We start from the raw sequence: 72,089 nt of genomic DNA, 5'->3' as shown, positions 1-72,089 counted from the left end.
ATAAATTTTTATTTTTTACAGTTATGTAAGACGAGAAATTGACTGTAAAGACATAAATAAGGGACTAAGGCAAGAAAAGTGAGTCTTCCAGCTTAAAATTTCTGTGTAAAGATGTCCACCTCCAATGGAAGACTTTTAGGCTCTGCATGCTGGAGAATACTTAGAGATCCCAGTAACTGAGAGGAATTAGAGGTGAATGTAAAAAGACAGAAAATTACTGAAGTCCATGTCTGGTAGTTCCCAGACTGTCAAAGTGAAGGTTTGTGTGATTAACACTCCCAAAATGTTAATAAATAAAAGAACATTAGTCAATACCTTTTCCTTAGACTTTTCTGCCCTTTCCTCTCAGTCACTTGTCAGTTTCCAGTCTTGTCAGAGGATTCGGGAAATTCATGTCAATTAAAGCTATTTTTGTCTGAAGTGAAACATTACTTACAATGCACCCAAACTGATAATTATGCAGTTAATTTTCAGATCAGTTGTTTACTAAATGAATTGTTTGACCTCTAGCGGAGACATTTTCTTCAGAGCTGTCAAATGAAAACATTTTAGCCAAGATACATAGTGTGTGGTCTTCAACTTTGTGCATTAGATTCTGCCATGAATTCTGGCCAAATGTGCACTGTAGTCAGTGGATTTGAGCTGGCTATGGAATACAGCTCAGTTTCATGACATTCTTCATAAATGAAAATGAAAAGCCCAACCCCTAACTCCAGGATTATTTGTAGCCTCACAACAATCCAACAGTAAAACTGACAACAGAGAAACCAGAAGAAACTGAAGTCATAAAACTGGTGCTGAGTTTCTACCATTACCATTTCATTTGAAAGCAAAATAGTAATAAACAGAAAATAAAGGAATCTACAGCAAACCAGCAGGGAAGGCTGTTGAAATGTTTCTCATCAATCTGCTAGAAGGGCAAGACTGGACTGGAATTGCTATGACTCAAAACTTTATTAAAAAAATTATTGCTAGTGTTTTTCTCTAGAGAAGAGGAGAAATAGAAGAAACTTACTTATGATAGATGTAGAACAGCACTGACTTCAAATTACAGTTTTAGGAAAGGTCCTCTTGAGGGTCATCCACTTTCCATGATAAACCTGTGTTGCTCATAAGCAAGTCTCCTCTTCCCATTCAAATTTTGTTTTGGAAAGTTATCCATGTTCCATGAAACCCCTCAGGTTGGCGCAGTGCTGCAGAATCCCAGGAGCAGAGAGGACCCTTCAATGTCTTGGCTCCCTGAGGTCTGGCAGGGAGACAATTCTCCAAATCACATTCCAAATCTCCTCTGCTGAGGAGAGGTACAAAGAACCTCTCTTGATGAAAGAATTTGGTTCACCTGATTTGGGCACTTCTTTCTCATCATGAAAGCCTTCCTATATGACATAGTTGCATTTTATCTGTCCATTCTTCTCTGCTCTTTATTTTCCACCTCCTACCAGTGTTGATTCATATAATTTTTTCTTACTGGTTTCTTGATCTCTTCATTCCTCATTTATTATCATAACTGTTACTCTCAGTGAAACCTCTACTGTGCTATCATGGTACACCAAAGAGATTCAGGCATGGGCTCACCTTTTATTTATAAGGATAGAAACAAGACTATGAAAAAGTCAAACACCTCTTCCACTTGAAGGAGGATCAGGTAACGCCTGGTAGCACAGATTTTGCATGTTGTGATAAGTGTTTACAGTGGGGATGGGAAAGACAGACAGGACCTCAATGCTAACACAGCCCTTGTACCACTCAGACACAGCAAAGGGCCCAGGTGGTGTGAAGCTATATCCTGTCCCTCAGGTGTGCCAACTTCTTCCTTCCCCTCCCCCTGCCCCCTACCTTCTTCCTAACTGCTGTTTGGCAAGTTCCACATTCCAGTTAGGGCATTGTGAGATTGGCAGAAGTTCAAAAGATGCTTCTCAGACCTGGGATCATTGGCCTGTCCAGGTGTCATTGTCCCCTGAGACCCTCCCCCTCCCACCTGGCTGGTGGCTCACCTATCCTCTCCCTCCCACCTCCCTGTGAGTTTAAAAGGCGCTGGAACCATGCAGTTGGTGTCTGTTGGAGTTGTTACTGAGATTCAGAACTGTGTCACCCTGGAATAAACTCTGGATTTAACCCTCTGGCAGAACCCACTCTCTTTCTATTCACCATTGCCTGAACCTTTTCCACTAGAGGTAAACTGAGTTTCTACTTTGCTTGGACTCATTCTGAGTGCCTGACTGCCAGCCAGCCAAAGGTGTCTCTGAGATGAAACATCCACAGCTGCTACCTTTGGTCCAGCACTAGGGCTGGACAAGCCCAGGCATGCTCCACTCAGCAATATTGGGATTTTATTCCAATAATAGATAAAACCTTGTAGCTGCTTGCCACTCAATCTCCATCTTCCACATACATGCCAGGGAGGAAGGCACTCAAGAGGAGGCCAGAATTTGTGAGGAAAATATGCCTGATCTATTCCAGTGCTTCTGGCTGCTTTACTATCACTGTGGGCAAACTAAGAACAGAATTGATTCCCAGAATTTTACACTTGAGCAGCACTTGGATGCAGGGAAGGATTTCCATTGACACGTGTGGCAACCCATTGCTCCCAAATCCATGGGGTGCTGGCTTGGCTCACCACTGACTCACTGGGGCAGTGACTGGCTTTTTCTGAGACGTGGGCCGACATGTAAACACAAAACTTCAGTTCTGCATAGATCAGCCCTCTGCAGAACTTTAGAAATTATAGTTTATTTCATTCAAGTTTATTTCTTTTTACCTTTTCCAGTGAAGCCAATTATTTGGCTGTGTGAACAGTCAGTTAGCTGATGCTTATTCTTTCTCTTTCTGGATCTGACAATCACCTTTTTGAAAGTACACAGTGGGAAATGACCCATGATGACACTGTAATAAGCAAAAATGCCAAATGTGCCTTTAATGAGTTACACCTCCAGTGCTGAATGCACAGGACTCACACTTCCAGTCTTAGCACAATTTAACAATGGTAGAAGAAGAAATAACAACCTTCTTTTATCCTGATTGACAGCTCTTCATTTACAGGACAAAATGTATCAGGGCAACTACACTTTAAAATACCTTTTCTCTCTTTATTTCTTGTTTTTGTGCCTATTAACCCAGCATTTTATTTTTGGAATTCAGGAGCATGTGAGACACACAGAAATCTGAAGTCTAATTAATTTCAAGTGAACAAGGAATACATCCTATAACCTCCTCTTAGAGGCTTTTTGAGACTTTTTTTTCCTCTCTCCTTTTAAGGTCTTCTACCATTTTACATTAAAATTAAGATCCTAGGTGAAACAGAAAGTTTTTAAAATGTAGATTCCTTGGCTGGGCATAGTTTTAATTAAGAGAGTTTTTGCTGCACCTGCAGTGGCCATAGATACTCTGAACTACCACAGTGGCCTCACTGGCAGCTGCTCATGTGGTTTGCAGGACATGGCAGCTGAATGTGGGACAAAAAAGCAGTGACAAAAGCCATTTCCCACCATTCTCCCTCTTCCCCTTGAACCATAGTGTTATGTAGTGCCTTCATTTTTGTGGATTTTTTTCTGGCTATGCTAGACTGCTGGAGCACTGTTGAGCTGTTGGCTACCTGAAGGCAGCTTGATGTGCCCGAGGCAAGATGTGCACTATCAACCTATCAGCATGGAGGGTATGGGAAAGAACACAAACTTCAAAGAAAGAAACACTTCAGAAGACATCTACGGGCTTGGAGGAGGATCTGAGCAATGTCAGAGAGGATTCAGTCTAGCTGCAGTGATGCTAACACTCTTAGGAAGCAAAGTTCAGAGATTCTTCCTATCTCAACATAGAAGCAGAATGAAATGAAGAAAATGATATACTTAAAGGTATTCATTTTCTTAAGGATATATGTCAAGCCCAAGAAAGGCTCTGTATGCATGAACAATGCAGAGAAAGGGTCTGGTCTATGTTAACATTGCATCTGAGATAGCTGTCCTTCAAAGCTTGTCACCATGATACTTTATGAAAAATCTCTTTGCCAGGATTTCTTCTCCTGGGAAGCTGGGAAGCCTCGGCTTCTCCCTGTTTTGCTCCTTTGGAATGTGATTTGGAGAATTGTTTACCCAGCATGTGAATTGTTTTAATTTAATGACCAATGCCAGTGTGTTGGGACTCTGGTCAGTCAGGAGTTTTTATTATTCATTCCTTTACTAGCCTTATGATGTCTCCTTTCTCTTTCTTTAGTATAGTTTTAGTAGATATTTTCTTTTAATATCATATCATATCATGTCATAAATCAGCCTTCTGAGAACTTGGAGTCAAATCCTCATCTCTCACCTAGTCCTGGGGACCCTCACAACACCACAACAATTGGTGACAACAAAAGCTGTTTCAACATCCAGCATGCTCTGGATATCTGGCATCTCATGTCCTTTTTGACAGGACAGTATTGGCAGCTGATGCTCAGCTGGAATTTCAAGAGAATACAGACCCAGCTGTCTTTTTGTCCCCACCACCATTTTTTTCCAGCAGGAAGCCACGACAGACAGTCTTGTCCACCTGTCATGGTCACAGGACCTCAGCACACAGAGTTTGAATGGAGGCTGTGGGGCCAGACAAGAGTTAAAACCCTTTTGGGTATTTCATACATGAAGAGCTTTTTCCTGTGTACAAGGGGTACCCCTGGGGGTAGATACAGTGGGTGAAAAACTTGGCCTTGATCTTGGTAGTTTTCTAAAGCAGAAACCTTAAGGTTGAACTCTGAGAACTCCCTATTTTTGTCTGGAGAACGAGAGAGATACGGAGCAGGGGAAAAATATTTTTAAAGAGCAACTACTTTTAAAATAGTGGAAGTGCATTGGCTGGAGCCAAAACTCTTATTCTGAGCATCTAAAATTATACACGCTAGATATTTCTAGCCAGTTTAGATGCATAAATCTATATTTTTTGGTATTTATAAAAAGTAGGAACTTTTGAGATGACTTTCTTCATCTTTTTTGAGATGACTTTCTTCTTGACAGTTATCCATGTCCTTCCATGATCCACTTTGCTGCTCTGGCCTTTGGGTATTTTTGGGTGACACCTGAGCAGTCAGTCAGTCAGTTGACCTCCAACCCTACTTGCTTACAAAGTAGTTTTTAAATTCTCTGGAAAGCCTTCACACAGGTGGCTGCAACCTGATGTAGGCAGATCAAACCCTCTGTTGTGTAAGTGTTCAGTGGCCTTTGTGAACTCCATAGCAGGGACATACCAAAAATACTTACTGAAGTTTGGCTTATTCTAAATGATTTCTCATTTCTTTATTTTTCCTGAAGACTGTGTTACTCAACTGTATTTATATATATTTAGACTGCATATGTGGCTTTGTAAACGTTTTTTTCATTTTTCTTGGGTTTTTTGTTTGTTTAGTGGTTTTTTACTTACTTAGCAATTGCAAGCCCACTGCAAGAAGACAGACCAAGGCATGAAGGATGAGGGAAGAAAAGATGTTTGCTCTGATGCATCTGACAGTCGTGCAATTAAACTGCCAGGAAAGAAAACCAAAGTGCTTTACTTGTCTAAAGGGTGGTTTCAAGCCAAGCACGTTTTGTCCTGCACATTCAAGGAAGTAATTAGCATATCTGGCATTGTAATAACCCAGCTGATGGGCAACAAGATATTAGTCATTGCAAATAGCTGCAGTTTGTGACTAAAGTAAATTACACAGATGCTTGTTTGACACCATTTATTTGAGGAGAAGGAGCACACAAATGCATCCAAATAAATTAGAATGCAAAATTACATTTGTGCCTTCCTTTTGAGAACAGGATTAAATTTAGTGTCATAAATTCTACATGCTTGCCCCACATTGACTGGTGCATGTTTAAACTAAATGGGCAGGAGACAATGAGGAGAGATCCCCTAGCCTGTGCATTAGCACATGGGCTCTAAGAGCAGCAGAGGTGAGGATTATTCTAGCTGAGTCCATTATTTGCAGTAGTGATAAAGACAAACAGAGTAACATCAGATGTAACTTTCCTTGTGTAGGACTCTATGTTCCTTGGGTGAGTCAAAAACCAATTCATCTGAATCAGGTAACCATGAAAATGCAGGTGTAATACAAGACCCAGTGCAGAGCAATGCCAAGGTAAGGAAGGAAATTGTTGCAAGGAACTACACTCAGGCCCAAAATGTCAGTGTCAGATGGGAAATAAGTCAGTCTCTGTTCTCACACTGCACAGCCTGAGATCAAGGACAACCACATTATTTCTTTTTCTGACAGAAGCAAAACAAAACAAAACAAAAGCCAAACCATAGAAAGGAAATTTAGTCTTCTTTCCAAGTACTGTTTTCCATAAAATTTCCACTGGGTCTTCAGAAAGTCTGTGTGTCCCTGCGCCCTCAAGGATGTCACCTGCTCAGCTGACACAATACAAATGGCAGATCTGATACAACAAGTATGTGTCAGCTCACATGTGACAGCAAGTTCAGCATTCAATTATCCATGACCACTCACTAGATGAGTCTTTGTAAAAGTAAGGTCACAGCTGCACAGCAGATCTCTGTGCATTGGGGATGGTATCCAAAGCTCTTTGCTAAACTGGGCTGCTGGTGCAGTGGCCTTGGCATTGGTCTGTGGCTGTAAAACCTGCACATCACCTTTTACAAGATGCTGCTCTTAGATAAAACTCACCATGGACTAAGTGACAGAAAGGACCTATCAAACAATCCCACACATGGCAAGGCAGGGATTCCTTTTTTCACCTAGAAAAACATCTGATTTAGGCACACAGTGGAATGTCAGCTGTGATTATTGAGATTACTACCGTAGGCAGGTATCCATAGGAAAATTGTGAAAACAGATAAAGCAGCATATTACCTGCATCTATTATTGATTACATGAGAAACTCTGGGTATACAAGGGGCTTTGAAGAAGACATCCAAGAGGAATATGTTTACTTTTCTTAAAAGCCTCAAAAGGCACCAAATCAGTTTAGCTCTTTGTCAGAGGACTCATTTTCATTTTATTGACCAAATCAAATTGAACTTTAGTAGTTTTAGATACAGTGTTCTTGGAGGACTCATCTATTGGGAATCTCTCTGTATAGCCCTTCCTGGCACGAATGTTGGCGGCTTTGGTAGAGAAACACAGACATAGAACTGCAGACTTGCAGGTGGAATTGCAGTTTATATGTGAGGAGGAACCACAGGGGAAATTTAATTCTCTTCAGGGGAAAAATTCTCTTCAGAAAAGATTGCATTCTCTTTTATTTCTCAAGAACTTCTTCCATCCTGCTGCTTTTATTTTGATTATTTTTTGGCTCTTGGCTACAGTTTATGCTTTTATAAATTGGCAGTGGGAATACTGAATGCTTCCAAATTCTTACTACTGCAAATGTTCTCATTGCTCATTCAAGAATTAATCCTGCATCTGGAATACAGTTAGACTCCTATTCCTAGCCCAGGTAACCACTGTGAACTGAACTGTCTCGCCTTTTATTATTGACACATACAAAAGCAAGATCATGACCTGATCTGAATATTAGCACATGCACAGCTGTGTATGGTGCTTGTGTCCAAGGTCTCCCCTGACAGAGCTTGACTGGACTGGAAGATGAGGGCTGGGCTCCTGAAATCAGTGATTTGGGTGCTGCTGCTGGGGTCTATTCATATTCAACCTGCTTTCCCCACTGCCTTGTTCCTGGCCCTCTCTGGGACATCCTCTCTGGGTTAAAGAAAGCCTTTATTACTGCAGAGATGAGTGAAAACTTGATATATATAAAAATATCTGTACAAACTGCAATATAAGAGTGAGGCAGGCTCAAGGAGTATTTTGCTTTTCCTGTTTATATATTTTTTGTGCCCTTAGAATTACTTTAAAACTTTTAAAAGTAATAAATGGGCAAATCTCAAATTTTTTCTGTGCTATAGGTTTCCTAAGAAACATGAGCTATTTGGCAATTCCCTGGTCAAAGGGATTAGGTCTGTGTTTTCATTTGTCTCTTATACAGACAAAAGCCCTATCCAAGATTAAAACCAAGGCTGTAGTAATCTTGATAGGCAATAAATAAATCTGTGAATTTGAAAACCCTTTACAGATTGCACAGAGCAGCCATTGTGTCAGTGCTCCTCAAAACCAAGAACTGAACAGTGTTACCTTGGCCTTAATCATCACAGAGGGCAATGGGAATGTTCTAGAAACAGGACTGTGAGCTGCAATGAATCCACCTGCATATTCAGGAACTCACCTTTGGATGCAGGTAGTAACACTCTTCTTCCTGGAAAAATCTACCTTTGTATGCAGAGACATGCTCTATCTATCTGTCTATCTATCTATCTATCTATCTATCTATCTATCTATCTATCTATCTATCTATCTATCTATCTATCCATCCATCTATCTATCTAATCTATCTAGCTAGCTAGCTAGCTAGCTCATTTGTTTCTCTGGAGTGCATAGTTATATTTGAATCAAAATGCTTGCAATTTGAATGGATGTTCCAAAGGAAGATGCCTCATTGATGTATTAAATATAAATAATACAAAGTGACACTGAGCACTCAGAGTAATTTGTCTGACTGCTGTCACCAAGCATTGCTTCTGAAGATAGAAGATAAAACTCCTTGAGATTTTCCTAGGTAAACAGCTGAAGGAAATGTGTCTGTGTTCCTCTAATCTTGCCCTGGAGCATTTGGATTAATACTGACATCACCAAGCCCTGTGCCAGTGGACCGAAAGAAGAATAGCACATTCTGGTGACTAATTCAATACCAACAGGAGCAAGCAGCCTGGATTCAACATAGAAAAGTATTTTTAGTGGAACTCTCATGAGTTTAGGACAGAAACCAGCCCTTGGCAAGTGTCATCACTCACCAGACAATCAGCTGGAATTTTGAAAGCATTTGAAGATATGAAACAATATATTCTTACCCTTTAGCATTTCACCTTGCAAAATCAGTTTAAAGATAGCTCCATTTTTAAATTCAACTTCTTTGGACAGACCAATTATTTAGACATATCAGGCAACCTGCAGTGCTGATTTGAGCACAGAATTTTATAAACAAAACCAAGCAACACGAGCAGAGGTACACTTAGAGAATTAAAACCACATGATTTTCACTGCAATTAATATGATCCCTTTTCTTCCCTTTGCCTTCCTTTTCCTCTTTTTTGTCACCTTTTCATCAATATGGTTAGGATGTAAGTAGTGTTTAATAGGAGCAGATACTGATGGGCAAGGCACAGAGTCACCCTTGCAACTGAAAATTGTGTTGGTAGGACAAGCTGTTCTGGTGGGACTTTGTTTTTGCAGGGAATAGAGGAGCTGGGGGCAGCCAGATTCTTTTTGAGGACAGGACTTGCTCTTGCTTACACAATAGAAAGTCAGAACAGAACCCCACAGTATCTTCTACAACTGCTCTGTGTTATGAGTGAAGTCATTCAGAGCAGAGTGGGGTGGTTTTCATGTCAAGTTCTTGCTCTCCATGCAGGTGGCGAGGTGGAGCAGGTAGGGAAAGGGCTCAGCGTGCTTTTTGCAAAGTACCATTCCAAATAGAAATTACCTGGATGTGAGAAGATAATAACTTGTTATGAGAAGAGTCACGTGTGGTTTCCTTTCTGAAGGAAAAAAAGAGACCCCATGAAGACAATGAAATGTCACAGATTACACTGCTCCAGGCTGATCCTGGACTCTGCAAGTTCTGTCTCTGGGGAGAGAAGTGAGGCTCAATCCAATCACCGAAATGTCACCCATGAAAGAGGGGGGGACAGGAGCTGATTGGTGCAGAGGTGGCATGCCTAGAAGGGAACAATACAACTTTTCCTTTCATTCCCACACCTTGCAGAAGTATGGTCTCTAGCTGGAACAAAATAGAAATGTATATTCATTGGCAAATGGGAAATAATCTAGATGTGAGTTTCCCGGTTACATATAGAGCTCTTGAGGTAGGAGAAAAAAAAACAGACTCAAAATATTTTAATTACTTAATATGCTGACTAAGCTATTAATATAGCATGCACTTTTAAAACCTTACTGCAGATGTTCAATTAGTTTTCTGAAAGCTATGCCTGGTATCATTTTACTTGAGTATGTAGCCTGCATTTGTCTGCATAATAGAACTTAAATATCCAAAATTCAATAAGAATTCAATGTAAATATTTAAATCTAATTTTTACTAGCTGACAAGCACACACATAAATATTATCAGACTACAATGTCAGTCAAAATTACACATAATTCAGTGCACTTGCAAAACAATCAGAGCTTATATGAGCTTGTGAGTCCTTTATGCAATTAAATGGATATGAAAATTAGCTTGCATTGCCATGCTGTAGGCAGATTAATACAATCCTCTAGCTAAGACCCTGTGTGGCACCATGGCTGGGCAGTGTCAGCTTTCCTTCACTCATTTGAAAGAATTAGAAACCAAGCTCTACTGCTGCTCAGATAAATGGTTTTGTATGCCTGAATGACATTTGTTTTCCTGCTAGAGATATTTATGTAAAACCACTTTAAAATCAGGCCAAGGGAATAATGGGAGGGAGCTGAAAGCAGCCAAACATGGTGTAGTTTGACAGTATATTTTGTTTTCTTTTTCTTATCTACCCTGGATTTCTTCCTTCTGTCTCACCTCAAAGGCTGCTTCTCTGAGACCTCCTGTATAGTGGTTGAATTTATGGTTATGCTGATCTCATTAAGAGCCTTTGTGCCACAGCTGGAGCACATGACTCAGTTTCTGGTGCCAACAAAAACATTTGTGAGATGAGAATGATCCCTCATGTTATTGTAGTGGACAGTGGTTTTGAATACAAAAGTGATTTCATGGAGCTTGGGAAGAAGATAAGCAAATGTTTCTTCTGATGCTTGCCACTGTTCCATGCTTGTGTGACAGGTTCAGTTCCCAGCCTTTAACCTTAGTGGATTGAATTTACCAGGTTTCTGGAATAAAGAATGATCAGTAGTTTAGGAATAAAATTTTTCTAATAAAAAATAGACATACCTTTCCAGGAACACCTACTTTCAACTTTTAGCCAGTGGCCACAACTAATCAAAATTTTGCTCCAATTTCTTCCAGTGAAGAGGGCAGTTGATTCCCTGTCCTAGTGTGCTGCCTGGGGGTGATGCTCTCCAGCCAGGTGATTCCTTAGCAGTTAGAAGGCCTGGCACTGTGTAAACCTCAGCATGTTTAAGTCAGAGGCACAAGCTGCAAGAGAAAAGCAAAGAATTGCTTGATGTGTCCCTCTGGATGCCTTCCAGGTTTGTGAGGTTGGCTGCTCTGCTGGTCAGGCCCCCTGACCTTAAGAATCTGGGCACAGGTACTTCTTTGTTTGGCTGTAACTTATTAATGGTGAGGAAGGTGTTGGGTGGCTAGGATGGTTATTCAGCTTGCTTCAGACTTGGTATCCCAGGGATTTTGAGTAGGATGTTTCCTTAAAAAAACTGTTTACTGATTCTATGATTTAGAGATGGCCAAAACTTATAGTTAAGGCTTGGTTTTACCCAGATGGATTTAGCAAACACATTCTAAAGATCAAGGCTAAAGGCCAGAGGAACTTACTAGGCAGGTTCTTTGTGGACTTAATGGGCTAAGAGCTCAGAAATAAAGAGCTGAAAAGTCAAGAATTCCCAAATATAAATTCCATGCTATTAGTTTAATCTATAATTAAGTACAGAACCATTATTCTATTTCAATATCTTTTGGGATTTTTTTTTGTTATACCAACAAAATTAATATTCAATGAGTGAAACACTATCAATTCTGCATAAAACATGTCTGCACAATCCCACTATTGTTAGGATTTTACAAATATTTTATATTAATATAACCTCACATATAGCATTTGATATCTAAAGTCTCAGATGTTGACTTGGTTCCTGAAACTCAGTGAGCATGTCATAACAGAAAACCTCACAGAAAGTCTTCTTCAGTCACTCCAGTTTTGGTCTTCAAATGCTCTGAATTTATGTTATATTGTAAATTCACGGTGAGCCCTGCATCTGACTCCACGCTGTCAGAAGGCTAATTTATTGCTTTAATATACAATATTATTGTAAAGAATACCACACTATACCATACGAAAGAATACAGAAAAGATACTGAATGTTAAAAAGATAATAATGAAAACTGGTGACTCTCTCCAGAGTCCCGACACAGCTTGGCCCCGACTGGCCAATGAGTGGAAACAGCTCACACGAGAATCAATGGAACAATCACCTGTGGGTAAACAATCTCCAAACACATTCCACATGAGCAAAACACAGGAGAAGCAAATGAGATAAGGATTGTTTTCCTTTTATCTGAGGCCTCTCTCGCTGCCTTTCAGCTTCCCAGGAGAAAAACCCTGGGCGAAGGAATCACTTTCAGAAAACGTGAAAAACACAGTGTTAGAGCTGGGACACAAAACAAACTCCTGTCAGTCTCTCTTTGGAGCAAGGCAATTGTGTTGACCATTTTTCTTGAGCAGCAGCTCTAGAGCAAAGAGAATTTATACAGAAGAGCAATGAAAGAAATTAAAATGAGAAACTGTGGCTGGTAACCTTAACTGGAAATGCACTCCATGATCCCATGTATAACACAGACACAGAGAGAACTGATATTTTTTGAAGGCTGAGGACATAAGAAATATATTCTGGAGATGGCAAAAGAAGCACCTGAGTGTGAGTGAATATGCTCCCGACTTCAGCAGAAGAGTTTAGGCTGTGATTGCTGCATTTTGAAATTCCAAGGGGGAGAGTAATAGATCAATTTAAGCACGGTGGGTATGTTAAGCAAAATCAATGCTTGTGCAAATCAGAGCATTTGCACTGCTCCCAAAATGCCACTATTCAGAATGTGACAAGCGATAAAGATTTCTGTCTTTATTATGCCACAGATTAAAGCTTTTAAAATGTTTTGTATGTAATGCTTTAAAAATATGTGTGTCTGTCTTCTGAGTTGAAAAACAGGTTCTGTTATCTACAGCAGTAGCAGCAGGAGGGCATTTATTCAACTTTCAGAATGACATAGTAAACAATATTTTGTGAAAATTATATTTCTGTCACCTTATCTGAACCAATGTGTTTTAGCAGGATAAGAGGTTACTACATATATTTTTAAATCATTTGCTGCCTTCTTATGCATGACAGCTTTTCCTTTGGGAGATTCTCACTTATTCCATGCAAAGTGCAAATCCAAGAAGAGGAATGGGAGTTTTATGGTCTAGAAGATGGGAGGTCTGCATTCACTTCTGACCCCTGATTTTCTCTGCATCACTTTTAAAGGTGTGGTATATTTTGTGCAGTGACTGAAAGATAGTGCTGTTCTATGTGTGCAAGAATACCCAATATTTTGCAAGATTTTATCGTGTTTACTTTTTACTGGGCTTTGTTTGCCTTTTTTTCTTCTCCTCTCTTCCTGACAAATCTGCTTCCTTCTGGTTCTTGCACCATTTTAGGCTGCACATTGCTCAGCTTCTCTGTGGGCTAGTAAATTTCATTATTGTAAGGAATGAAGATATATTCAGGAGTGACTGAAGCAAAAGGTTTAGGACTTCATGCAGAAATTATATTTCACAGACTGCAGCGAAATCTTAAAGATGATCGTGTTGCTTCTATGTGAATTACAGACAGGTTTTCAAAAAAAACTATAATATTCATAACCCTCAGAACCCATCACTCTAATGAAAATTAGCATTTTATATGTGAGAGAGAAAATATTAAGATTAAAGGCAGTGGGAAATTGGAAAGACAATACTCTTGCTAGAGAAAGACCAGTGGTTTTCCAAAGGAAACAGAATCTTTCAATCACAGATATTGACCAAGTTTTTGAACTGAAACAGAGAACAGAATTGTATTTAATATCTCAGCAAAAACCTGACTTGGAATAAATTAATGTTCAGCCATTAGAGATCAGAAAGAGGATGGGAACCTCATATCTAATTTCTCTTCAAGAGAATTACATATCTCTGACAGAGGTCAATTGCTTGTATGCTGCTTTTTCCCCAGTGTTTGTAATATGGAACTTAAGCATCTGGTAGAATAGAAATAGATCACATCCAGCTGACACTGAACACTTTCACCTTGGTTTTCCTCTTTAAACAGTCCTTGGAAGTGCCAGCAAAAATCTGCCATGCTTGAGCCTGTCTACCCTGGGTCATAATTGCTTCATAGGGTGTTGTCATTAACACCAATTCAGCTTAAATATAAATCCTACTCAAATCTGGCCATTCTTTTCCATTTAATGGTGGTAAAGTTCTTGTCTATTTGATCTATATGATTGTGCAACTAGAAACAAAGAAGATGGAAAGTAGGCTTGTGTCTCTTTACTGAGATACTTCACTATTCTTAAATACTTTAAAAATATTAAATTGAATGATTAATCCATTATTTAAAACATGGTCTAATGGCTTTGAAGATTACAGTAAACAATATCATAGCAGGAAATGGAAGATAATGTGGAGAGAATTACACAAAGTGGAGCTACTTGATTTAATTGTTTTCACTCAAGGGCATTCTCTCTTGAACCTTGCAAATCTGGTGGCAAAAGTATCCTTTGCTTCTTCAAGGTGTAGAATTTTAAAGTAACTGGTTCATGAGAAGAAAAGACCTTGGATATAGACAGGACTGCTCAACTTGGGGGCATTGTAATCCATGGATCTTTGTAGGCCTTTGAAAAGTGCTCTTTTGTAAGAACGACAGAAAAAAGTGAATAATTTTAATCACTTTATTTCTTGTTCAAAATACATATGAAACAATTAGAATAAAATTATTTCAAATGAACTCTTTGATTTTTCTTGTCTTTTTAAAATATAAAATTATCACAAACTGTACACTTCATAACATTTTTGAGGTTTCATTGTTACATATTTTTTTCAGAACTGACAAATAGATTCACACTTTCTAGAGAATACATTGTAAAAATACTGAAATGTGTTACAGCTCTCAAAGGCTAGTGCAAAAAAACCCATTTACTATCAGTAGTACAATTTATGTTGTCAAGTTTCACAAATGGCCATTTAGCGCATACAAAAAGCCAGTAACACAAGTTCAAAAAGTTTTGTTTTCTTGTCTCTATAATGCAGAAGCCAAGGATATTGACTTGAACAATGTCTAGGTATCAAATCACAGACTTCATTTAAAAAGTCACATCATGAACACTGAATAAAGGGTACTAAAACAGTCAGGTATTTAATATTAGATCTTGGTCAGCCAACACCACATAGCAAGAAGAGACAAAGAAGAACTCTGCAGTTCTTTGTAAGCTACATAGACTTGGCAACATTTCTGATCTAATCATAAAGATTATTTTAAAGGTAGGGAGTTCTGTTAGAGTTTGGGCCAGTTAGGGCTTAATCCAGAGCCCTCACTGTCACAGCAAATCCTGACAGACATTGTGTTGGGTGCTGTCATTTAAGATATCAAGATATTAAGTGTTTCAATACTAAGTGGGTTTTTTTAGCTGTCAATATTTCCTGTGGCCAGGAACTCCATTTTAACTTCCTACCTTTTGAAGCATACACTCTGGAGAATGCCTTCCCCACAAACAAGCATATACCAGGAAAGCAGGATGTTCTGTGCTGAAGCAAGATGTGGCCGATTTCTGTTCTCCTCCCCCCGTTTCAGTGCTCACGAGGAGCACGCTGAAGCCAGTCAGCTTGAACATGGCATGGACTACAAGCTCATGAAAAGGAAGGAGAAGCTTTTTGGGACTCCCCTTGTGGTTGGTGGCTGGAGGAGCCCCTGGATGGTTCAGAGGAGCTGCAGTCCTGCTGCCCAGGGCAGAGCAGGGCAAGGAGGAGATGCCATCCGGCTTTGCCCGCTCCCATCCCAGCCAGCAGGGCTGTACTGCCATGGAGGGAGCTGAGGTTAACAGGTCAGAGTTAACACAATATTTCACATGGTTTTCTGAACAAGCACCCTTGGGATCTCCCCAGAAAGCGGAGAAAGTACAAGTCAGAAGTGCCTCTCCAAATCAGGGTGCCAGCTTGCCAACTTCTAGGGTATACAATGACCCATATCCTACCCTTAGACATGTGCATTTGAGTCCAACATATCCTACAGAAACCTAAATAGAGAAGCATAGAAAGAATTTAGACCTACACTTGGAAAGAAAAGAAACAAGGAACAATACTAAATATATATCTAGGCTTTTTCCTTCTATTGAGAAATAGTTTTCTATTTATTTAACAAAATTAAACTTTGTTCAATATTTTTTCCATAGAAATATAGACTGAAAAGAAGTGCTTTATATCTGATGTGCAACAGGACTATCTAAAAATTCCATATCAAAGGTTTAGTCTATACACACACCCTCTGAGCTTCAGAACAAAATGGCCTTTTGTGGAAACCTGCAGGCCACCATTAAAAAGGAAAAATCTGTAAAAACACACCACCTCCACGTCTGACTACGTACAGCAGACATTTTTATTTACCAAGTCAGGCAGCTGAGGCTCATCTTTCCTACCAGTATTAGTAAAATCAGCATTTGCAATAGTAGCTCATACCCCAGAGATGCACTGAAGATTTCTAATATAGTCTGAGCTGTCAGAAAGGGACAAAAGTCCATGGTGGATGTAAGAGAAATCATTCTGCTTGCCTTGAGACTGGGCTCATTTCATAAGATGCTGTGACACATCCTCACGTGTAGCCTGATGAGGAGTGCACCGAAATCAACAGCAGTGGTCCTGCTGGATTTCAGTGTTGGGCTGGCCAAGTACAGAGTGCTTTCAGAGGAAATTACATATTAAAAAGACCTACAGAGTGACTTTGCTGGATACATTTAATGGTCTATTGTCATGATATTAAGAAAATATTTTTGTTTTAATCAATACAAGAATTATTGGCATATAAAGTAGCAAGTGATTAGCTCAAAAGAAAGTCCCTTTTGAAAGCATGCTAGAATTCTTGTATATTTGGAATAGGATGATAAATAGATTTTTTAGGGATGCAAAATATATAAATGAATGTGTATTGTTAATACTTACACCTTAAGAGGCTGAAATGAATCACTTTTATTGTGTAATATTATTCCAATAGCTATTAAAACTACAGTAGATACATTTACCATTTTGTGCTTTTCTTGAGATAGCCCAAAAAGGGAGGTGGAATATTCTAATTCGAGTCAGAAAAAGTCACATATAAAGGAAAATGCCTTTTTGCCAGCATCTTTGTGTTTTGCTGCCACACATATCTTTTGCTGAAAGGCTTTTTAACTTCTTTTTTTTGCATCAGTATTATTTTCAGTGCATGAGTAGATTGGTACTTTAGTACCAGTTTTTGCCCTGCTAGAGATTAAATTAGAATATTCTGTCTTGAGAAAAAGTCAATTTTTAACAACAGTACATGAAAAAAAAAAAAGAAAAATTTAAAACCTATGTTGTTATAATTTGAATGAAATCTCTTTTCTCAGCACAGATTGCTCATCATCAAGCCCTCTTTGGGTAGAACTGCTCTTTGACTTGATAGACTGCCCTGTGCCTGGAGGGCAGGCAGAATAAGAGCCAGGATTTGAGGGGTTAATCCTCAGAGCTTCTCTGAAACCTGGCTGTGACCTACAATTGTTTGTCTGCTACTGGCAAGTAGCTAAAGTGCAATAGTGCCAGGCTCCCTTTCAGAGGAATACAGAAAAGGTCCAGCTGTGCAGATTTTGGCTGCTGGCTAAGATAAAGCTATACTTTCTCATTAGTGACTCTGATTCCATAGCCCAAAGTTACCTTTGTGGACTAAGAACTGAAAAGGTTTAGGTTTAAATAAATTAATCAGTTTTTTGTACTAAAAGGATAATTAAGGTCATTAAACACTTATAATACATGAGGCTTGAAAGGAATAGACGTAGGAGTGGGACGTGCTCTTTGGAGAGTCCCCAAAAATCTTCTTTTTCATTTTCTGTGGTAGCCAAATCTCCATTTACATGAAGAAGAAAGACACACCCATACACACCCATCCACACATACCCATTTGACAAAAATAATTACAGCTGGCAATTCTCTGTCTTGTTCAGCTATGCAGTCATTTCCCTCATAACTATTATTACACAATTAAGCCTCAGAAAACCATGGTGAGGGAAGTAATGGTCCTCTGTTGATCACTCTGATTTTTAATAAGAGGCAGCCCCTCCCAGGGTGAAACATTCACTGTACACCCACTATGTGACAATCTGGGACAAATGAATAAAAATTCATTATTCTGCTGAACCTCCATGAATAGGAAGAACAGGAGGAGACAGAATTTGGCTGAAACCTCAGTTCCAGGACTTTATTCATGCACAAAGACCTGTGGGATATTAAGGCAGAAATACACCATAATTATGACTTTGTATTTTTGAGTCATCAGAGAATTAGCACCTGCAGCAGCCCAATGACTTGTCCACCATTTTGTGATATTAGTTGAGGCTTGACTTGAGAACAAAGCCAGGACCTTGTGTACCGCAGCAGCATTTCCAGAGCTGTTTCCTATTGGGTATTCAAGCACTTTGTGTCAGGAGCTTTAATAATGTGAAGAGGTGACATTATATAAAATGTTTTTTCACCTGCTGGAGATCTTCCAACCCATGTCAGGTGCAAATAAATAGGAGGCCATTACAGCATCCAGAGAGGAATGTGTCTGAGCACATGTGGGAAATGTCCTTTTTTTGCCTCAATTGTCCTGCAAGAAAAAGACCAGGGGGATAGGAGGTGCCATGAGCAACCAGCAGTGCTCTTTGCACTGTGAATCATCTGAGAGCAAGATCTGTGGGGCAGAGGGTTGTTTTTATTTTAAGAACAGACTCAGGTTCTGAAATTGGCTCCCACTACCCTCGTGAGCTTTCAAATGGCTGTACAAGATATGAAGTGGGGAAATTATGTCAAAAATCCCTTTCTGCTTGAAATATTTGTTACTTGTCAAGAGTCTATTGAAAAGACTCTTCAACCCTTTTTTATATTTTTGACTTTGCCTTTAAGCTTTTTTCCTTTTTGGGTTTTTTTTTTTTTTTGTTTGTTTGTTTAATTTTCCAGAGGGCTCTCTTCATACTCTATAGGCTTTTCCCTTCCTCTCTTGTGTCCAGTAATGGCTCAGATGTCATAACAAAATTTTAAATATCTTCTTGTTCAGTCCACTTCTGATCCTATTATCAGTCTCAACTCACGGCATATTGAAAAAAAGCAATTCAACCCTTTTTCTCTCTCCTCTTGCAGACTACTTTTATGGAAATGTATCTGCTTCACAAAAACATCTAAGACCCTACAATTTCTCCTGAAATTAACCTAGGAAGTGTCCCAAAAAAACCCAGATTCCTTTTTGTCAATGCTAATCTTAAGTGCCTAAAATTCCTATCTGTGATGTTGATGAATATTTGTTGGAACATTCCTGATATTTGAAATCACACAGAGCCAGGCAACTAGGAATTCTATACCTGCAGTAAAATATTGCTTTATAATCAGAAACACATCTTTCCCTTTTAAACTAAGAGGTCCCAGGTTATTAGGTCTTAAATCTATACCATTATTCTGCACAAGCAATTTTAAACATGTTCTAGAGCTTTATTTATTGTACAGAAAGTTTTTACTCCCTGCTCTTGTTAAAATTTTATCTTATTTTCCTCATGGATGGATGCATGGATTTACTTTACATCAGGGTCTTGAATTTTTAAGGTATGAAAATATCCCAAACTGTTTAAAAGCAGCCTCTCAAAGACACTCATATGTTTGTATTTTGAAAGAGAGGAAAATTGTATAAAAGGTATGTTGCTGCCATGAAAACGAGTTTCTGGCACTCTTTTCTAAACAATGGCTTTGTGAACCCTGAAGTTGTGATGAAACAGCTGTGCCCTCAGCCTTTCCTTCGTCTGTCTTCAGTTCTTTTGTTGTGTCAGGCTTCCTGACTTCACCTCTCCAGGGGAGAGGCAGGATTTCCCAATTCTTTAATTTTTGCTGGGCTTTGGGACACTGTGTCTGACTTAACTGTGCCAACACGGGTAGTCTGAATGGATGTGCAGCTTTTCTTTTTGAGAGTCTGTGAGTACTCCACTTCATTAAAAATAGAATGGCATTTAAATATTTAATCTTAAATATGCAAACTTAAATATTTCAAATAAATGGAATTGAAAATAACAGTCTATATGCATATTTGTCCTGTCTCAAGCTTTCCCACCCATTCACAGGAGAGCAACCAAGCCTATTTTCCCTGTGAACTACAGTACCAGCTTGCATCCCCAGCCTGCTCAGACATAAATCTTGTCTGGTCTGAATCAGATCTCTTGATCTTTCCTGTGCCTTTTTCCTTATGCCTGCTTTGGATTTCTCTGTTCTAGATGAGATGCATTTTTCAGACTGGCTATAGCATCAGCAGACTCTCCCAGGCCACCAAGATGGACATTAACATTTTATACAACTCATTTGCTCCTGAGAGAGACTCCTCTGTCAAACATTTTCTGCCTGTTTTTCCCTAAGATAGATTTTTTGAACTCACCTAGTTCAGGACCAATAGTCAACTCAACATATTGTATTCATAAATTATTACTGAGCGGCTCCACTTTCATCACAGCAGCTCTGTGACTTCCTGCAGATCCAACTTCCAGAACACACTGCCTTGATTTATTTTTCAGGGAGTCATCATTCCTTTTCCACAGGAGGAAGCTTTGGTGTTCTGGCCACCTATTTAAGCTGTATTTATATGTATTGGTTATGTTTTGACAGTGTTGGTACTGAGGATCTTCAGTAGCATTGACGTGGCTCAGCAACACAGGCTTAGCCACAGAGTGTGTAAGAAATGTCCTCCCTTGGATCAGCAAGGCACAAACACTTGCCTTTAATACCAACAAAGTGACTAGTCCCCATGATGGCACAGTGCCAAATTGGTTTTTCCTGTTCTGCAAATTTAACATGCTTTGTGTCATTCCAGGGGACTGGGCCCCATGGAACACAAGAATCACACTTGAGTGGAAAAAAATTCACGTGGCAATAGCAGAGGCATTCTCCTCTCTGAGCCTGTAAAGAGGTTTCCCAGCAACAGCAACATTGTAGAGGTGCTATCAGATAAAACATCAAATCACAGCCCTGAGCACCTGTTATCATCAAGCATCCCTTAGCACTCAGCACAAGATTGAAGGTGTTAGTTCCATCTTCCTGACCAGATTGCCCTGTGAAATTCAAATCCCACCTGCAGCTTCACCTTCTCTTAGATTTCTAGCTCCTGGTTTCCTTCATGCTGTTAAAAACCTGCCATTTTCCAGGTTTAAGGAAAAGTGCCCCGTGCAGGAGATATTTATTCATCTAGATAAGTAAACAAAAGACACTTTTAGAAGTTAAGGTATATTTGCCTTGGAAAAGGCAAATGGCTGTGATCAGCACCTCAATAAACTCCTATGCTTAATGCTGATGCTTCTTCAGGAATGTGCTTCTTTTGTCCTGTTTTACAGCAGAGAAAGAAAGAACAGGTGGTAAAACTACTGGAGTTATTATCAGTTTCAGGAGGAAGGTTTCTATTTCAGGGCATTTGCAGATGCATGGAACAGCTTTGTGTCTACTGCCACGTTTTCCTTCATCTTTCCTAGCTCTGGGTCTGCTCTGTGCCATAATGTGGCTGTTTTCAGAGAGCTCAGTTTAGACTGGCAAGACTCAGAAGCTAAATGAAAGTGAATCTTGAGTTAAACTGAGTCTCTGCTGTGGTGTGAATGAGAGAGAAAATGTCTCATCAAAACCTGCAATAATACTTCTCATATGTGTGGTATATTTTACCCACATTTTGGATGGTCCAACACATATTACATGAGCTTTGTCCAAAAGTCACCTCACTGATTAACATATACATCATATTTTAACAGCTATCAAATTTTCAAGCCTGTTCACTTGTAGAAATAATATGTGAACTTCTCAGGTCAAGGAACTGTCACTCAGTACAGATTTGTCAAGAGTTTATAATGAACTGAAATGTATTTCTGATTAGCTGTGAGCGTCCTGTTGTAACAGAAGTGCTAAACAATAGTGATTGTACATCTAGCAAAGTGCAAGTATTTGTATGTGCAAACCTAGGTTTTGCATGCTCAAATAAGGTGATTTTCAAATTTGGCAGGCACATGTAGGGATTTCTGAAAAATGTTACATTTTCAGCAGAAGAAGAACTCTATTACTGAGTTCTGAAATACCCTTCTTTTGAATGTTTCCTCACTCAAAAACTACAGACAAATGATTTCAGATGTATAAAGCCTGTTAAATTAATGGAGTATAATAAAAAGTTAGTACATACAAAAGTTTATAAAAAAGAGATAGCAAAATAATCTTGTAACTAGACTATCACGTATATGTTGTGCATCACCATGTTAAAAATTTTTAAAGGGATTGCATTGAATCCAATTAAAAAGCTGAGAAAGAGGAGAAAAGGATGGATCAGATGAGTCTTGTAATGAAACTTTGTTCTTAATATTGCTCCAAAAATGCATCCACAGAAAGAAATTAGGTAACTGCTTTTTCCCTTGAAAAAAAAAACAACCCAATGAAAGCACTTATTGGTAGCTCAATATTTTCTTCAAAAATACTGGAAGTGGGGGTGATTCTTTAAGAAAAATGTATCATTTTGTTACTTAAGCATAAGTAGTCCAAAGAATTGCATTTATTGAAGAAGAGATTTTGCAGAGCAAGTTGCTGGCCACTTTATTTCTGACAAATATTCATATCCCTAAGACCAGCATAGACAAAGATGGTGAGGAAGGAGCTGGTTGCCTGCTGGGAGGGTGAAGGGAAGGGCCATGTCAGCAGGACTGTAAAATGCTGGGATCCAAAGCTGAGGTCATGGAGTGTAGAACATGACTTAAATCTTTGTGAGCTTGTGCTCACCTGTGCAGTGTGAGAGTATAAAGAAAGCCAGGCCATGCAAAGACAGTTGTTAAGTACTGGTGCTGTTTCCAGTAAATTGCTTCAAGCAAAATGACTTAGGCCTTTAGGAAAGGAAGATTTTCTAACTGTTGTAAAAGTACTACAATATATTTTAAACCAGCTTTTGCCACATTTTTCCCCCCCAAATTAGAGTAATGCATGAGATATGGGAGAAATGTGGATAAGCAGAAAAAAAAAATCAGGATGGGAGCAAAGAACTTGCAACTGCTCCAAATTTCCAAATGAAAATATTTAGAATTCCTTAATGAAGATATGCATTGAGCAACATATTCCTTGACTTAAACTGTGCTAAGCTCTTCCTTGGCGCTGTTGTGATGTCACTGGGAGTAACTTGTGAGCCAGGCTCTAAAGCCAAGGGATGGGTTATGCTAAGTACATATCCTGTCTTTTGAGATGGCTAAGGAAACAATGGAGGAAAAAAAATACCTTTTTCACTAGTTCTATTAATCACCACAAAGGGAATAAAGATAAATACTTAAGGGATCATTCTTGAAGCTAGATGTCCAGATGATTTTGCAGCCTGATTTCTCCTAGATGCAGAGCACCCATCAATCAGGTTTAGACACAGAAGTCATTCACAGTTGTTATTAACAATACCAAAAATAACACAACAAGGGGGCACAAGCCGAGCCTTTGGTATTTGACAACAATTAAAATTTGATAAAATGAATCTTGAAGTACCTTACCACCTATGATGAAACACACAGGATACTCAGAGAACAGTAAAATAGGTAAAAATGCGTTGCTCATCGCTGAACACTTATGCTACATTTGATTATGAATTTGTTCGCTTTTTGGATATTAGGTGCAAAAAAGTGCAAAGAATATTTAATTAACTGTTACAGTACCACATTACAAAAAGTACTCTCTAGGCCAGAAAGGCCACTGTTGATACAATTTATATTAAGATAAATGTATACATAAAATAGTTTTTCAATCTCCGTATATATATACATATATATCTGTTTCTATATCAGCCTTGCAGAATCGTGTTGAAAATTATCTAGGCCACAGAATTTTGTTAGGATAACAACGATGGGAGGGGGAAAACCTCACAGAGGAGAGTTTGTTCTCCTATTAAAAAAATTACTCATCCAGAGCAAAAGGACAAATGAAATTCTGCAAGGCTGCTCTGTATTTATGGTGATGAAAATACAATCTTAAGCAGGGAGGATCAGTGTTCAGCATTACCAATCCTCTCTGGGAGAAACCATTTCTGCCTAGAGGCCATGAATAACTACCTGAAACAGGCATTCAAAAACTTGGACTGGAGCCTTTTCTTTTTTCCCTTTTTTCTTTCTTTTATTTTCTTTTTTTCCCCTTATTTGTAAAGACTGTCTGAGAGATTGATTTTTATATTTATTTGCTTTCTTGCTGTGTTCATAGGCACAGGAGGCAAGGTATAAAAGTGCCTCCTTTTTTGACACCTGTAATGTTAAGACCAGCCCTGCTAGCTTTTCTGGAGCAGTTTAAGACACTTAAAGGTATTTTTGTCTGTCTTAGAGATCAGTCAGTGGCATGGAGGGACTGGATCTTTAGGAACATATTTTGTGTCAGCCAGGCTAAGCCAACTCAAAATGGTTCTTCAGAAGTTTGCCAAAATGACCTTTTCCCTTCAAATCCACATGAATTCTCAAAATTTCTTTCATTATCATAAATCAATCTTCCTGTGTCATTTTTTTCCTGCATGACACTTCTGTAAAAATGCTGTTTTGGAAAACACAATCTCCTCTGTTTTCTTTATATATATATTGCAAAGATACAAAAACTGTCACCTCCTAACTTTTTCTAATTACAGTCCAGCTTTCAAAACCTCAGACCCAATTATGCTGTCTGTGCTACACTCTTCACAGAAAGAAAGAAAAGAAAAAAGGAATAAAGAAAGTAATTATCTAATTTATCTGATTGAGGTAAACTGCAGTGTTTGGAGATAAATCCACAGAATAATATACAGTTCTCTTCTAGTTTTTAAAATATCTAACTACAGCAAATAGATTTTTCCATTTGTTGTCACTATGTATTGTAATAAATGAGTTTACTTGCTTGTAAAATAGTCACATTGTGATTTGTCTCTCCATAGACTGACAGAAAACACATCTCAAATTCATATTTAGCATATGTGTCTAGAGGCATCCAGCCAGCAACCAGAAACTAAATTCCATGTGTGCTGTGCATTCAGTAAAAATAACTTCAAAGAAATCTAAGTCTGTCACATTAAATCAGGAATCACAAAAATGTTGTGGGTAACTGCAATATTTGGTCAATTTTGTGAAGAGATAAATCACATTAAATCAATTCCTTTACGTCTGAGCATTCTCTCCTCTGCAGTTTGACTTGTGTAGAGATGCAGCTGTCATCATGAGTGCTGGAAGGTTATAACTGCATAGATCCAGTTCTCATACCTGTTTCAGAAGGGCTGGACTAAAACCCATTGAAGTCAGTAGATCAGCCTCATTGGCTCCAGTGGGCTTTAAATCAGCCCTTCCTCCCTGCCCAAGGAATGAACTGATTTTCCAGCTACTCAGAACATGACAACAGTTGGTTTTTTTCATGCAACATTCAGTTTGAAGCGCTATCTTGCAAAGTCATAGAGAATTTAGTGCAATTTAGAAGGAATTTACTACATGAGCTGTCTATGACTATTTACTCAAAAGAATTAGGTGTTAAAAGGCGCAGTAGTTTTGAATTACTTAAAAGATCTTTTTTTCTGGTTTCTTTGCTTCTGAAATGATACAGGCCCCATCAAACCATTTGCTTGAATTTGATCCTGTATATATGCCAGAGCTAAAACAGGTGGATGAATTTGCACAAGGAAGGGTTGTATTTGACTCGAGTCAGCTTCATTCACACTTTAACAAAATATTATAAACTGTCATATAAGTTTTGGAATAGGAAAGATGTAATTTGATAAAAAAATGTGGATACAGTTCATCTGCAGAATGCAAACCTTCTGTTGATGTAGATGTGAGCTAGGGGGAGCTTTGGACACTGAGCATGCTGGATCCATTCTGGCTCCTAGGGTGTAAGCGGTGGTTTGGGTGAGGAACAGGATCCCTGGCTGTCAAAACTGGTTGCTCTGCCAGGTAGCTGCAAGAAAAGTGTTATTTTTACAATGTCATCACATCTGGCTGTGAATCACACTCATTTCAGAGGATGAGAGACTCTCTCAAAAAAGAATCCAGATCACATCCAGACCCTTTCTGGTCTCTGGATCAAAGTCTCTGGCATCAAAGCCTCCAGCAGAATAATGAAATGACAATTTCTGAAGTGACCTTCTAAAAATGCCTCTGATTCCTTTCATAGGAATGGGTTTATTTCACCAACAAGGGTGGCACCTCTGTCTTCTAATTTACATAGATTAGACAGAGCCATGAACCTCTAAAAGACACTTCTCTGCTGCCTTGACTCAGTTGCCTTGCCCCCACACTCTTCTTGGTGGTTTACTGAAGCCTTGATATGCTTTTGCTACCTCTCACAGGACATGCTGTGCAGCCATGCGCTACAGAGTGGGGGAATCACATGGCCTCAGGCAGAAAATAATTTTTCTGCAGATTGCTTTTGTGATGGGCTAAACAGTGCCTCTGTGCCCCTGCTGCTTCCTAAGGCTTCAATATGTGTCTTTCTGGGTCCAGAGCTGTGAGGATTTTGCGTACAGAGCACCAACAATGTGTGGCCACAGCAGATCGCAGAGGGAGTCCAAGCCCAGGGACTTGTAGATATAATCACCCCTACATTTGACAAAGCTTCCAGTCAGCATCTGTTGAATAACTCTGGAGGGAGCTGCTGGTATGTTGCCACAATTTAGCTTAATTTGCAGGCCAGTTACAGATTAATGTTTTAGCAACAGCAGCTTATGCTAAAGATTTTTGAATAGGAAATGATTGCTTTTGAAATTTTTGTAAATGATCTCTTCTAAGTAGCTGTAAGCTCTTTATAAAAATCTCTGGAAATTTAAAATGCCTAAATGCAATCTTACAGTACCATCAGAGCATCATGGAAATTGTTGAAATGGCCCTTTTAAATGATAGATAAACCCATACAACTAGATTTAGGCTGTGCTAATTATCTTCTACATGCTCTATAGGTGCTGCACTGATTTTCATGATTCTCAGAAGACCATAAATGTGAGGAGCAAAACCATGCAATATCAAGGATAAAATTTTGCTACTTCTTACCTCTACAAGTGGGTGCCAGTGAGTTATTGGTTTCCGTGGGTAAGCCAACATTTCGTTCCAGTGATCTCTTCCAAGGCCTTCGGCATCAATTCCTGTCCGGCACACTCCAATGACCTCATTGTGCCCTACTCTGAGAATTGGAGAGTGAGAAAGAATTTATTTTTAATAAAAAATAGTTTTAATAACATCTGATACACAATCCTCTTTACTGGCTTAGTGTGGCACACAATGTATGACCAAAGTTTTCACACCATTTATTACAGATATTAGTTGTAATGGTAATATAGTAATATTAAATTCTGTAATGGTAACATCAAAAACCTCCAGCCACTACCAGAGTGCTTCTAGCAGCTATAAAAATAGCAATGAAAACATTATCCTTGCCATTAAAAGGTTACAACCCAAAAGACACAAGGTCAGAAAAGGATCATAATACACAAAGTTATCTGAAGGAAAACATGCTTGAATTTTGTGTGAGAGGAAGGTGAAGGAAAATGGTGGGGAATACATTTCTTGCTGCAAATGCTTCAGACATAATTTCATAAACTATTTCTTTGCTCTAGCTGTTGCGATCTTTGGAAATTCAGTCAAAATTGTGAAAGCTAGGAGTCATAGTTTTAATAGGCTATACCTTAATACTTTGTGCTCCTCACAGTGCCATGAACTGGTTGAGGAACACCAGAAGGTAATTTTCTGTACCTTGACTCTATGTACCTCAGAATAATGCTTTCCAATTTCCCCTTAGGAAGTGCTGGGGAGGGAGGAGCTGAGGAGAACTGAAAGTGTGCAAGCTCTGCACTCCTTCCCTGCTAATGACACCATGGTGCCACTCTCACATCTGAGTGAGAAAGTCTTCCTGGCAGAACTTGGAGAACAACCAGAAATCTGATGGCAAGGGAAAACAATCTGAAGGGTGATGTTACTAAATTGGACTTTCACTGTTTACTTGCCCTGCAGTCTCAGGAGCTCATTACTAATAGCACTTGAATGAAGCAGACTTGGCTTGGGCAGGATTCTGTCAGTCACAGTCTTGATCAGCCTGCAGTCCTTGAGCCACTCTAAGCAAGAGTCTTTTCTGAGTGCTGAACCCAAAGGTTACATATTGAAGGTTACATATTGGAAGGTTATTTTACTGACTGAATTGATCGTAGAAATAATTACTACTTAGTTCAGTGACATAATGAGAATTTAATTCCTTTTAAGTCATTGAAATTTTCTTTACTTTCAAATACTTGCTATTTAAATAGAAATTAGAGCTGTGAGGGACTTTTTAAAGCTAGAAGACATACCTGATTTATAAAGTTTGTACACAGTCCAACCCCAGAAATGGCAGGAATGTATGTCAGCCCTAGCAGCCTGGAAGAAAATGGAGCCATATTTCTTCCTCATCTCAGTCATTTATGACACAGATGGAAAGCCATGTGCTTTAAAAGGTGTGGAAGCTTTAAACTTCATGAAAAGGCTCCAAGGCTTTCTCTTTTGTGATTCTGAAGCTGCATGTAAGCTCAAGGCAGAAAGCAGTTGCTTGCAGTGATCAGGAATTGTCTCTGGTCAGAAAGTGAACTGTGCTTACCTGTCATAATCCATCACTGCAATGGACAGGCTGACCTGGTCCACGTTCTCTGGAGGGATATCAAAGATGATGGCCTCATTATAAACAGGATTCAGTGTGTTTTTCTTTGTGGTTGTTTTCCTCTTTTTGAGCCTCCTTCCCTCACACATCAGCGACACTTTGACATACGGATCTGAGTAACAGATAATCAGTTCATCCATTAGGACTCAAAACCATTCAAATGGTAGCATAAGAACAATATTTGTGGTAGGAATGTTATACTGCTAAGTTAAAAGGTTGCAAAGACTTGAGTGACCCTGGAAAACACTGCTTCCATCATGCTGTAAATGCAAAGGAAAGGTACAGCCATTCTGAACAGGCACACTGGCTGCTGGTCCATCCAAACAGGGTCTGTGTTCATTCTTTGCTACTTCCATCTCACAGCCATGTCAGACACACAAAACCCAAGGAGTTCTTACTCATCCCCTTCCTGAATAGACTCTGCCTTTTAAAAAAGAAATAGATTCACCTGATGCACCAGTTATATCCATTGCTTTGAGATTCCGACATTTGATGACTGTCAAAGTCATTCTCCCAGCAGTAGGCAAATAACAAAGGGAAAACATGATCTCACCCAAATCTATGTTTTCCTGGAAAAGAATAGCAATTATTAGAAACCTGATCATGCTACCCAAATTCAGTTCAGATCATGCAAAACTAATTTTTTTTAACATGGAGAGAGGCTTCTTTTGCAGCCTCAGCTGCTTCTTGAAGAAGTCACAAGCAATTTTCAAAAAATATTTCTGTAAAGTACAGGAGGAGTAACAACAAATAATAGTTTAGAGACAAGATCTTCAATTACTAAACGGAGAAATTAGAATCAGAGACAAAATTTTCTAGATTCCTGATATTTTTGTGTTGAATTCACACAAATGAAATGGTACTGAAAGTAGAATGTCGAGTTCTGCTCTTAAAAGCACTCATAGTCCATCAGCACAAATAGAAAGAAATCTGATGGAATATTTAGATCATGCACATTTACATGCCCTTTAGACACTGGAATTTATATAGGATAATAATTTCTGCACAGGTGTGTGTATAAAAAGCTAGTCCTGTCAAAGTGCTTCAAAAAGAAGAGCATGCTCGTAAAAGTTCCTCTCTTTACTGCTCTCAGTGTGCTTTAAGAGGTTGTTCTGTCTCAGAAGAAAAGCAAAGTAAAGGAATAGCACCTACTATATGAATTCCATATGAATTAATAATTCTCACAAAGAGACAGGTTCCATATTGAGACCATGTGCTAAGTACTCATGAAATAAGATGCTGCCTTACAGTATAGATGCTACAACACTTGAGGTGTGTAACCTAAGCGAGTTTCTACCAGTTCTTATCTTTTTCCTTTTCTCAGTTATGCAATTATCCCAGCACTGCAAAAGTTTAGGTTTTGAGATGTTTTTTATGTTCTAAATTGTTCCTGTTCTAAATTTTAAATACACCTTTGCTACCTCCCCATCCCCAAAAATTGCATATTAAGAACTTAAGCTAGGAGTTTTTAAGGGGCATGTAAGGAAGCTACTCTGTAAGGCAGCCACTCTCAAGCATGCTCATGTGATCTCAAAGCACTTTTATTTTTGGACTAATACTAAAAAGCTTATTTTTAACATCTCAGCTCCAGTATTTTATCTGTCTAACCTACAGTTACCCTGAGAGCACAAATTTGTTTGAGAGCTGCTGGATTTACCGTACAGCTGTTCTTAATATATTTTTAAATGAAACATATTAAAATAATGATTGCTGCATAGATGACAAATATATTGTTTACTGTTATAAGACAAGACTGGGCTTCTTGTTCACATTCTTTAGCTGCTGTGAACAGTCTTATTGACTTCCTTCAGGCTAATACTTTGTCTAAATTGAAACAAGTATTTCACATCTTTCTTCAGTAAAGATGAATTTAATCACATGCTTCAGGGTGTAGGTTTTTTTGTATACATTTTTTTTTTGTTATTGTTTTTTTTCCCCTGCATTGCAGACTAGATTGAAGAATGCAGTTTTGGAATAGCTTTAAAGTCTCTGTTGCAGTAGTAATAAAATATTGACTTTTGTGCAGGTTGGTCAATTCAGAAGTTCAGTCATTTTGCTGGGATTTTGTTTTGACAATTACTAGTATGATAAGCATGTGAACATGCACTGTGAGCAAATTCCATGCTTGTCAGAATTTCAGATTTCCCAGAATTTCAAAATGATTGGACTCATTCAGTTCACACAGGACAAATGCAGCTATTTAACCTCTCCCTTTCTTTGCCACAAAGAGTGCAGAATTTTGTGCCAGAGACTAAATTCCCAAACTCAATTTTCTATTTCAAAAAAAAAAATAAAACTTGATCAACTTGGCAATTCTTTCCACTCATTTGTTATAGTGGCAAGTGATGTATTAAATTTTCCAGTTCTGACATATATGAACACTGTTTCAAGCAGAGCTTCTCCTACTGGCCTTACTCTCTGAGTTTAGTGTCTGATGGTTGTTTCTGATATCCATATATCAGATTTCACTCTTTTGTTTGAAAAGAAAATAGAGTTTCCTGAGTTTCAGTGCTTCAGTTACCTAAGATCTGTGTAGAGAAAGGCGATGAAGATTAGTTGGATCATGAAATACCATAAAAAGAGCTAATTTTTTCTTCTTCAGAGAGATGGTTTGTATAGGTGAATAGAGAAAAAATAATTTTTGAAGATGGGAGTATGAACCTGAGTGTTCTATTATTTCTTTCTGAAGAGGAATTGGGTAGACACTCAAAGGTTTGTGTGAGCTCAGCTGATAAAGCAGAATACAGCCTTACTTTAAAAGATGCATTGCTCAAAATGCTTGCCAAACTCACTCTGTTGTTACTCTGCATTTTTAAAGGGCAGAGAAAAGCAGTTTCTGCTCTGAGGATCTGCCAAGACTTTTCTTCATACAGGAGTGTGAATGTGTGAAGTTCTGAATGTTCTTTGGAAGAATTAAGATTAAAATTATACCTATATAATTATAGTATAAAAAACTGGGTATTGCAAAAAAAGTCTGAGATATCTCCATTTTCACACACACACTTTTCTTGTTAATTTGAGCACTAGAGATTCATAAATTTGGAGCTGAAAACACAGATTCAGACCTAGATTATAAACATAGTAACTCTTTGTTTTGTTAGATTTTTTTTTTAACTTCTCATGCCAGTCTTTGTTAATCACATTGATTATCAAGAGTAACATTTTTAAATTCTCTGGATCCTTAAACATTATCAATTTTATTGAGATTAAAAAATAGCATTCAATTTAATTTAGAATCTCAATGCTATGGAAAATTCATGTGTTTTTTCACCTCATAATTCATTAGATAATTAAGTTGACACAAGTAGTCTGACAGGAGCCCTTCAGTACAAGCAAACTTGAAAAACCAAGACACAGACTGACCCCAACAACCACATCTGCATCACAGTGTGCCTCAAACAAAACACAATCCACTGATTGTGATTTGTGCATATTTTTAAATAATCCTCAAATTGCCTTACATCTATCACATAATTTATGAAAATTGCATGACTTAGATAACTCCCATGACACTTCATCTCTTCCATAGACCTATTTTGATTTTTTCTTTTTCTTCTTGAACTAAATTTGGGTTTCAATTAACAGCTAGCTTTATGGATTCTTGTAATGATTGTCTCCCACTGGCTTCCAATAACAGGTACAGAAAAACCAGCATCCAGCACAGCTGCACTTATGCAAATGGAAGCTTCTGTGGACACCTCATATGTCTCCTTCACTTATTTCCCTGTGAAATATTTCCCTTCTGTATCCACCAGCCACCACACAGCATTAAGGACCTGAAACAGTGGCCAGCACTCTACCAGCTTCAGTTACTTTCATAGTTACCCTTTTACCTCTACCCCATCCATCTTCTGGTATGGGGGGGTCTAGAACAAAATAAAACAAAGAAAACAATGGTCTCATAGGCACATATCAGTTATTCTGATGAACTCTGTGGGTTTTGAGCTTCTGAATGCAGATTTTTAAAATTAGCATAATTCTCATCCCACATTAGTAACCACGTGAATGAATGTGCTAATAATATTTTTCCATTATTTCCATTAGGATGGATCCATTAGGATCTGTCCACATTCTCTACTTTGTGGGCTCCTGGGAAATTAGTCCAGGAGTTGGCACAGTCAGAAATAAAATAGTTCTTATTCTATCTATGTGTTATCATACCCAATGGACACCAGTGCTCTCATTTCCACACATATGCCTGTAAAAACTGCAGCATTTCTACAGAGGCTGTGCTCCCCACTCACAAAATGGAAATAAGTGAAGGGATATAAAGAGTAGTTTGGAGAACTTGTAGAGGAGCATCAATTAAACTGATTGAGGTTTTTGTACTGCTGTTGCTGAAAAAAGCACTGCTGCTACTTGCTCCAATTAATTTTCTCAGTAGTCTCCACAAAATTCAATAAAAGAGACAACTTTTAACTAGGAACCTCCACAAGTTCAGTGGGGAAGGTGTCTATGGATCCTTCCATGTTCAGGGTGGTTCTACTCAGGTATCAATCCCCATAACTCTGAAACTGAACAGGAAAACTGTTTACTGCCTATACTGACAGTCTAATAACTTTCATAGTCTCCCTCCTCTATGCCAACATCTTAATGGATTTCCTATAACAGCAGAGATGAAAAGCTTATAGGGACCTGATATATGAAAAAAGGTGTCATTACTGAGTCACAAATGAACTTTAGACCATTTTTTCACTGATGTTTGTTTCCTCTTCTTTTCCACTAGTTTTTCAAGTTTTGAAATTCAAACAAAATCTTGAAACAGCAACTTGCTCTGTATTCTTACAATGAGCTATGTAAATGGTACTGGAACTGGAAAATTTACATGATTTTGTTTTTACTAGTCTGTCATTAATTTCCATGGTTAAAATAACAAGTATCTGCATAATTAGTAGTGCGGTTGAAATTAGATTCCCTCAAAAATTACTTGTTGCTACTTTATTTATCATTCATATTATCATAATCCCAGAAACAATTTCAGTTCTTAATCTCAAATTTAATATCTGGAACTACTTTCCTATTCATTGTAATTGGAATGATGTTTTAAAGACTGCGTGTAAGTGTAGCATAACAAAAATACTAACAGCAGCATGAATTCCATCTGTACTTGATTTCTAACCTAATTAATTGCAAATTTCATTCTCAGTTTTCCTGCTATATTTTAAGCAAGCCACCATAATGAATAATAATAGTAATTTTCCAGCTACCTAAGAAGGTGCTCAAGCATTTGCTCTTCTACACTTTTAGCTGTTTCCTTCAGTAACACTGAAAACTGTTCTTCTGTATGGTATGTAAATTTAAAGAAAAATGTGTGGGCAGAGTTAGACCTTTGGATTACTTGAATATTGCGGGAAGATAATTCCCCCATACCACAGTTTTCTCTTTCTCTGTTTAGAAACACATTATATATTTCTGCTTTTCAATAAAAACTATTGACATTAAGCTTCAAGAATCAAGGATAAAATATAACAATGAATGTTAGGAGTTGAATGGAAGGAGAAAGAAGACCTGCCCCCTGAGAAAATTAGCTAAAAATGTATTAAGGTATTCCTGGTTTTGAGGCATATAGCAAGAGTGATGGTAAAGAACAGAAGAGAAATCTACCAGTCTGTTTTCTCATTTGTGCATTTAGAATCCAATGGTACCCTTGCTATTACAGAAATTATTAAAAGTTCTGTGAGGCTCAGGCTGGAGAGCTAATTCTACCACCTCCCGAGGGGATTTTCCTTTGGAAACCTTGTCCCCACTGCTAATATTTATTTTCGTCTTCTGTTATTCTTTGCATATCAAACCCAGCTCTTTCCTTCCTCTCAGCACCAGCCTGATTGAGCTGTTGCCCTGGGAAATGAATCAATTAAGTTTGTGTTTGTTCTTGCCTCTGTGGAAGACAGTATGGAAGCACTGGGGCCTGTTGCTCCATAATGACTGTGTTGTCTGCTTGTGGGGGGCTGCTGCTTGTCTGAGCCTGTCACCCTGGTTGCTCTGGGTAACTCTGCTGCTGGTTGCAGCCCTGATGGCAGAGGGAGGATTCCTTGAGTCTGCAGAATGCCCTGGAAGCCTCCTGGGTACTCCCTCTGTACAGAACCATCTGTCTTGTGCACCAGGGGATTGTTACACCTTGCCAGGCAGCAAGGAAGCCCATTCCTGCCTCAGAACAGCTGAGAGCAGAGGTGCCTCTGTGAACTAACCGTGACACGAGAATGAACCAAATTGTGTGTGGCCCCCCCCATAGAAAGATGCTTTTCTGGAGCTGCAGTGCAGTGCAAGTTTCTCACTGCAGTCTCTCTGCAAAGAGACTTTGCAGTGAGAAACTCAGAGAGCCGTCAGGGCACAGCAGGTCAGACAAGTCATGCACCTGTAGCTGTCACAGCACTGGCTGGATGCAGAGATATTAAAATCCCTTGAGGAAACCATGCCCTTCATTCACCTAATATTTATTACTTTTTGGGTAGAGTGAAAGTAGCAGTCTGCCTCCAGAAAATCAAAATATTAAAATAATTTGTCATTTCAAATGAAAAGGAATATTAAATAATAATAACAGAAATCTTCCTGCCTTCAGTAACTGGACAGAAACCCACCCTTTCTCCGTTGCCTTTTCTAATTATCAGCCAGACCTAAAGCAGTTCCAAACATAAATGAAGGTCTCCAAAAGGTTTGAAGAATGATCCAGAGTATTCTCTCACCTGCTCAGCAGCAGCATTGGTCACATGGATCTCTTTACCCCTGGCCCTGAGCAGAAATGCAAGTGCCAGCAGTTCTTGGCTCTAGAAGGGGCTGTTTCCATTTACAGAGATGATCAGTGTTCCTACACTGACAGGCCCTGAGTCCTTCACACCTGCTAAAGGCTCTGTTGGACCTTTGAGGTGCATTTCCAAAGACATTCATAGGTCTAAGTGCATTCTGATGAAGACGGGTAGCTGTAGGGCTTGGCCCACTACATTGCTGGTGATAAAACACTTACTCATAGTGTTGCTCCTTGAGCACTAGGAAACAGGACAGTCCTTAAAATGTGGCCCCAAGACTGGGCTACAAAAAACACCTCTGCCAGCCCTCTACCACAGCTGCCTTACTCAGGGAAAGGTCTAAATCTTTGTCCACTTACAAAACAGGGGAGATGGAGAAAACAAAGAAAGATTATGCTGTGGGTGAAATTCAGAGGTGGGCTTCATTCTTGTTTGATGAGGAAATCAGAAGAACCTATTTCCATAATAGAGGCCAGCAGCCAGCAGAATTACCTGTGTTATTTCCTACTCTGGCAAGAGTTTGATATAAATGAACTGAGACAAATGTTACTGTCCTACTTATTTAAAATATATATATTTAAGCACTTCTGTCTTTCCCAGAGATGCTAATAATTATATCCCAATTGCTTTAGAAACAGCAATCATGCACCACAGACATCACATGAAGACTGTGTCCTTACAAAATCTGCTTTTACATTCCACTTCACAAATGAGCAAACTGCAGCACTGAAATGCCTGGTGTTGGGGAACTAAATAATAATCAAATTCCATATGTCTACATGAGATAATTCAAGAGGGTACAAGTAGATGACAATTTGATGACTAAGATCCCCAAGAGACCACCACTGTTGGAAATGCGATTGGCTTTCCTCTAAATTCTGAGCTTTAATTTTTTTTTCCCAATTGCATGGTTTCCTATAATTGGTTACTGTAACAGACTTCACAGGATACCTTCAGATAAAAAGAGCTTTCTGACAGTCACTTGCCAATTTTTTTAGGCAACAGCATTAGAGGAAGTTTCCAAAGCAGATGATAAGTATTTATAAAAGTATTATAGTAACCTAATAAATGTTTACATGCAGAAATTGTTGGATCACAAGCAGTGGACTTCTTGCCTAGAAAATTTTAAGACACGGAATATTAGAAATGCTTGTTAGCAATTCCAAATAGAGAGTTTTCTTTTTTTAAAGTATGCAGTATATTTTGATAGTAACAAAACCTCAGAAATGTATGCAAAACTTACAAGCACTTGACAGAAACAGAAGCCTCATAAGTTGATTAAACAATCCATTTGATATTATTTGTTTGCCTCTATTGTTATGAATAAATTTTCTCAAGTGTAGAGAGAATTCCAGTGCTCCAATATAATGAACAAACTTCTTGGTTAGTCCAAAGCTGACTCTTGATTTTTTTCCCTTTTTTTTTAAGTTATAAGGTGAACAGAAGCAAATGATGGATTATTAATTGAAAATTCAATCACCTGTGCAAGCAAAATTTGGGGACATAACAGATATCTAAGATACTTTTCCTACACAACTGATTTTGCTCTAAATTTACATTAATAATCCAACTTTAAAAAAGGAATATACTTTAGCACTCAAAACAGGTACATGTTACATATGATAAAACATGGTATGTTTACAATATAGAAACAACCACACCAGAAATACAACAGAGAAAGAATGGTATGAATGAAGAAATGAAGGCAAAAACCCAAACTACAAAATCTGAAAACAATGAGAAGAAAGATGAGTGTGTGTGGGGTGGCCAATCCTGCACTTCCATAGAATAACTTCAAATGATTATTAGGAGCAAATAAAGTATGTTAAAACTGTAGATTCACACAGAGTCATTGGGTTTAGAGCCAAAAGAACTCAGTGCAACCATCCAGTCTGATTTTCCCAGACTGTATTTCCTGTACCAAATAAAAACTCCTTATTGTTGGACAAGCAAATCTTTTTAAAATTGTTAGCTGCTGACAAAGAGTTGTTGCATAACAAAGAATCTCCTGATCTCCTGTGGCAATTCCTTATTAGGCAAAATGTTGCAATTCATCTTCTTGGTAAATCTCTCTAGTAGTGTTTAAGACTGCAGAGTTGGTGTCATAAGAATAGATTATTTTCACAATGGTAATAGGAAGGGTTTTTACCCTCATTTTAACTTCTGAGTAGAAAATTCTTGACTGTGGAAGAGAAGTAAAAGATTCTCAGCTGAGGAGAGGCTGTTTCCATTGGGTTTTTTTAAGTTTTGGACTAATTCTTTGATTTATCACTTCTATTATTTTCCACATCTATCATTTAGCAACAGCACGAGCAGACCACTGGATGTAGGAATCACGTCTGAGCAGAGATAAAAAACTTCTCAGAATATACTACAAAACAGAGCAAAGGTGAAGAAGTAAAAGCAGGAAAGAAATATATTTGCAGAATGGCATCCTGTTTCCTGGAGTCTAGTGGGTGGGTATGGTCTTTTCCAGTCACACAGCCTGCTTGATTTGCAAGGATTCTTTATGAACAACAAAGCATATTTGCTTGGATTAGAATGATTTTCCACCAACTGTGGAACCAGCTGGATCTTTCTTTTTCAAGGTTTATCAAAGTTGAGTTGACTCTGGCCAACACTAGTCATTTAACTGCTAGTTAGTGACTTTGGTAAAATTTGTAGCTGGTGTTTAAGACAGTGAGTCCTCACTGATTAACATCTCACACAGTATTTATTCCTTTGGAGGTTTGGCTCTCTCAAGTTACAGTTTCTGAAATGACAAAAATAGAAGCCTGTATTCCTAATTCATAAAACAGCTCAAGTAAAACACAAGGCAGCACATTGCACATACAGGTACTGGACATCTTCTGGGAAGGCTTAATTTTTCCAGGAAAAAAATCAATTGCCAGTTTCTTAGATAATTTTCTGAGAATAGGGTAAGGCTTGTGAAAGCTGATGATGTTACCCAGCACTAGAAGATATCTCAATTTTATGTGCACATTGTTGGTGATTTAAGTGGAGACAACCTTTTCATACACATGCAGCACTTTAAACTATACTGACTGAAAGGCTGAAATCCAAAAACCTCATGCTTTCTTTTAAGCTTGACACAGAGGAAAACACCAGCAGAGTGAGTTAGGCACTAAAACTGCCTGCCTTAACCTTAACCCTTAGTGAGGAAGAAACTTGAATCAGGATCCAGGGCCAAGTTTAGTAACCATTTTCATCCATATGTGTATTAGTGTCAACCCCAAATGCATAATCTGGTATGGCATTTCAATCTCCTCAAAACCAGTGATGAACAGTCCAGAGATTATTATTTGCTGAAACCATCCTAGTTATCAGCTAAAAATCTCATAGGCACACCTGCTGCCAGTGACCAGTGCTTTTAAGTAGTTACTAAGGTATAAACACAATATCAAAGCTAGAAGAAATTTTTTTAAATGGTTATGTGAACCATATTCCAAGACCTTAAACACATTCAGTTTTAAGCTTCAGAACACAGTTCTTAAATTTACCTTTAATCTGAGCTTGGTCAAACTAAGCGTACACAGATTTCTGGAGGTGTGCTGAAGGCTGTTCTGAGCAGTTTGGTGGGCCCAGCAATTGAAATAAATAGCTGCTGTTGTGAATTCACATTTGAAAACTGACTCCAGTATTCGACACTCTCTGATATTTCTCTTTCCTCAGGGATCACAGCGCTCATGCTAACTGGCCAGGATGTATCAGTGCTCCTTGCCTTTCTAATCATGCAGACCTAGACCTGTCTAGCAGGTGTGAACATCATGAAAGCCTTCGGTGAAAAAGGCATGGGAAGTCACTGGCTGCAGAGAAGGGACAGTGTGAAGCTCCTGTCACTGCTGTGTAGCACTGGCCTGTCCTGCATTCACCCCTGTGTGGAAATCCAGCCCGTGCTGAAACCCTGGGATGAGTCACATTGTTTGGATACACCCACAGAACCAGGGATGGCAAAACTTCTATATAAATAGCTAGTTGAAAAGAAAGTGAAACCAAAATCAAAACCAACACTCTACACCTCACTATTTTAACTAGTTTGGTTTTTGGTTTTTTTTCCCTTGAAATCCCCATCAGGGAGGATGAGTTTGGAACTCAAGGTTAATAAAGCAATATCTGGAGACTGCTGTCCTCTGGTAGCCTGTCATTCATCTTGTCACCTGTGCACAGAACTCCTTCTCTTGCTTGCAACAATAAAATATTAATTTCTATTTCCTAATTCTTCTTGCTTGTACCTCTTGAGTTTTCCTAGCAACCATCAGCAATGCAGATACAACTACTGGGCACAGTGCAGTCAGCAAAGAACATTTTACAATTCAAGCATTTTCTGCCTCTTTTCCTTACCAAGATTTCTAACCTAAGAAAATTTCCTAACAAGAGCAGGATAGGATGGGCCCTTTTTCTTAATTGATGGCCACTTTGTTGGACAAGGTGTTTTGCTAACAGGAAAATGTTATTAGTTCTGGCTAAGCAATGACTTTCATGATGTAGTATTTAATTAATACATGTGATTTATATACACACAGTGAGCCATAAAGATGACAGCATGCTCCCAGAAGATTTTTTGGTAATTAAATTTTATATCTTCCCAAGTATTATTCTCTGTGCTCAAAGGAAAATATTGACAGCTCCTCTTTTTAAATGTTTTTTTTTTTTTATTTTGGACTCTGCTGATAAACAGGGTACACTGCCAAAAACTACAAAAGAGAAATGAAAATATGATGTTAATGCTTTGGTAACATTACTTACTGTGGTGGCACAGTGGATGTCTTTCCATACATTTGCTTCCCTGGAGAGATCTGAGACTTCAAAAAGGTTATCAAGAATAACTTCCCCAATCATGTCATGTCTAGAAAATCTGTCAAAATCATAAACACTGAAATGCAATTTCCTGTTGCTGAGTTGATCATAGGCTACAGGAAACTGAAAGGTTTCATCAAAGACTGGATTTAATGTCTTTCTGTGAACTCGTGTCTGAAACTTCTTTTTTCTATCTGGAAGCAGATAAATCTTAACGTAGGGGTCGGATGTTCCTGTGAAGTCTTTAGCAGGCAGATCTAAGGCTTTGACAATTGTGACAGCCAGGAGTTCATTCTCATAATCGTACCGGAGAGTGAAGTTAAGTTTTCCACATGTTTTCACATCTTCTTGTTGCCCATCAGAATCCACAGACTTCTGTTTGTAGAGTTCTGGTTTTATTCTCCCAATGCTGGTTGTGGTCTCTCCCCTTTGCAAAACCGGGTCTGTCCCCATGTTAAAATCAACACTGGACACTTGCATCTGCCTTGGCAAGTGCCTCCTGAAGGAATTGTGCCTGCACACACACACAGACACACATTCACACAAAACAAGCCATGGTTATCTCTGGGAAAAGACCAACCCTCAATAGAAAATATAAGAACAAATTAGTGAAAAAACTAAAAGAATTAAAAAATAGCCCTCTCCACACCCCCTTCAGTGTTTTGCAAGTGTTCAAGCATCCTTGAGAGAAAATGATCATTCAGAATTAATTTCTTGGCCCAGGAGACATCCACTGTCCCAGAAATAAATATATTTATAACTTTGCTTTCAGACTGTGCAGCTGAAACTGAATTCATGTTCTTTCACAGAACAAGGTGACAGTTCCAACATCGCATGATCCCACTTTTCTAGGGCCTGAGTAAAGTACAGTCAAACAGAAAAGAAAAAAGCACTTGCAGAATTTTCATCAGTACTCTCTGCTTTTTTGGAGGCATTCCATGGTGGTTTTCCAATTAAATATTTACCAGCCTTCACACTGATGACTGTAAAAGGCACCTGAAAGGGAAATGCAGAGCTGTGTCTAGAGGGTTTTAGCATAGTGCTTTGCCATCCTACAACGTTTTACATACACTTGCTTGGTATCTGCTACACTGAGATGCAGGCTGCTTTCTCCAGAAGCACTGGGAATATTTTGTTCTGCTTGCAAAGCATTTCAGAGTTTTGCCAACAATTTTCTGCCATTCCTTTTTTTTTTTTTCCTTTTGTTCTCACAGTTTGCCATGCAACATGTTAGAAAGCTGATTCCTGTGCCACTAGCAAGAAACAGTATGTTAAATTCCTTGCAATTCTGAATACAATGCTACATAAACATATGTACTTATGGGCTTATCTAGGCTCATGAATCTGAATGGAAAGTTGTGCTGTTCCTACTAAGAGTGAAATCAAACCCCTGGTGAGCCATACAAACTTAGACTAGTATAAAATACTGGACAAAAAGCTTCACAGCATTTATCACCAGCAGATGCCATTATGACTAAACTATCCAGACTATTTTTTAGGCATTTTCACATTTCCTTGGTATTTCCCTATCCCAACAATCTGTGCTGCAGAAGCTTACCACCTCCTCCTGTGAGCACACTTAGTTGCCATTAAAGAACAATCTGATTGTCAGAATTTCCTCTTCTTTTTTGCAATCAATTGCTTATTAATGCCACATGTAGCCTTGCCTTATTGCTTGGTTTCCCTATGGTGTTGTGTTCTGAAAACAAGAGGTGTCACAGCTGCGTGTTTCCTTCTTTAAAACAGAAATGCAAATTGTCCATTTGAAAGCAACCAGGACTCATTTCATAGATATTATTTGTATTTCTGCTGTAAGTGAAGAGGTTGCAGAAGGCAAGAAGCACAAAACTGCTGCAGTTCAGCTGAGCAGAGATACAAGAGGGTAATCTGCAGCTATTAAATAATAGACAAGAACGTTTCCCCTTTCAGCTGTTTCAGTCCTGCTAGGTGCAGGGAGCAGTCCTAGCTCAACACAAGAGCAGGGCAGGGAGAGCTTCATAGTCTAGACTTGAAGTAGCTCAAAAAACCCCAGGTGTTTGGATGTCAAATTTAGATGAGCATAACACCCCTCTTGTAACACACTTGGCCTTTCTTTCTTTACAGATAGACAAATGGAAAGATTTTCTTCTCTCTTAAATGTAAAAACTCCCTGAATTCATAGTGGCTAATTTCCATATTGGAATAGAGTGAGGAATGAAAAGGCTCTGACTGGTCAGAAAAGTACAATATTGTTCTTGGGGAGTTTCACAGCTGTTCTTGTGCTTTTGCCTCCAAGAAACACAAGACCTCATGGGTCTGCCAAACCCCTGGGGAAGGGGCTGAACTCCACCCAAAATGTAGCACAATAAATTCCTGAGCAGGCAGCAGTTTAGGGACTATCTTTTTAATGTCTTTGACTCCTAATGAGGTCCATGCAGACCTGTGTTACTGCTGCTTCTGTCAGTGCTCAGGAAACTGTGCAGAGAGGCCTTCCTGAGTGCTCCCCACACCTGCAGCTGTACTACTGAGATGCCCAGACAATCACAGAGTCATAGAATAGTTTGAGTCAGAGAGGACCTTATAGATGATCCAGTTCCAATCCCCCTGCCATGGGGGATGGTGTTCAAACCCTGTTGTACATAAGCAGTAGCTAAAACTGCCTTTGCAGGGGAAACAGTGAAGCTGATTATACAACATCAGTTTCAGCAGAAACAGGTACATGACAAATTCTATTTTCTTCAACTTCTCTTGCATTGTTGATAACCAGGGTTAATGTGAGCAAAAGCAATATATGAGACCCCAAATCTATGATTTCTAAGGTATGGGCTTTCTTTTAAATTTTCAGACTTTATGCACTTCAGATTCTCTACTGAATTGTTGTGAGATGTCACTAAGTAAAAGAATGCATTTGTGTGGCTGTTCCCTGTGGGAATCAGCAGCACTTTTGCTCTAGTAAGCCAAAGTCCTAATTACACAGTGCCTAGTATTTGTTCTGAGTCACAGCATTTCACCAAGACAGCTAATTGGTCTGCTAATTATTAAGATGTTTCATTGTTGTCATGGCAACATATTTATCTTCCTTTGTTCTGCAGTAACAAAGGGATTAATGACTGTGATAATGAAATACAAGGATGTCAGAAAATCAGGTTGTTAAAATGTGGCAGAGCTACCAACAGACACAAATCCAGGTATGTCAACCTCTACTGACTCTTACATGCAGCACTCTATAGCAGACTTGCTTTCCACAACAGAACAAATGCATTTTGAGTGTTAGCAAATCTGTATGTAAATTTAATATAAAACTGTATTTTCTTGGGCATAATGACACTATGAAGCTGACTTCTAACTCAGTGAGACTGCCACATCTGTGACAAAAGGGAGGGATAGGGTACTGGTTTATTATATGACTTGAGATTTATGGGGGTGACTTGGGTCTAGCTTTCCTAGATGGCATTCAAGCAACCTTTTGGCCCAAATCCAGAAAAGAACATGATCACTGGTGGTATTTAGACAGAACAAAAGCTTCTCCTTGCAACCACTAAAATCAACAGATCTGTTTGTTTGTCTTTAACCTTAACAAACCCAAGCACCTCACTTTTGTCTTCATGCCTCTTGGGAACTAACTGGCTCAATATTTTCCTCTCCAGCTGACACTAAAGAGCAAAAAACATGTTCTTGGAAAATACAGGTGAATGTTTGAAGAATGGATTTCCATGGAAGCAATAAGCTATATTGCAAAATACTATCACTAGTACTGATATTATCACTAATACAAAATACTATCAAAATACCATTTTGCTGGTACATTGTTGCCAGCTGGGTTTAACACAAAGAAGGAGTAATTCAGAAACCTGGTCTAAATGTCCAGCCTCACTCTCATATATCATATTCTAGACATCAGCAATTAATATGGGCTGTTAGGTTAGGACTCCCTTAAGGCAGGCAGGGTGTAGATAAAATATTTACAAACAGAAAGATCACGATTTCTGGGTCACTTTTAAGGCACCTGTCATTCTAAACATGTTTTGTAAAAGGATGTAGAATTTTTCACCAAACCCTAAAAGAAGGTGATGTTTCCAAACACACTGCTACTGATTGGCTGTGGTGGGACAATCAGTTACTCAAAGCACAGGAACTGTCCCTTTCAGAAGAGATTTAACCCTGATAATCTTGAGAGGATAAAAAGAAACCTCCCTTACAAGGTTGCAGAAAGACTGGTATTGATAGGAGGCTTTACTTGTGTAAAACTGTCCTTAGCTTTACAAATATTTTGTATTCATTTAGATCCCAGTTCAAATCACTCTAGAGACCTGTGAGAGTATTTTCACTGCCTGATGTAGATCTGGAACATATCCCTGGAACTTCTTTCTTCCCCTATAGTACGGTTGGGACTATTCAAGTCCATTTTCCAGCCAGCTATTTCTTCTGTCGATTCACGAGGTCAGACAGTCTGAATACTTGGATTTGATGGATAAACTCTTTCAGTTAATATCCTTTTAGGCAGCAGTGAGCTGGGTAATAGGCTTGCCATGCTAAACTGTACCAATTTTTTCTCCTCTGTGTTTAGTGCAACAGTTAAAAGTTCAGAATTATCCGAGTGTTGGGGGAAGGTTCCTCAGTGTTTGGATGCTGTGCTCCTGTTCTGAGCAGATGGCTACTGTTCTGAGCAGTAGCAGGAACCAGGCATAGCCAGGGTAATGTGGCTTAAAGCCAGCTGGACAGTCTCATAATTCAGGAGATGCTTGGGCTGCTCAAGTCAGTCAGACTTCCTCTGGCTGGAGTGCTCTCATTTTGGGAGCTTCATGTGCCTTCCTGCTGGCTGGTCCATGAAGTTGGAATAGCTGAGAAAAAGCACTTGAGCACTCACTGCCACAAAGAGTGCACTGAGCTGGCAAAACATTGTCTTTAGGGCTCCCAGGAAGCCAGCAAAGTATGTGCCCACTCAGTGTAAAGCGTGTGTCTTCTCCTCCTTTTTGCCTCTAATTATTGTGAAAGTGAGCCTTTCTTTAATTTTTTTTTCCTTTGGTTTTAGTGGGTTTTCTCATGTGGTTGGCCTTAGCAAACAGCATTTTGAGAAAAAAATGCTACTTCCTACACAGTACCTGTACTGTAACTTATGGAATTACACAGTACTTCAGGTGCCTCTTTTAGCCTTAATTTTCCCAATCCTTGCTTTTAAAACAATCCCCTTTTTATTTCAGGATTTGATCTTTGCAGTTCATTGTTTGTTTCCATGCATTAAGTTTACTGACAGTGTTTGAAGACAATCCCATTTGAATCTATAGGTCCCTGCACATCTTCACTACTTTTCAGTATAAAGTGGCAACTAAAGCAAAATTAAAGTTTGTGTCCTCCACTTTAATACTAAAGAAATCGCTAAGGAATGCTGCGTGCTTTTCATTTATTTATAGACCTATATGGAATCTGTACAGCTTTAAGATCACTCCATAAGGATCTGTATTTTCAGACTGGAATTTTAATTCCTTCGTAATCAGCAAACCACGTCTTCAGGAAATGTGCCACCAACAATGAGTCTATCTTTCACTTGGTTGAAAGGGAAACTTTCATCTGCAAAACCAACTGATATATCTATAAAAAACATCTCTGTGAAAATCTAGACTCGCAGTTCTTTAAAAAAACACTGAAATATGTTTTCCTGTAATCAAAATACAAAAGGGAAATGCTTTACAAAGTAGTAAAAGATGTAGATTTCACTTTCATATGTTAAAATTATTATGTAACTGAAGGTACACTAAATGTTTCAGAATATTCTGTCCAAAGAGCAATGTGGCTTCACATTCACATGATTGATGTTTTACCCATAACTTCTAAGAAACCTGTGAATAATCCAGGAATCCTGGAGATTTTCAGCAGTGATCCTCCTCTACCTGTTCCTGGGAAAGGTGCCACAGGTGTGGGTGTCTCTGACCTACCTTGATGAGGACGTGGGCTCCGTGATCTGCCTCTGCATCCGAGCATGTCTGATCAGGTGCCCCTTGAGCGCGTTCTGCACCTCTGCTGGGATATCAGGTGAAGTGTGGCTGATTTTCAGCGCAGCTTCAAGCACCTTGGTCGTAGCTTTCCCATTTTCTTTGACTTCCTTTTTCTCGCTGTTCTCCAAAACCTCCGTGGGAGCGCTGGAGTTGCTCTGTGGGACATTGCTGGCACTGGAGGTGAGGGGTTTGCTCCTCCAGCAGGGCCAGCACAGCTTCCAAAAGACAAAAAGCGAGACCACCAGCAAGGCGAGCCCGCAGAAGCTGACCACCACTGCTAAGAGACTGACTGAGACATCTGCAAGGAATTAGAAACAAAAAGAATTGTGACAGACAAACATGCAGAGAAAGAAAAAAATTAAAAATGACACAGGCAAGGAGATAGAAGCATTTTCATTATGATTAGGTCTGTGTAGAGCTTTAAAGTCCTATTAAAGGTTGTGGGTTGCTTTTTAGTTTTTTTCTTTTTCTTTTTGATATCCAAGCCTGTACCTTTAAGATGTTATTGTTATTATTTCCTAATATTTGCTTCACAAATGAGGCCAAGTGCCAAGTATATGTACTGCTCACCACATACTCACACATCTTTCTCAGGAATTTTCCCTCTCAGGAAGTAAGGAAACAATCCCAAAACCTCCAAGCCATTGTTGGCTAAGGTTGTTGAGATCAGTAGATGTAAGAAATATTGACCCAGTTTGCTAAAGCAAAGTTATTATAATCAAACAACAAATATCCTCACTGAGATTTAAAGCAAACAAATGAGAATTCTGTTCCCAAATCTAGATTTCCAATTTTGAAAACAAGCCCCTATATAGACAGTCTCCTCCTGATGGGTAATGTACACATCCCTTTGCTTACTGGTTTCAGATGGAGGATACAGATGCTGAAAACATCAACACCTTCAATTTCAGTCAGAGGTTGTTGATATTTAGTTCTTTAGAACATATATTTAGAACATCAAGAACACGTTTATGGAACAGTTAAGCCACAGTCAACATTTTCTATCAGTACACATGAAGACAGATTAGATCTAAACTGCTAGGCTGATGCACAAATGTTTTTGAGATTTGCCAAACTTCTGGCTCTGTGTGCCAACTGCTTCAGAAACATTTTAAACCCCAACATTTAGGCGTAAATGGGAAGATAAAGTCTGTCATAAATAAGAGATTTCTGTGGTTAAATCATCAGCTCTGGACTAAGGCTGTGCTAGACCAAGATAGCACAGATATATCAGTATCTAAAATTCTGCTGTGAAAATGCAGCTGGCTTCAGAGAACACAGCGAAATGCCCCGAGCTGTACAGAGATCATGCTGTACACTGAGCTACTCTGGCTGCCCTGTGTTTGACTTTTGCTGCCAAAACTGCTTAGAATATCCAATAGCCTGGCCAGAGGTAGGAGAACAGATTTCACAGCAACAAAATTCCATGGACACACACGAATTTTACAAGATGGTGGATCACCAGGACTGCCAGTTGAGCCCTAATTAGGAGTTTTATTCTATGTGACATGCTTTCATTTGATTTTTCCAGTATCCTGTAATAGTATAACCAAAAAATCCCTTTCCTTTTCAAAACAGCCTTTTATATGCCTTAAAATTATTCACTAAGCCTTGCTTAAATATCCCTCAAGTAATGGCTGCTGCTGTTTGTCACAACAAATTTTGACAGTTTAACAGCTAATACTTTGTATCCATAACTCCAGGCTACAGGCTACTAAACTGAACCATAGGAAAAGTGCAAAGAGAGTATGAGCATATTTTTATAGATTTTCATGTGAGTAAAAAGGTATGGATTAGCTCCATGAAACAGTATGTACCTCACTAGTGCTTATGAGAATTGAAGACAGAAAGATGAAGCAGAATGATGAAGATAGAAAGCTGAAGGTGAAAATTTGGGAATGTTTTCCTTATTAATATAACATATCCAGATGCGTCTCTCAGTAACAAACACTGAATTTAGGACTCAAGAAAATGTGTGAGAAAAGCAAAAATGTATAGAAAATGTTGCAGTCTGCAGATCATACCATTCCTAGCCATGGATCAGGAATTACAATGGGTAAATGATCATTCTTAGTGGGTGGTTTGGATGTGCCCTTCTGTTTCAGCAGATGACAGGCATTAATAGCGAGGAGAGAGGCTCTTGTGTTACCTCAGTTCCAGGAAATGGTCTGTAGTGGGTTGATTGACAGATGCCAGAGGCCCATCAAGGCTGCTCTGTCAGCCCCCTCCTCAGATGGACAGGGGAAAGAATATAACAAAAAAGCTTGTGGGTCAAGATAAGGACAGAGAGAGATCACTCAGCAATTACTGTCATGGTCAAAACAGACTTTACTCAGGGAAATAAATTCATTACCAGTCAAATCAATGGTGACTAATAAAACCCTTATCTGCACTCCTCCTTTCTTTTGGGGCTCAGCTTCACTCCTGCTTTCTCTGCCTCCCCCCTGCAGCAGCACAGGGGGATGGGCAATGAGGCTGCATCAGCTCATCACACATTGTCTCTGCTGCTCCATCCTCTTCAGGACTCCTCACACTCCTGCCCTGCTGCTCTCCTGCAGTGTGTGTCCCTGGCAAGGGAGCCAGTCCTGCACAAACTCCAGTGGGAATCCTTCTCACACACTGCTCCAGGGTGTCCCTTCTGCTGGGAGCAGACCTTGGGGAGCACACTGCTCCAGCACCAGCCCGCTGCAGGGGCAGCAGTTATTGCAGATATTTTTTCCCCCAACGAGGGGGAGAGAATGATGCATCTGTCTCCATCTTATCAGAGGGCTAATTAATTACTTTATTATACTATATTATTCTATATTACATTACATTATATTGCACTACATCTAAACTGAATCTGCCAAGCACTCAACTGCACACACTGCCCAGAATCTCGTGACTGTCACCCGACAGTCCCCACACACACACAATAGGCCCTGACAGGCCAAGGAAACAAAACCCCATCACTTTGGGTAAATCACCTCCATATTGCATTCTGCTTTGGCCCAAACACAGGCACAGCCAATGATAAGGATTGTTTTTCCTTTCTCTGACGTTCAGAGAACGTGAAACCCAGAAATATTCTAGGGAAGAATCGTGCCTTGCTTTTCTCTGGGAAGAGAAATGTGGCGCCGAGGAGTCTTGCCAGCAATCCTGCTCCAGTGAGGGATCCTCTCTCTTTCCAGAGGTCCACAGATCCTGCCAGGGCCTTCTGCAGGGTGGGCTCCTCACAGGGTCATGGCCTCCCGTGGGAATTCCCCTGCTTTGGGATGGGGATGGGCTGCAGCAGTGGAGACCTGCAGTGAAGCACTCGCTCTCACACCGGGAGCTCCTCCTCCCCTCCTCCTTCACACACCTTGGTGTCTGCAGGGCTGATCCTCACAAATTCTCACTCCCCTCCTCCAGCTGCTGATGCACAGCAGATTTTTCTTTTCCTCCCTTCTTAAAAACATTTTCCTGCAGCCGCTGTGTGTGGGGGGCTCAGCCTAGGCCATCCTGGAGCCAGCTGGCCTTGGCTCTGTTGGACAGGGGAGAAGCTTCCAGAAGCTTCTCACAGAAAACCCCCTCCTGCTACCAAAACCAGGCCAGGCAAACCCAATGCACAGTCAAAAGTGAATTTAATATATTCATACAGAGGTAGGCCTCACTGAAGAACCTTCTTTGATAGATTGAACCAGACCAATTGTCAGGCAACCTGGCCAATTTGTTTTTCTCTTCTCAAAGAGTGACACAAAGTGGAACTCTTGAAAATGTTGATGGTCTGCCAGAAATAAATAAAAATTTAGGAAAAAAAAGGAGAAGAAAACAAAAAATAAATTCAATTTCGGGTGATTTGCAATACTGCTAGCTCACTTTAGGGACAGTTGGCATAATTAGGTTATATTTTGAGAGGAAGACTTTTAGAACTGAAAATTGTAGGGTTTTTTTTCCATTTGGAAAATGTTGAAGGAGGATGTTTTAACAACTTTGAAACTGCTGGAAACATTTCAAAACCAGAAATATGAAAATTGATCCCTTCCAGCAGAGCTTCAATTTGATGAATAGATACTATCAGCTGAAAAACATTGCATCAAAGCATTTCTAGCCAATTCTAATTTAAGTTTTTCACTGCAAGACATTTTTCGAGCCTTCAAATAACTTCTTGTCTCCTTTCAACACCTACTCCTGTACTTCAACTTTCTCTAAGCTGTTTTTCTGGATTTCCATTAAGCTACTTCAAAGTTGGAAAAGCTCCCAAAATCTTTACAGAAAATATGTTTTATACCCGTAAAATAATCCCATGAAACACCTAAAGTCTTACAAGCAGAGAAAAGGAACTAATTCTATAAACAGTTGTAGTCTCAATTTTTTACTATTTTATTAATAAATTAAACAGCCTCACATATTGAATTTCACAGTGCAAAAAATACAGGAAATATTTGAATTGCAAAAAAAATTACCAATAAATAGTTCATTATGAAAAACTACTTAATTACATTTATTAGTACAATTGCTAAAAAGCAGTCACTATGCCATGAAATAAAAATTGACATAAAAAGCATATTTTCAATGTCCTTCCTTCTGTCAGTCACTCAGCTGAGCAGTTATGAGACATTTGTTGTTATGTGAAGAGTGAACTCATCTGAAGAGCAGTCAAACCCTTTGTGTGTTGGGCTGGATGTGCCTCTTATATGAAGGTTTTATAGGAAGTTTGGTTGAAGAATGTAGAACATTAAGAGGAAGACTTGGAGCTTCTTCACATCCCTGCTAAGGAATCCTGATTGGGAAGAAAAATGGGTACTGAAGGATGGATTTGCCATCAGACCAGGGCTGCACTTCACATACAAAATATTATTTTAAGATACAGAACTGGTGATAAATTCAAAGACTGACTAAGTTTTTATGGGCAGAGGAGATAATGCTGGGACAGCATTAATTGACAACATTGTGAATAATGTTCTCACTAGTCCAAAAGAGAACAAAACCAATCTTCCACAAGTCTTTCTGAACTGGTAATTGCAGGTTGTCTGCAATGATTTATATTTGCATTGAACAGGACATCCCTCTGAAAATTCAGAAATATTACAGAATTATGCATTTCCCATTCTTGTTCTCATGCCTGGTGTACTCAGGAATGTCAAGAAGATATTTTTTTCTCATACCATCCCCTTCTGGTCAGTGGGAGATCTTACAATGACTTAATTTCATTATTGGTGAACTCCTTTTACTGATGTTTGTCCTAAATGTTTTATTTCTAGTCTTGATAAAATTTAGTAACTGAAAGCATCCTGTTCCCTCATGGGTTTGTATTTAAAACTGCTCTTTCAAGATATGAAATTTTGGGCAATTTTGTATTTCTCATTTAAGAAAGTCGTGTCTATTGAAAAGACTCAAAAATCTCTTTATTTTTATAAACATCTTCTGATGCATTTCTACTATAAAAGTCTCCTTGATAGCCATTATTTTGCATCAGGTAGCCAGTTTTTTGCCTCAGGCAAGTACTTCAGAAACATCCCCATGTGGTCCTTTTTTTTTTTTTTTTTCCTTTTCTATATGCTAGCTAATCTCTTGAGCATTGGCTTTGATACTGTGGATTTCAAAAAGTTTTTGTTTGGAACTTGGCTCAGAAAAGTTCTGCCCATGGATTTCTTTGCAAACATGCCCACTGGCAGACTTCCATTTCAAAGCCAAATGAAGGTCACTTACATTTTAGGCAACATATGCCTCATGAGGCTGAATTTGGAAAAACATACTCCACAAACTCATGGTATTGAATGGAGACAGAAACACCACACAGAGCAGTGCTGTGATGTGGTGTGGATGCCCAGGTGTGTGAGGGTCAGACACATCTGATATGAACCACAATAAAGAGAATGGATTCTTCCCAGGAAAGGAGCAGGGGTGAAATAAACACTTGGGGAAAGGAGGGATCTAGTCTCTTCTGGCTCATTTCTTTGTCTACATCTGATCTTGGTTCCCTAAAGGGCAATGTCTGCAACCTGTGTTCAAACATATTTTCCTTTAACTTTGAATTTGTTCTCTTGTTCATCAATCCATAAGCTACTTCATTCTTTCCATAATAAAGGAACTCTTGTGTATGTAATACCAGGAGTCAGCTCAATCAGATAAAATAATGTCTCTGATTTTCTAGGACTTGAAGGGAAGCAGGGCCCTTATAAATGATAAAAGGTCTGGGGCCAATAAATCTCCCCTGTCTCCATGTAGATGAACTAGTTGGTTCAACCCATCATTTCTGCTGTTAGGTTTCCTTGGGGAAATTTTAAGCACATAAAAACTTACTGGTATTAATTTTTACTCTGCATTAGCAGATCCTCCACAATTACCCCTGTCTCATCCAAATCCCTTCAGAGGGGGACACGATGCTCTAGCATGCCTCAGAGAGTGGCAGGTGCAGAGTCTTGTATTTTCTCTCTCAATCGGAACCTGTCAAAACACCTGACTTAGATATCAAATGGCAAAAAAAGCCTTTCACTTAAAAGAGTAGGTGTGACCTCCTCTCCTGTTCCCATGGAGAAGCATCCTTAGAAGATCTTCCTCAGACTTTTACTCTGGCCTTATTGTGAATGTGTTCCCTCTCTGTAAATTTATTCTGGTGTCTGAATTTGTTCCACACAGCCACCACCATCTTCTGGCTGGTAGATCACTTAATGCTAGCAGAACTCTGATAGTTTTTTCCTGACAGGAGGGAAGCCAAATGGATTTAGGGATCACTGTGATTTACTACATGATCACAGCATGCAGAATTATTAATCTTTTGTCAAAATCAATTTATCTAAGCTATATTTGAGATGATGGGTCTCAGTTTTGCCTGGCTGGGTCTGTAAATTATTGGTCTTCACTCTCAAGGCTTTTTCTGACCTACATGCTTTTCTGCTTGTTGTCTCTCACTTGATCTCAACAGGAGGGACTCTTTGCCAGACCCACACCTGCCCATTTACCTTTCCATTAAATGAAAAAACCCTACACCCTTATGCTTGGTCCTTTGGTGCTTGGTGCAATTCTCACACCTTTGAGGATCTCTTTGTGTCTGCAAGAACCCTCACTATCCTCTTTCAATTAAAACACACCATGAGCTCACTGGGCTGCTGCTCACCAAAAGCTGTAAGGAGGTTCATGCAGCTCAAGTGTCATCTTTGAATTGTCATGGCTGTGTTTATTCTTACCCACAAACATCTCACACATATGACAGGACCCAGGGAAACACTATGTCTCTTCATCATCTTTACAGATTTGTTCTCCAGATGGTATAAATCTTTCTGTATTTTCCCCCTGAATTTCATTATGAAATGTGTATAGAGTAAGATTATTTTGTAAACCTCTTGTTTTTTCTGTGTATTGCTGCTGTCTGCATTGTTGTGACTGCCTTCATGTTTGTTGTAAATAAGTCTGGTCTCAGACTTATTCCATTTACCCCCCTGGTTTTGCCTTTATGCTGCTGAATTAGATGTATTTCTGGTTTTCACAGCTTATTACATTGATTTTCTAAGTTATGTTTTTCAGTAACCCTGCACTTTTTTCCCACCAAGCCTTATTTCTCTGATAGTAACATTGATCTAACCAGGTGATGAACTGTATGGTAAATAATTTGGTCAGTCTGTTAACTGTTAAAATGTTTATTATTTGATTTTCTCACATTCCCCTGTAGCAGAGACACTGTTTCATTTCTCTGTAACAGAATGCTCACTTGCTTCACACAACAATTACTTTATCACAAAGAAAAATGCTTCTTTCTTGTATGACAGCCTGATCACAGTAGCCTTTACATTTGTCCAAGCCATTTCTCATCCCCTTCAAGCTTACTTTGGCACAGTTGAGCAGAATTTACAAGCACTCTGTGGGGTAAATCTCTACTTCCCCCTCCCCTAAATAGATCCAGGCAGTGCAAGCACAGCCACAGCTCACATTGCTTGTGGATGTGCGTGCACTGTGTGCATGAACAAACAGTGTGTTCAAAGGAACCAGAACTAAATGTAAACTAAATCAGCTGCCACCCAGCAGGCTGAGAGCTGTCAGAGAAGCTTCTGACAGCCAACAGGAGGCACGTGGCAGCTACAGCAGGAGGACACAAGGCATTGCTTTCGGGAAAGAGTGAGCCTGTGTTACGGACTGGCCATGGGCAGGATGCTCCAGTGCTTTCCTACTCCCTCTGTACTTTTATAGCAAACTGTCAATCAGGGGTGGGGTGAAAAACTTGGTAGGTTAAACTGTTATGTTAACAGAATAACTGTCAGTAGAATATTTACATGAATAACAAATGATCCCCTAGAAGCTGATGCTCTTTGCATGGTCAACTTTCAAAAATCAATTGTCTGACAAACAAAGGAGCAAGAGCAAACATCACTCTCAAGATATTCACTACCCACTCTAGTGGGCTAAAATATGCCCTCAATGTTTATAGCAGAGCTGGGTTTCCAGCTCTATAATAAACATTTGTCACCCATGGGAACTGTTAATGAGAGAGTAAAGTTTTGCATGACCAGCAGGCCTAAAAAAAGGCAAAGAGCACAAAGTACCCACCATTTGCAGAGGACATAAAATGAATTTTAAACACGGGTCCCTAGAGCAAAATGTCCAAACTCCTCTCATTATGCTGTATGCAATTGGCTTAATCTTCAGAAATGTTCACAACTGGGACCTTTGATGTGCTTGGTTCCACTAAAAATGAGGAGGAATGCTTAGCTGGAAAAAATTAATTAGAGTCCTTTGTTAATGAGATAACCTGAGCCAAGATACCAGCATAACCACACTGCATATATGAGTTTGGGACAGTTATAGAAAATGAATAATTTAATATGTTTAGAGATAAATTTTATTATGTGAAATCCTACACATCCAGCTCCCATTTATTTTCCACCTTAACTCTTATAATTGACATCTTAATTATTTTGCCCAAATGTACTGGAGGTGTAAAATAAAAACAAAACAGCTGCACATCTAATTGTGCATTTGCCAAAAATGCTATAACTTTCAGAAGGAAGCTCACAGTCATCTAATCATACAGAGGTACTATAAACCTAAACATCTTCCTAATCTTTTCACTTGAGTATTCCCCTGAGGTGAGCAAATTAATAGTTCTTGTCATTACTGGGGCAGAAAATATAACAGCAGATGTCTATATTCACTTGTCTAAAGGTCTTAGAAATTTACTAAATTTTCTATCTCATGAAGATTATTTGTAATGAGTTCTGTAGATTGATTGTTCATTACGCTAAATATGATTACCCCTTCTTGACCCAAGTAGTGAGCAGTAATTGTGGGTCCTAAGGTGTTGGTGCTGGCACTGAGAGCAAAAAAACCTGTTGAATAATCAGTAATTTCTTTGATGTAAACCTGTCTGTTCCCTTATCAGCAGGAAACCTGAATAGCTCCCCTTTCTGCTTTGTTGTTTCATTTTGTTACACTCTGCCTTCCCAGAGCCATACTCACCATTTTTTCTTCTGACTGTATCTCCAACTTCCTCTTCTTTGTTATCTTTCTTATGCTTCTTTCTCTCATCTAGGCATATACACTATAAAAAAAAAATCACTGCCCAGCATCTCTGCTTCCCTCTGAAACTTCTTGGGTCATGGGGTCAATATTGTTTCATATTTTGCTTTGAGCCTGTGATTGGGTGATGCATCTTCTGCCTCAAGTAGCTGATACCTCTGAGAAGCTCAGCTGCTTTTCATGGTCTAGCTGAACAGAAAGCCATCCCCACACTCACTAACAAAACCATACCAATGCAGTTCTAGTTGCATTTCACAGTGTTTTCAACTTCCAGAACAGGTTTATATCTTTTTGTTAAGTAGAAATGGTCTCCTTTCCTTTTTACCATCTACTCTTTTACTTTCTGAAAGGTTGCTTGCACCGTTCTTTCCTTTTCAAATATGTGTCTCCTCATGGTTTACAGAATCACAGAATATTCTGAGTTGGAAGGGACCCACAAGGATCACCTAGTCCAACTCCTGGCCCTGCTCAGGACCATCCCCAAGAATCACACCATGTGCCTGGAAGCGTTGTCCAAATGCTTCTTGAGCTCTGTCAGGCTTGGTATTGTTTAGACTTCTCTCCTTTAGTGACATCTCATTGGTGATTTTTGCCTATTCTATCTTTGTGATACTTTTAGGTATCTTTTTGAGATGAGGAAAATGGAATTACCTTAACATTACCACCTTTAATGAAGAGGATCTATGGTTTTCCAGGGCTCTGGACAACATTAGCTTTATCCATAGAGATGTCAAGGAACTCTAAGTGCATTTGAAGAGGAGATGTGGCATGCTCACTTTTCAATGGCACCACTTCTCTCAGTTTAAACTGTATTTAGAGTATTTCTGCTCATAAAATTTATGAAAGTTATATTTCTATCTTGTCTACCTAAGTGTTTACATATTAAAATATTGTCAGTTATCAGCAATGACAGTGTGTCTGGTAGTCCTCTGGAGACAGAGTATTACTATAAGTTCATTAGCAGTGTTGTTAATGAGATAATGCTCAATATACTTTGCATCTCAATAAAGTTGACACCCATCATCTAATATTGGTTTCCTTTTAAGGGGGAAAAGTGAGATTCAGGAATTCAGCTGAGATGTGGCACCCAGTGGTTCCATCTCCTGTTAACTCTATTTTTTCCCTAATCCAACAACTGTAAGGCATTACAAATAGAAACCCAAGAAGATTGTTGCCTAACCTCAAGAAATGCTTAAAAAGAAGGTCATCTTATTATACACAATACAGCATTGAACCAAGTATTGAAGATTCACATTTTCTAAACAGAAGATCTTGGTTTACATCATGGAATGTTTTGTGTCCTTCATATCCCTACCTGTTTATACACTGACTTTGCAGAGCCCAATTTTACAGGCTCCAAAGGGTAATGCTGTTTTCATTCAACCTTCTACCATTCAGACCATGAAGACTAGCACAGAGCATGATCAGAATATTCATGATCCGTGCTGGGGGAAAGGCTGCAGCCCCCTCACCCCTCCTTGCCTTGCTGCCCTGCCGCCGTGGCTGGGTCAGGCTGGGCTGACTAGGGTCAGATAAAAGTGATTTTGATCTGAGATACTACAAATAACACGAAATTTGTGGGTATTCAAAGGAAAGAAAACAACAACAAAAAGCTCATCAGCTGCGGCGGCAGCGACAGCGCAGCTGGGGCACACGCTGAGAACCTGCTGCTTTACATGAGCCAGTGTTCATTTATTTAATTTGAACTGTTACACTTGGCATTTGCTGGCCATAATGCAGGCTGTTCATTTGCATTTATGGATAGACAGCAGAGGTTATCAATCCCAGCAGAAATTAAGCACAGAACTTTGAGCAACTTTCCAACCCTGTCCAAAAAGAAGTGCTGAGGAAAACAAGGTGTCCAGAGACCACCACACAGGATAATGTAAAGGTGCAGAGTTGGTTCCAAAAGGTGCAGAAAATCCAGATATCAGGGATCAAAGCACCACTATTAGGACTCAAAATCTTAGTTTCAATATGACAATTTTTCTGAATTTGGAATGTTTAAATTAACCCAAATTTTCCCCTTCCACCCTACTCAGATTTTCCCGGGCAAGTGTCCTGGGCCGGACCGCAGCTCTGCCCTGACTCCACAGGTTCCCACTGTCAGACGGCTCTCCTGCCTCCCCCAGCGATGAGCGGAGAGGATGCAAAACCCTCAAACCCCACTCAGAAAGGGGAGGCTGCGAGGAGGGACGTGCCGAGCTGCGCCCCGAGCCCCGCGGCTGCCCGCCCTGCCCGCCGCCCAACCTATTGCCCGGGCCCCAGTGTCGCACGCCAAATGCAGAGGGACGGCCGGGGACAAGAGAGGGTGAGCGGGTGCAGCCCACGCGTGGCGCGCCCGGCGCACGGAACCGCTCCACACCCGTGACAAGAGCACGGACCGCAGCCCTGTGCCCCGCTGCACACCCGTGACAAGAGCACGGACCGCAGCCCTGTGCCCGCTGCCCACCCGTGATAGGAGCACGGACCGCAGCCCTGTGTCCCGCTGCCCGCCCGCACGGCCCCGCCAGCGCATGCAGCAGCCGCCCGGCGCCGGGCTTTCCGTACAGACTAAACTCCCGTCGTGGGGAAAACCTTGCCGAAGCGCAGCTGCGGGTGGCAAACGAGCGAGCTGCGCGGGAACGGGGCCGTCTCCGGCGTCGATTTCTGTCCCCTGGGCACCTGTCCGTGCTCCCCGGCCCCGCGCCCGCACCCTCGCCCGCTGTCCCCGCGTTTGCTCCGCAGCGCTGGTCCGCGCCCCGGCGGTCCCGGCGCTCCCTTCAGCGCTCCTCGGCAGCCTCGGCGGGCTGAGAGAGGGAGCGGATTTTAAAGCGGGCTGCCTGCCTGCCCCCCCCTCCGCCCCCTCCGCACGCAGGGAAAGCAAAGGAAAAAGTTGCGCTCCCCGGCCGCCCACGCCTCGCTGTCCGCCCCGCGACGGCGGCAGGACGAGCCCGGCGGCGGCGGGGCCGGTGCCGGTACCTGTGCCGCCGATGCCCTGCCGGGCGCTCTCCAGGGGGAAGATGCCGGCGCACTTCTCCCGCTCCACCTGCCCGCCCAGGCACAGCTCCGAGATGATCTGCAGCGCCTTGTGGCAGAGGCTGCCCACGCCGTCCTCCGCCGGGAAACTCATCTTGCGTCCCGGCCGCCGCCGCTAGGCCATGGCCGGAGCGGGACGGCTCCGCGCCCGACCCGCGCTGCCTCCGCGGGGAGCGGAGCGGGGCGGAGCGGCGGCGGCGGCGGGAGCGGAGCGAGTGCACCGAAGAAGTAGTGAAGGAGCGGGGGGAGGCAAAAAAAAAAAAAAAAAAAAAAAGTGGGGGGGGAGGGAAAAAAATAAAAAGAGGGGGAAAAAATAAACATCCACTTAGCAACGCCTTTTGTGGCTCCGGGCTCCGACAGGCGGCTCGGCCAATGGCAGCCCGGCGCGGGGGGCGGGGGGCCCTCGCATCCCCCGGGAAACTTTTCGTTCCCCCGCCCCGCGGCCCCGCTCGGTGCGGAGCGGAGCGGTGCGGTGCGGTGGGCGGCGCGGACAGCGGCGGGCGGAGCGCGGTCCCCTCCCGGCCGCAGCACCCCCGGCCCTGCGGGACAGCGGGGGGACAGCTCCGGGCGCTGCTCCTCGGCCGCTCATCGCGCAGCCAGCAGAAAGCGGAGCTGGTTCCCCACCGCTCCGCTCGTTCTTCCCCCAGCGTTTTTTTCCGAGGTGACTCGGCGGGGTGATCAGCGCGGGCTACCGAGCCGCGTCGAGGAACTTCATCGACCAAATCACCGTCTCCACTCCGCTTCCCCGCGGCGGAGGGAGCGGGACGTTCACTGCCGATTTCTTTAACTTCTGAAGGAGTTAGAGGAACCTTACAGTTGTCTGGTTTGTTTCCTCTACAAATTCTGTAAAGTTGGGTTATTTTAGAGGTAAAGAAGTTGCAGCTACACCGTGCGTTAGAATATACTTCTGAAAATCAGCGCAGTGTATACCACTAGTGGTTGTTTCAGTTATTGGCTATGGAGCTGAACAAGACTTCATCTGTTGACTTGTTCATCTACTTACTGAAATTCTGACACAATTTTATGTTACTGAGGGAAAATTCCTCTAGTTCGATGGCATACATATGTCTTGCAATGCTTAATTCTAACTAGACATAGATGAAAGGATGTCTGCCAGCAGTTTACTCAGCAGCACTGCCTGTAGTCTGCTGCTTGGGTGTCTTGGTTTCATAGGCATGAGAAGTTAACTTCTGTGCTGCTGTGCTTTTTTTCCCCTCTGGATTTTGAATTTTTTATCTAAAATATCTCTAGCAAACTGTCAAGTTTAACAGTTGAAAACTTTAAAGCCATCCTTTGGTAGATGAATTACAGAATTAGAAAATGAATTATTATTCCAGTTTTAATTCTGAAATTCTATACTTTACATAGCACAGATACCTGTTAAAACCACAAGGAGATACTTCTAAACCTCAGCCTTTTGGTGGTTTGAAGGAGCATGCATTTATACAGATGAATTCATGCACATGCACATTTCAAAATCTTAGGGGTGTAGTAGACTGAGTTGTATACAAACTGTAACTTCAACACAAAGTCTGTTCCACAGAGCTTCTTTTCAGAGATATAACACCTATTTCAGAAATATCAGATGCTACTAAAGAAATTCTTCCCCATTTAACACCTTTCCTGAAACTAGCACTGTCAAAACCTTTTGTTAATGCTGCAAAATATTCTGTCAAGTCTTAGAATGTTTAGACTTTAGCTAGGCAGGGCACAGAACTGTGGAGGTCTATTTGAAGGCTCCTTTCACCCTCATAGGGAACTAAATCTGTATAATTATTAAAATAGTCTTGCTAGCAATAAAAATGTATGTAGATATTTTCATCAGAGTGAAGGCAACTGCTGCCTACATTCAAATTTCAAAATATGAACATATTTACTGTCTGTGTGACATTTACAGTCCTGTTCCCAAAATTCTGTCATGCATCACCAACTAATAATTAAGCAGTCTGTTTCTCTTTGAGACTTACCCAGAACTCTAGCAAAAGCTAAGAGGAGACACATGCATAGAAAGGGTCTTAATCAGAAATTGGAATTAATGAGAGCAAGGACTGCATTTAAAGGCTGAGACCTAAGCTCCTTCACATGTGAACTTTTCTACAGACTGTACCCATGGATGTATCACACAGCCCATGAATGAAATTTTCTGTCTCTGAAGTGAATGGCAGCTTTGCCACTGATTATAGTGAAGTTCCACACATAGACCAGTTTGCTATCCTGCTTTTTTATTTATGTAGTGAGACTGTGGTGCATTTCTCTATTGCTTGTCTTTGCACACAAAAACTTCATTTCAGTGAAAATCACACCACCTTGGTGTTATTGATATTATTGATATATACATATATGCAGAAAAGCACAAACAGGTATATTCTACAGCAAATAATACAAAAAAAGGCTCCTGCTTTTGAAGATTTTCAGGTAGGTATCTGGAAGTGGATACCAACTCATCTCTCTCAGATGTCCTAAATATTTTTTTTAAATGTTTTTACGTATATAGCAAACACCAGCCTCACTAACTAGTATTACTGTACCTTTATCAGAAGCATCTAAATTATCTAAATCCTGTTGTCCAGTAAGTAGCATGGATATAAACTTCAATTAATCAATCAAAGATTTTCTTTCATTCTAAATACTATGAGATTAGTTTCATCAGGAGATTAATGATTCTTCTGGTGAGATATGCTGACTGACTTGTCCTAAACCAGTTCCAGAAACAACTTTTGTTTTTGGAGTCAAGTTATTGATGAAGAAGATGCTTTTCTATTGAGAATTTTAGTCTTAAATATAAATTCAGATTACCAATCATGGCATTTTTTTCTCCAATATGTTCTTTCAGTGGAAAACAACTTTTTCTGCATATGGAAGGACATAACAGCTTGTTTTTGAGCTACAACTCCCACTGCTTTGGTTTTCAATAGCCTGGCAATTTTAAATTAACATGCAGCTGCATCATGTGCCCTGGTATCCACCAAGACCATTAATTTTCCCTGTGGCAGTGGTCTCACACGGTGTTTTAGGACACAGAAACCTCTTGTCTCATGGGTTCCAGGCAGTGCCATCAGAACAGACCATACCAGCTCTTGCTGTTCTGACTGTTGGTCATTACCAGGTTCATACTGCCTTGACAGCTTCCTTTTGACTAAGGGAGAAAATTCCCCTTTATTTCAAATTAATTGCACGTATTCACATCCTCATGTTGTCCATGAAGTATCCAACCAGCAGTAAGGGCACTGTGCTCTGGACAGGAAAAACAGGGGGAAATGCTTGGTTCTGTAGGAGTATCCTTTAATGGGGACTGTGTTGGGGGTTTTGAAGATTAGGCAATATAGGTAGCCTGTATCTAAACACAGATAAAAATTTTGGCCTTGGTCTCTTGATTTGGAATCCAATAAGGATGCAAAAAAAAAAAAAAAAAAAAATACATTGGGGCTGGGGGGGGGGGTGGGAAGAGACATTTCAAAATTCAGCTACTAAGAAACTGTGAGTAGAAGATGGAAAATATAGGTTACAAACACGGTTTGCCTTTGCAACAGTTACAATTTTTTTGGGAACAGTTACATTTCCCCCGATAATATCTCCCTAAATTCCTTGTAAACATCAAAATAAACCCTGAAACATTAATGATTGCTTTACTCTATTTACATATTTTTTATCCTTTTGAGTTAGAAGGGAAGGAAAAAAAAAGGCTTACAGCAGTCCAGGAGCCAGCCAAAGCTGAATGTTCCTAATCTGAGTTAGAAAGGAAGATGGCCATGAGCACATATGAACAGAAACTCTTCCTTAGTTCAAACAGTAATACAAAAAAAAATATAATTTTAAATTTTTTTTCTCTACCTTTCTTATAATTTTTTCTTCTTGCTTCCACAGTTTCATAATATGTGGTACTACAGAGTCCTCCTCTGGGTTTCTTCTTCCAACTTCTAATTTACTATGAGTAAAACTCATAATCATAAAGAGAGCTCCCCATATTTTGTCCAAACAGATGCTTCTTCAATTTTCAGAAATACTGAGCAACTGTTACTTTATTTTTTTTCCACTTGATTTGGTGCAGTTGGTACTTAAGACTACAAATCTGAGCAAAGGCAGTCCTTCAGGACCTGCACAAACAGATGAAGCCACTTCTGAGAGCCAGCAGCTAACAGTGTTGGCACTTTTGTGAAAACATTTTTTAAAAGATGTATAGCCAGGAACAATTTATGAAGATTTACTATAAGTCCTGCAGAATAATTGGTTGGGGAGAGAGGACAAAGTGATTACTAGTGTATTTTATTTCAAATTGTATTTTTTATGTGATATATGGCATTGACAAATTCTTGGTGTCTTGGAGCCCTGCATCCACTCTGAGTTGTTGTTTGCTTTTTAGCTACTGGCAGGTAATTACATAAAATCCCTTTTTTCACTGCGAAATCCTAAGCATTGGGTGTGGTGTTTTTATGGCAGTTTGAGCAGGAGGAATGACAGAGCAGCCAGCTGGGAAACCAGCAGATCCCTTCAGCTCCACCTGGCTCATGGAGAGAATGGATATTGTTTGGTCCTCACTTGGTGTGTCCAGTGGACAGACTGTTGGAAGAGGTAAGAAGGGCAAATTAAACACAGTTTCCACCTCTGAGAGTGGTTTTTTGTTTTTGGTTTTTTTGTTGTTTTTGTTGTTGTTGTTTTTTAAACTAGATGAAGTATTTTTGGGTCCAATCAACCCTTTATATCTGCCATTTCTCAGTTAAAGGGCTTGAAGGGCTTCCTTGTCTCCTCTCTGTGGCTGTATCCACACAGCCTCTCATTTATCATTTTCACCCAATTTTTGAAGCAGAAGAAAAGCAAGGTCACAGAGAAACAACATGTTTGAGCATGTATGTGTGACATGGTGCCTTAAGAGGACATGTTTTATTGAATCATAGCATGTAATGTGTGCTGCCATTTTTCTTCCTATTACCTTCTCTTCTTTCTCTTAGTTGCACCTACTGAGGAATGAGGTTGTGATTGGCATTAGCAAGCTTTCTTTAGCTTCAGGACAAGATATCACACTGAAATAATGATTTGCAAAGGTGGTTGGTTTGAAGAACCCATAGAATAATAGGAAAAAAATATTTTTCTTCTTTCAGCATACTTTTCAAAGTTTTTCCTGAAAGCCAACTTTCTTAAAATACTCTCTGGTAACATAAGCCAACCTAAAGCTTTGGTGATATAAGGTATTTTTTTGCTACTAGAATTGTTCAGTGCAGGCAGGTTTTGCTGATTAATTTGGGTTATTCCTCTGCACCTAATGAATTTCTGTCTCTGTGCCTTCTAGTGATACAGCTGTGAGCATGCTCCTTAATGATTTTCAAGCTCTATTATCAAGCTAAACACAGACACAAGGCGTTTGTTTGGTGAATATAATTTTTGTTCCAGTTTTGTTCCTCTGTACTTGATTTTCATGGTTGAGTGCCTCCTATAACGGCTCCAAATTTATTCTGCTTAAGAAATATTTAATTTAAAATTCCTGATAAATTAAGGGAATTGTGGCCTATTTGGTTGTATCCTGTTCTCACAGCAACACTATTCAGTGAATGTGTGATTAGGTCCTAATGGAACAGTACATAACTCACTGAAATAATTTGTGGTAGTGCAGCTACAGCAAAAACATTTGCTTTGAAGGGCAACACTTTTGCTGCAATACATTTAATTCATATCCTATGATAATTAGAATAAAATAGATCAACTATTATGGAATAAACACCTGTTCACCTACACTATCAATAGCCACAGTAGAGATGTACATGTAAGTAATAAAATTATTACATCCATATAAATCATTAAGTTCCACATAAAAGAAACAAATAATTACTACTCAGCATTGTCAAAAGAGTAAAGCTCCATGCATTTAGAAGATAGCATCTCTGCCTCGACATTCATTCATGATAAATGAGCCTCATTTCAGCATTTGTTGAGTGCAGGAGACCTTTATCCTGTGACATTGTTCTATTCCACTGTCATTATTTCTTAATTAGCTCTGTCATCACTAGTTTGGAGCTTGGTGTATGTTATGGGCCAAATTCAGCTTTGACTTAAGTGGGTACAGTGTCATTTAATCACAATAGAAATGATGTTCATTTGCGTCAGGACTTTGCTCGATTCTCAGCTCTTAACCAGTGCATCACGGATCAAGGAACAACTTTCCTTGTTCGCCACAGGTGCTGGAAAATGAACACAGAAAACTAACTTTTAGAGTGAGAATGTGCCCTTCACACATCTGGGGACGAGTCCCACCCTGCTGCCTTCCTCCTGCCCTTGTCATTCTGCTGGGGGATGGGCAGAGCTGCCTGCGGGTGTCTGACACGTCCTGCAAGCCAAGTCTGCTGCTTACACAGTGAGAGGGGTTCTTGCAAGGTCTGATAGTGGCAGCAAGAGCACAGTAGAGCACCCCCATCCTCAACCAGAGAAGTCCTCTTAGGTAATTGAGAGCTATTCTGATTCCTCCTGCTGTGCCTTTTGCACTTATAACTCCTGCTGCATATTATTTTGGCTGGGTTATGGAACCTTAGCAATGTGCCCAATCATAAAGTGATATCTTTCTCAGAGAGCCAGTTTCCCACCTGGATCCTGGTAAATAAATTTTGTTTGGTTTAAAACGACATTTTCCATTCTCTAATAATTTGTAATTTAATTTGTTTTTCAGTGAGAGAAAGGAGCTAATCCCTGGTAATTCTAATTAACACAACTCCGATTTTCCATAATCATTCAATTCAGGGATTTCTTCCTAGCCCTGAATCACTGCTTTTGTTTACAGTCAGGGGAATAAGTCAGACACAATACCCAAAGACAATGAATTAGTACCAGAGAGAGCAGTTTGTGGGGTCTTCCATCAGCAGAGTGTGGTTGCTGCTGACTGGAGTCTTTGGAAGGGCTGGGGGCTGGCAGTGAGCAGAGCTTCCCAGAAGGGATGGGAAGGGAGCACACAGGGCTGTGGCATCAGGGTTTTTTTCCTGCACAGGCTGACAAAACGGGCAAGTCTGCCACACCAGAAAATGTGTGCTGCAAATTTTTTGCCTTCAGCCTCAAGGAGGTGAGATTTCCTGGTGGGGACCCATAAGTGAGGCATTGCAAATGGCTTAAATAAATGGTAGGAATGCTGATGCCTTCCACCTCACCTCAAAGTCAGGTTACCCACCTTAAGTTAGTAATCATATCACAGAGTACAATATTTACAAATTTCTTGATTTGATGTGTGAGCACCGGGGAGATTGACAGCAGCAAAACCTGCCTAAAGGTCACAGCAACTAATAGCTATGAAGGCTGTATTAGGGGTATTTTATTTTAAGCACTTTTTTTTTTTAGTATTTATGGAAAAAAATGTTTTTAATCTTGTTTGAATGTGCTGTCAAATTGTCCTACCACATTGGTAAGAGTCCTGGGATGCATATGTGGATGTTGGAAAGAGTAAGGATATATGGAAGTTCCTTCCTTGTTGGAAGGAACAACCCAAACATATAAAAATCATGTCTCAAATGTGGCTGAATGGTAAATGTTTCATCAAGATTTCATATCATGGGTCTCCAGCTTGTCATACAATCATAGTGTGTGTATATAAACAGTATTTAAATAAATAAATTCTGGTGAGGAACAATGTGAAAGAAGTAGAAGTAGCTTCAATCATTCTTGGTCTGACATCTGAGTCTCTAAAACATGTAATTCACTCACTTTCATGAAGGTTCTCCTGATAGCTGCTCTCTGTGTCCTTACAGGGAGGTGTTGTAGAGTTTCTTTAATTCCAGAAATAACTATCTGAGAAGGAACATGACAGCACTGTAGAGGATGCTTTACCATTTCAAAAGAAAATCTATACCTGCAAAATGCTACATTTGTTTTTCAGAATTAGTTCTCACAGGTGCTTTTTCTATTAAAAATGTTTTTCCCAAATGGTTTACAATGCACATAGTCAAAGGCAACAGATATAACGATAAAATAATATAACAATCATACTTGATAAAATAATATAATTATCATACTTGATAAAGTCATATATTACCTTGAGAGCAAAATTCTGGACTACTGAAATTACAGCATCTTCCATTTACTGGAAAATTCAGAAATCAAGACACAGTTTTAGGGGAGAATCACTGCCAAATAACTGTGAACATGGAGTGTTTCATATTCCTACCTGTGAGTGATGCACTTAGGGAGAAAGCTCTGAGATAAACTTTAAAAATGCAGGTTTTAAATCAAAACCAGAAAAAAATAAAAGAAGCTTTTTTTTTTTTGTAAACTTAAAAGCTTTTGCAGAAATTCTGAGTCAGGCACTGTAGACTGCAATTTCTTCTGCCCAAAATGGATAAATATATGGCTGCATTCTTCTCCACATCAAATTATCATTTGATTTAATGGAAAGAAGTTCACAAAGAAGCCACTTATAGGTCTAGCTGTGAGACTGGTACTCTATTCATATTTTGATGAAGATTTCATATTTTGCTCTATTTCAGAGCAGCCTAAATTCTTTTTTTAATATACACTAATAGACATTGAATCCATTGTGCCTGTCCATCAGCTTAAAATCAGCTAGAAATCAGATCTCTCGAGTTCTGAAGGCCTTAGCCTATAAAAGAAGAATGTAGAAAAATTTCTTTGTCTTTCCTGCATTTAGCTACTTACAGTGTGGATGTATGATCTGTCATCTGTTCATAGCTTATGGACAGATGTGGGCACTGTACTGTGAATTATCTGAGCCCTCTTACTTGCTACCTTTAGATGAGATAAACTTTTCTTTTGGCATACCTGTTCTCTATTGACTGGGGAGTGTGGTGGTGTTTGAGATTCCCCAGGACGAGGGAAGAGATGAGAATCTTGACTCCATCTTTCAGAAGGCTGATTTACTATTTTATGATATTACATTATATTTAAAATTATATACTAAAACTATACTAAAAAAAGAGAAAGGAGACATCAGAAGGCTTAACAAGAATGATAACAAAACAACCATGACTGACCAGAGTCCCGACACAGCTAGACCGTGATTGTTCATCAAGTAAAAACAATCTTCATGGAACCAATCAAAGATGCACCTGTTGGTAAGCAACCTCCAAACCACATTCCAAGCAATCAGATAATTATTGTTTACATTTCGTTTCTGAGGCCTCTCAGATTCTCAGGAGGAAAATCCTGGCAAAGGCATTTTTCATAAAATATATCAGTGACAGGCCAGCTCAAACAGGAGCAGGAATTGCAGTGTAGAGCAGTAAGTCCAACTCTGAGATTTAGAATTTCAGTCTTCTAAGACAGTGGCACCCACAGAAAGCATCCAGACGATGCAATGTTCTGTGAAACTATGGAAGTGAGAGGTTCTGGGGAGATTCCCCTTTCACTGGCCTTCCAGCTCTCACACAGACTGAGCTCATGGGAGTTTTTGGATTTTTTCATGATGAACATCATCTGTGATGGAAGCCATAGTCCAAAATACTTTTGGAGTCTTCTTGTAGAACCTTTTCCATCTTCTGGGAAGCCAGAACCCTTCCACTGGTCTCCTACATGAGAACACGACTCATGAAACATCCACAGATCCAGCTGACACTGCTGTGTGGGTATGTGGAATTACTTACAATGAATACAGGTGCCCTCTAGGAAGTGGTAAATAAATCTCCTCAAAAAATGAACCCAAAAATAAAAGAACAAAGTAAATGTGTGTTTCTGCACACTTGCAAATTCACTTGAGTTTATGTTATACACATTGTGTGTGAGGAGCAAACCTAAATAAAAACCATATTTGTAGCAATTTTTCTACATCATCAGCAAAATAACATTCTATAATTTCTAAATCTGAAGGTAATCTGAACTCATTGGAGAGAACAGCAAGGCTGGGAGCTAGTGAATGAATAATTTTATAACAATATTTTTTATGGCAGTGATGGTGAAAGCAGATTTTGTGGAAGAAGGATCATGAGGATGTAAGGGAGACTGATATTTAAGAGATCCATTAAAAAAAATTAGAAAAAGTTGCAGTACACAATTTTTATATATTTGGTGAACAAATCTAAAGAAAATAGAGTCTGAAACAGAAAAAACTGACCTGATATGAGTTGTAGTCAACTACTTGAGTGAGAATTAACAGCAAGAAATTCTTCAGAGGAACTAAGGAAACATCTTGGAGAAGGTAAAATCAAAGAAAGTGTAAATAAACTGGGGAAACAAAAGATAAAGGAATGTTAAAAGTTATGCCTGCTCTGACTAGCAAAAAATCCCTCCAAAAAGCATAAAACTTTGCTTAAAAGCCAAGAGGGGACCTGAAAAAGAAAAGCAGGCTAGAACAGGAGGTGAGGCTGACACCCAAATGTTAGTGAGCAGTGCATTGAGTCCAGAGACAACTGATGAAGGTGGCCAAGAAAGTTCAGAAGCACTGAGCAGTGATTCAGGAGCAGGTGGCACATCATATTTATTACAGTGGGATGGGAAAAGACTGTTTCTGTTTCAGACTCTATTTTCTTTATTGGCAGGGAATCTCCAGCTCATACACTTGGGTTGGCAGTACCAGATAGCAATCCCTTACCCACATTTAGGAACTAACACCATGAGGAAGCATCATTCCTTGCTGGTTTTATCAACCACAAAATTATGCAATTTTAAAAAATTATTATTATTTTTTACTTCAACAAAAAATCTGTATGTCCTTTGGCTGGGAGTAATAAAAGAGGACTCTGTTTTTAAAAAATATATGCCAAAGGTTATAAAAAACCTGAAAAAAAATAATAATGCAGTACTTTAAACTATGAGTTTTGTATAATCTCTTGAGCAAAGCCATGATAATTCATGGTGGATGGGAAGCTTGTTGAACAGTAAGGATTCAATTAACATTCAAGATGAACACTTCATTTTAGCTGTTTAGAGAGACAGAGATTTGCATATTTACGTCTATGAATATGCATAAAATACATATATGCATCTAAAGCTGGTTTCTTTGTGTCCAAATTTCAGCCCCCTGCTGCTTTTGCTTCCTCTAATTTAGTGTTGTCCTACAGTGGCAGAACAGTCCTGAAATTGTCTGTGTGCCTGATTAATATTATTCAGTACCTGCTCAGGACCAATCCAGAGCCACTTGAACTAATGAGCAGATTCTTGTTAAGTTCCAGGGGTTTTGGTGCAAACTCTCAAGAGATGCCTGTTACTCAGCAAAAGCACTGGATTCCTGCTGTTACACAATCTTAGATAATAATAAAAAAAATGTGTTCAGAGAGTTGAAAGCAGAAGGCACAAATACACCATATTTTAATATACATATAAACACCATCCACAAAATGCATTAATCTCCAAAGCAGTAAATTTGCTCTAAAGCTTTTCATGTATCAATGCATGTGTCTTTTAAGAATGTACAACTCTCTACTGTTTTTAGTCAGCATTACATCTTTGGGTACTAAATAATTAAGCACTTCGTCTCACTTTTCAGTAGAGGGCACTCAGAACAAATCATAGATCAAAATAATGTATAAAAGACACTAAACATGATGCAAAGTATTCATTAAAAACTCTCCTGTGTCTTGAACAAGGCTACTATATATTTACATCTGTTTCATATGATAAGCAACTCTATGAAAAGATAAAACTTTTCAAAACTTGAGCTGTCTCTTGTGCACATTCTTATGTGCTTCACAGCATGATGTAAGCAAGCTATTAAACTTTGGGAAAAAGAAGTTTGTTCCATTTAATGGATTAACTAGCCAGGGTCTAATAAAAAATTTAACAACCTTGTAATGAACTGAGCCTGTCCTCTCTTTCTGGATATAATGAATAGTGTGTGTATGTCTTGGTAATAGACATCATTCCCTTTTTTTGGTACAGCTGATTTAAATATGTAAAGTTGAAAACATGCAGGTTTTGTTTCCAGCAGAAACTGATCTGTATATGAGGAGAAAAGGGTCCTCATTCCTCACAAGCTTTATCTAACTTTTATACCAGTAGAACCCCAATGAATGCAGCTATCACATCATTATAAAAAGAGCAGTGCTGTGTAAATCTGGATGAAACAATTTGATGATGTTGGCTTTCATGAAGAAAAATGCAGATTCAAATAAAATTTAAATAAATAAATATTAAATAAATAAATTTAAATAACTAAAATTTAAATAAATTTTAAATAAAATTCAAGAAAAGACTCAACCTGTGTCACTTAGAAGACCTTTACAAGGCCATGCAACAAGTAACAAGTGAATGTAACAAATTTAAGCCATGAAAACTTTTGATATTTTTCTTTGTTTTATAAGAGCTCCATTTTGCTCAATAAATAGAAAGGAAATCTGTATTTCTTGGGTTTTTGGGTTGTTTTCTTTTTTTTTTCACTCACAAGTAGCCAAACTTAGGTATAAAATGGATGCTTTTTGAGTTAATAGTTACATGAGCCCACAGTTTTTGTACACACAAAGTGTTCCATGAACACTTAATTTTTGTTCACGAAGGGCTTCTATGCTTATATGGAAATGTGTGTCTATCATCTATTATGTCTGGATTAAACCCAGAAAATGGAGGTGTGTTCTTCTGTATCTGCACTGAAAGAAACATCAATCACAGAATTTCTTCCAAAGATAATTTTCCACATTTTTATACATTTTAACCCTTTTTTTTTTAATCCTTGTGAAATGCTAAAACTGCTGTTTATCTAGAGAATATGTACACCAAGACAGCAAATTTTCTCATGGTTTTGCCAGTGGGTGACTCAAATTAGATCTGCTGGAGAAGAAGGAAATTCCATCTGCATGCTAATTCTTCACTGGGTATAACTCCTGGAAAGCTGTCCATGCTGAGGTTAATATCCAGCACACTGTTTTGGAGACCAAGGGACAAGGAGCACTGATATCTGATGTGTCATTAATATGGCACTTCCCCTGCTATGGTTGTGATAAGTTTCTATTAAACTAGCCCTGGTAATCATCCAGAACCAGGCACCAGTTCTTTGGGACTAACCACTGGGTATAAGTAGGAAAATTGCAAACTCATTTTATGTCTGAGCTAAATTGTCACCAGCATGTGAGGTTACTTCTGTAGAGGTGAAAAGCTAGAAAACTAATCTACCATACTGCTAACTCTCAAAGTTTAGGCAGACCTGTCTTGCTGTGTGACATAATTCAAGGCTTTTACTCTTTCAAATATGTAACCCTGGTGATTTAGGTATTGACTTTAAAGATCCTAGTAGAAGGAAGTTTATTATATTATCTCTCTTCCATGTCAGAAAAGTACATACTGTGAAATTAAAGTAACACACCATTTCTTGTTAAAGGAAGCTAGTCTGTGCTCTGGATTGATTGGTGGGGGGGAAAAAAATCTTTATCAAAAAGTAATTTAAATGTGTTTCATAAAATGACGTGTTATGTTAGAAGACTATGACCCAAAGAGAAATTCATACACATGGTTATGCTCTTTGAAACATCCATGTGTGGATAGTATTTTATGTTTATGTGCAAGCATTTTTGGCTCTTACAATAATACTTTGGACTGCCTCAGAAATATAAGCTCTGAATAGAAACACTGAGTGATTTTTTCC

General features: G+C 39.5%; 1 protein-coding gene across 1 annotated transcript; it reads right to left on the bottom strand.

The window, feature by feature from the left end:
* Window positions 1–25,605: 25,605 nt before the first annotated feature.
* SYT10 (synaptotagmin 10) lies at window positions 25,606–58,691 on the bottom strand. The gene is made up of 7 exons (XM_009094156.4): window positions 58,541–58,691; window positions 46,049–46,406; window positions 40,086–40,650; window positions 29,045–29,165; window positions 28,537–28,708; window positions 26,964–27,093; window positions 25,606–25,875 (listed from the first exon to the last, which is right to left on the bottom strand). Exons 1-7 carry the CDS (start codon window positions 58,689–58,691, stop codon window positions 25,804–25,806), a joined length of 1,569 nt encoding a protein of 522 aa, XP_009092404.1. The 3' UTR covers window positions 25,606–25,803.
* Between the last annotated feature and the right edge of the window lie 13,398 nt (window positions 58,692–72,089).

The sequence above is a fragment of the Serinus canaria genome, chromosome 1A (assembly GCF_022539315.1).
Source record: "Serinus canaria isolate serCan28SL12 chromosome 1A, serCan2020, whole genome shotgun sequence".
Classification (NCBI taxonomy): Eukaryota; Metazoa; Chordata; class Aves; order Passeriformes; family Fringillidae; genus Serinus; species Serinus canaria.
Note: the sequence above shows the minus strand (reverse complement) of the source record. Positions and strands in the feature narration are given on the sequence as shown.

Excerpts from the sequence above, each read along its gene's own strand:
- SYT10 (XM_009094156.4), bottom strand. The coding sequence starts at position 58,691 with ATGAGTTTCCCGGCGGAGGACGGCGTGGGCAGCCTCTGCCACAAGGCG. Across the intron at positions 40,651-46,048 it reads GAGCCCACGTCCTCATCAAG|GCACAATTCCTTCAGGAGGC; the intron begins GTAGGTCAGAGA and ends GTGTGTGTGCAG. Across the intron at positions 29,166-40,085 it reads ACATCCACTGTGCCACCACA|GAAAACATAGATTTGGGTGA; the intron begins GTAAGTAATGTT and ends ATTCTTTTCCAG.